This window comes from Mastacembelus armatus, chromosome 16 (assembly GCF_900324485.2).
Source record: "Mastacembelus armatus chromosome 16, fMasArm1.2, whole genome shotgun sequence".
NCBI lineage: Eukaryota > Metazoa > Chordata > Actinopteri > Synbranchiformes > Mastacembelidae > Mastacembelus > Mastacembelus armatus.
Window position 1 is genome coordinate 22,346,953 of NC_046648.1, and position 70,949 is coordinate 22,417,901.

Sequence of the window (70,949 nt, forward strand, 5' to 3'; positions counted from 1 at the left end):
ATCACAAATACAAACACACCTTTTATACGGCCCCAGACTGTAAAACCAGTTACTGCCACACACTGTCAAACCTTGTGGTAAATTGTCAGGCTATAAATATCAAAGCGAAAATAAATATCCCCATGAACAAAATAAAAATAGCACGCTGCAATCACAGACTGAGCCTTTATGTGTTTTATTGATCTCTAAACAATCACCTGTAAAGGAAGTGAGTGTGCAATGAATTGGCTATTTGTGATTTATTATTTTTCTTTATTCGAGGAAATGCCACCAAATTTGCATGACCATAATTAACTGACATTTCACTGAGGAGGATTAAGTTTCACATCATGTGTTGGTGTGGAGCCAGTTATTGAACAATTTATTCCTCATAGTTTACGAGTGAGCTTCCCCTCAGGCATTCCTACAGGTCTCAGTGGATCGCAGAAGAAAAGAACAGTGCTTCCTGTGAGCCATTACCTCTGACTGTGGGGTTATTAATCCAAACAATAAAAGCTTTAGCTCCCAGCAAACCATGTTTTACATTTAGAGTGTGGGCTTTTAGCTGACTCCACTCAGAGAGTTACAACTATTATGCAAGAAAATTGTTTGGTGTTTTAGACAATTTGAGCAACAATGAAGGGTGACAGTGGTAAGTATACTGAACATCTCATTAACCAGCAGTACCACTTTGAGTTACTGTACTCGTATATTTCTCTCTTCTACTACTCTACATTTCAGAGGGGAAGATTGTAACTTTTTACACCACTGTAGTATTTGTTAACCTTATTTATCGGTTACTTTGTAGAGTCACATTGTGTATACTCAAATATAGCCATTAAATTAAATATGATGCATTATCAGAGGTTAAGATTGGATAAGACTTTATTGATCCTCAGGGTAATTCACATGTTGCCAAGCAATACAGGCTATGAAGTAAATAGTATTAGGCGTATATAAGTACTTTTAGCAGGATATAGTAGAATTAGCTTCACCTTTACCATCTGCAGCATTAAAGTGAAATACACATTAATATAATAGAAATAAGAAATAATTTAGTCAAATGTTTTAGGGGCTCTTCTGCATAACGACTACTTTTACTCTATACTAACTGTGTACTTTTACCTAAGTAAAATGCATGACATTTGCATTAAATCCAATCCTGCATTAAAATTGTCGTTCATTATTGTTATACAACTGTATATTATATAATTGTGTTATGAATACAATTATATTGAATTTGAATTGTCTTTATATTTGCCTTAAGTGGAAACAATTATATATTTGATACCGTACATTATGAGAGCATCTTGATTTCTGTATGTAAAGTCTCAAATGATAAACGTTACATGAAATAATTTTGCCAGCAATAACTAAATAACTAAAAAGTACATATTTGCCTCTGTAGGTACCTCAAATGTATTTACTTGATTAAATGCATTTAGCTACGGTCCCTCACTGATTCATTAAACATTCACTAAATGCAAGAGGATGATGTTTCATGATCATCTCAGTAAAACTGTTTCTGTTGTTTCATTTCCAATGTTCACTTTGGCACAAATGGTGGCAGATTTTTCCCATTTTTTTCTATATTGTGAACTAAACTGCATTTCTGCACAGTTCACAGCTTTTTCATTCCCCTGCCTTAGCACAGAGCAGACCCCTGTAAGCAGGGCTTAATCTGAACTGACAGTCATATGGTTGCAGTTATCTTGTTTAAGCTGTTTTGCATTGAACATAATGAGGGCCATCAAATGTCCGTAAATGCAAAACTCTGCTTGTAGACCCCCACGCTGAGGACTTCTCACATGTGACAGGATAACAATTACATGTAAATTTGGCCAGTAAGGAATGTAAAAGTTGAAACGAATGCACTGGATTTGATCAAATGAAACTTCAGTGATTCCTGTGCACAAACTAAAGCAGCAAAACGGAGCATGAACAGAAAATACAGGACAGGAAAAAAAGAAAATGCATGTTCAGTGTAATAGACCAGATACATTTCTGGTCTTGTGCTTTTAGTCACAATGTTAAACCAAAACCGCAGTCTTCCCTTAACCCAACCCAAGTGCTTAAACATAACTATAAAAACTGAACTGTGCTTTAATTACTATAAGTGGATTACTGTGAATAATGAAATATACAGTTAGTGAACATTTTGCAGATATCCCCTGTATCAACAGGATTTGTCAGCTTTACTAAAAGCATTTCCTCATTATATCGATAGACGATGAAATCCAGGCAGCATTACAGTACATTTCATTTGAAACATTTGCTGTTCAGTAGTAGCCTGTACGATGTAAATGTCATTTTGAAAAACCTGAGCATATATGTATGACATGATGTATGACTGCACGTGCATTTACTACCCACAGCCTATGTCTTTAAATATTTATTATCTGCGCTTGAAATTACTCATGTTTGGAATCAGGATTGTGATAAACAGACAAAATTGCAAACATTATCAATTATACACCAGCTTATCTGTGAGCTACCAGAGACAAACTGGAAAAAGCAAGTTTACCATATCATTTATTATTCAAAATGAGTAAAACCCAGTTGAGTCTTTTGCTGTTCAGAGTAAAACCAACTTCTATGCCTGCTAATTCACCAGACAGTTGATGTGTGGAGGCACGTTTGAACCGAGATCAGATGACAGACACAGATTTTTGGGTGTAATTACCATACAGTAGGTTTAAATTAAAAGCCTGTAAATGACAAGCCTGCAAACTCATTCATCCTCAGCTTCTTTTGTTGTTCAACCATTTGGAAAACATCTGACCTGAAACAAAGCGGGGAATGGCTGGCAGAGATAGAATATATTTTAAATCAGAATCAGAATCTGAGTTTAGTGCTTTGTACGTGCTCGACTGAGTGGATGGGACAATTTTAACACTTTAACTCTTCCATGAAAATGCTTTTATTTGAACTAAGAGAACCAGTGAACAAAGTGTTTAATTCGTGCACTGACTTTTCCACCACGGTGAAAAATTCACAGAGCTATTTCTTGATTTGTTGATGTTTTGATTCAGGTCATGTTTGCATTTGTCACGCCCAAACAGACAGTATTAATTGTTTTCAATGTTAATCAATAAACTGGATTAATATAGTGCAGTAAAGATATCTTTTAAAAATCTGTCAAAACACAGAGATAAGTGTCGTCCATTAATGGATCATTAAGGTTTTGTGCTTCCAGTGTAGCGTTTCATGCCAGTGATGTCCTCTGCATTTTTAATTCGATTGTTGGAGATTCTTGCGACAACTATGCTGATAATTACCCACGCGGTGCATTGTGGGTTAATCCCTTGAGTAAATGTTGCAGACTTGCACAATTAACGAAAAGTTTGTCAAAAAAAAGGCTCAGAAAGTTTAACCAGAGTCTTTAAACACATGCCAGCTTCACAGTGGGACAGTCCAGTGTTCACAACCTGGATTATTTTGGCAAACAATTTTAACTTTTCATTTAGACTGTGAAATTCAATAATGACCTACATTTGTGGTATCAATATTGCATTTTGACTGGTTCCCTCCTTCATGTATTATTGCTGGAGGGCTTTGCCATTCATGACTGCATACTGACTTTCTCTATGGTTGGACCATTTCATCAAAATAATGAGAAGCAGCAAACCAAACTTCACATTTTGGTCATGACAACCACGGATACCTGGATACAGCAAAGACTACCATGTTGGTTTGGCAGAACATCCAATTCTCTGAAGCCAAAAGCTCCACTGAACCTTTCTAAGGGTGAGGACTGTGCCAAAGCACAGAGCCAAAGTGAAACTAGGATTTCTGGGTTCCCATTCAAAATCCCACTGAAAGTTGTCACAGCTAATAACAGAAAAACACAGCTTTGGAACAAAAACCCTTCTCTACACGATTATTAGGAGAAACAAACTAATAATCTATCGCTGTCTATTCAGTATTTCTTTCTGGTGTTGCTTTAAAAGCTTTTGCTCCTCCTGCACATTTACAACATTATTCTGACTAAGTTCCTGTGCTCATGTTGATGATTACACCACATCAGAACTTAAATTCCCAGCAGCAGGTTGCACAAATATCACTTCATCAAAATGTCACACCTCCCAAGGTGCTGCCCCCCCTGTACGCAGGGGCCAAGATGAAATAGTGGCACCGATTTTACTGTCTCTCATTCCTGGCAGGATAAAGGAAGGGCCACACTGAGCTGCCAGTGCACACTTAGCACCGTTTATACAAATTGGTGCAACAGTGGCAGTGCGGAGGCAGCTTTTGATAAATGTCTGCTGTCGGGTTAAACACAAGACATACCTGGATACACAATCGTGGTATTTTGGTGGCTCCAGTCAGTCCTGTCAAGCACAGAGCTCCACTGTTCTCTGGGCAAAGGACTGTGTCAATAAACAGTGTGTCAAACTCTGGAGCAGGCAGAGAACTACTGTATGTGTCAAACTCTGTGTGCCTACGCTCTTAACAGCCATTAAGGCTCCTCATAGACTCTGAGGCTATTAGAAGCATATGGCTGGATATTGGATTGGGACCATAGGACCCCTACAGTGGCCATAGCAGGGGGTCACGACATTTCCTGCACATATGGAGCTGCTCGTTTCTATCCGCGTGCACACGGGGCATATTTTCCAAACAATGCCAGTGTGAGTTTAACACCGGTGTCTTTTTCTTCTTTTGCCATTTTAATTAATGCAGCGGCGCTTTAGCCTCGCACAGGCTACTTCTCTCACCAATGCAGCCCACGTGCACGAGCAGTGCGCGCAGGCCGGGAGCGCGCATGGAGGCGGTCCGGGTGTGCCTCAGTTTTCTGTAATCGCTTTTCTGCTGCTTCTACCTCCAGTTAAATAGCAAGGACACGGGAGCGAGCAGACGGCCGTGTGAGGATATACTTTTTTCGGTACCTTGGGATTACGACGCGGAATTACAGCATCGACGGCCAGCCGCCAGGTAATATCGACGCACGCCTTTCGCCGCCCCTCGTAGATCCGCGAAAAGTAAGTAAATGTCCCGTGAAAAGTGTCGTTTTCCAGTGAAGGAGGAGGAGGAGGAGGAAAAGAGGGGGGAGGTGGATGTGTGGGACGAGCCTCTCTTTGTGCCGAGGCAGGGTCACTGCTCTTCATGTGCGGACGCTCCACAAAACGCCGAGGATCCGCGCATTTTCGCTCCCCCGCCGCTGCTGCTCCGCCGGCCCCGCCGCTGACCGCCCTCCATCCGCCCCGCGCCGTCGGCCGCTGCACACGGGTCCGGCAGAAAAGACCCCCCCCCCTCCTCCTCTTCTCTGCGTATTTTCATTGAGTTTTAAACACCGAGGCCTGCTCTGATTTGCCTCTTTCCCCCCTTTAAATACCCCATCAGCGGCAACGCACCCTCCTCCCCCCGGCCTTGTGACGCTAGCTAGCTCCCAATAATGTTCAGGATCGGCTCGGTTTCACCCCCGAAAACGACCCCTATTGTGCTTTTCACCCCACAAATGTTGACCTACCCGGTTTGTAATGAAGTGATGTCCGATAACACACAGACATCTCATTCTCTCTGTGGGGTTATTTTTTTATTTTTTGGGGGGGGGCGGGTGGTGGTGGTGGTGTAATGTCTCCGCATCGACCCAGGCGGCTCAGTCGGTTATCAAACCGGGTCCATCTCATCATTGATGCCGCTATCAGAGCCACGAAACGCCCCCTGGAAAGCCGAGCTGTCCGCCACTTCACTTCTTCGCTTTCATTGACTTTTCCCGATCGATCAGTCTCTAGTTCATCCGTCTGTTTTTGTTTTTATGCTGCCGGAACCACATATTTGTTTTAGCCGTGTCTTTGTTGTCTGCAAATGGGCTTGAATTCATCTTAATACCTGGGAGCTGCTCGTCCTCATTGTCAAGTGTCCCTTCTCACCTGTCATTGATTATGTGTCTATTGGTTTTTGATCAAATCATCTTGCAGGGCTATTAGCAGCCGCTGTGTTCATCCTTCGGGTCATAACATTGACCCCAGTCCGTGTCATTCGTTTCTTTCCATTTAAATCAAAAGGGAAATCCACGACCTACAGCTCCCATGGAGTCTTTAGTCTGTTTTTATGAATCTAGTCCAGTAAAGCTGCTCATGTAAAGTCTCTAAAACAACTACCCAATACTACATAACCTCTAGTCGCTCATTAGGCCTATTATAGTCTTTCTTTCTGAAAATCACAGCAGTGTAGGCTTTGACAAACGTCTTTTCGTCAGGTCTGACTTTACACGTCCCTGCCCTCTTTTAAAGCTTTTCCATGATTAAATTAAACCAGTCTTCCCTCAAATCCTGTTTATTCAGCAGAGGTGTGTCAGACGAGTAATGTTGACTGTATGCTGAAACTTCCAGGTCATGGCGTGACATTATGCTTCTTGTCTTTTGTTTTGGTTTTCTCAGGGCCCACGATGTCCAGCGAAGTGCAGAGACCGGACGACAGCCCCAGCACCAGCGGGGGAAGCTCAGATATTGAACAAAGGGAATCTGTACCACCTGAACAGGAGCGAGAGCAAGCACAGCCCAAAAAGAAGGAGACCAAGATCTCGAGTAAAACTGCTGCTAAACTTTCAACTAGTGCCAAGAGGTAAGAAGAAAAAAAAAAAAAGCCTGAATCTGGCCCTGGAGAGCAGCTTTTGCACAGGGGCTGTTTGTTCAAATAAAGGCCTCTCCCCTCGTGCCCCCCAGGTGTGAAGTTACATAAAAAGAAAAAGGTCCCATGGGCATTGTCATTTCAAGCATCCATGCTTTTCCGTGTGGTGCTGCACCCACGGAAAGGAGGTACCTCACGCAGCTCAGCACTCGAGCGTCATTGCTGTCATTTGAAAGAGATATTCCCTTTCCAGCCTGTTTGTTTGAATGGATATGCCTCATGCTCTGCAGCACTGGTGTCTCTCCTACACCACCAACACTTACCTCCACCAGTCTTGGCACTTATTCCCCAAAATAAGGCAGGCGATGACAGCGTTACGCAACCAGTTGAGTAAAGGGTTGGTTCAGGCTGCCTCATCTTTTTCTAACAGTGACTGATGTTATGAACGTCTCCTTTTTAAATGTCTATGCTCCGTTTTAAAAAAAAAACGGGGCCTCCAACACAACAAGGGCTGTAACATGGAGTGTCTTAACTGTTGTCTGAAGTCTTGTGTTTATATTAATGCAAGTTAAGCAGCAGCGTTTGCACTTAGTTGCCCTTCACAGTCTGAATCATCATTTTGTACAGTTATCTGCTGCAAATGATCAAAGCTGCCCTGTTTATCCTCATGCTTGATGTCCCTTTGTGTTTTGTTTGTGCAACACAGACAAGTGACAATAATGAGGCAGATCACAAAATGAGAACGTGCATCATTTATATTAAAGCTGGAACTGTAGACTTTGCATAATTTCTGCCTTTCATATGGGCAACAAACACAGGCCATGACACCCATTTACAACCTGCACTGTCCACATGGTTAGAGAGAGGATTCAAAACACAAATTACCTCCATGGCCACATGTTGTGTCTGCAGACTTGCCCTTCAAACATCCATTTTGACAGTAGAATCTTTCTTTTGCAGGATTCAGAAAGAACTTGCAGAAATAACACTAGACCCACCTCCAAACTGCAGGTAAGGAGACCTTTTCAAAGCACCTTTCTCATGACTCATAAGCTTCTATATACAGATGCACAGGCTGAAATGCGTGTAGACGGCAGAACTGTGCTCGTTTCTTGAAAAGGAAAGGCCACACTGCAGTGCGCTCGCTTTTGTCACCATTCCCATAATGCTGTTGTTTGTTGTTTGTCTGCGATGTAATCTCAGGTGATTTAGGGTGACTCTAGTCCTTTCTGGCGATGTTTCTGAATAATGCAGCCTCTGATAGAAACACCACCTTGTACATCACAGAACCATGGTTGCACTGAAATGGTGGAAAATGAGCGGCAGCGTGACTTTAAAACCTGTTTCGATTCTCATGTGGTTCCCCCCTCGCTCTCTTGGGGATTCACCACAGACAATGGTTATTGTGTGCTAGTGCTGTGACTCTCAGCCCTTTGAGGAACAGATATGGTCACGAGCGAGTGGCAGACCACATGTGCATCAGTCTCTCTTGACATAACAAAAGGCACACCTCTGGGATGAAGCACAGGAGCCGGCTTTTATTGACTTAAATCCTACAAAGTGACACTGTCATTGATTATGGCTCTGTTTATTACAGCATGATGATTACTGTCAGAATCAGCACTCCACTGCAAATTAAGATAGAAAATGAAAGCTGATCTTGTGAGGCTGAGGACACTTGTGGGAGATGCTGATGTATTTTGTCCATTGTGGATTCCCAGTATTCATTCATGGGCACCTGCTTAAAATGATTAACGAAAACAGCTTTTGTATGACTCATCTGGCGATTTGGCATTACTAGACCCTAGACAGAGTTGTTTATTGCATGAATTAATCACCCCTGCTGGGTCTCATCAGAACCCCACCATCATTAATGATAAACATTGAGCTAACCTTTTCATTCCAGCTTACAGCCTACTTTTGTTATCGTACCGGAGGCTAAAAGAGATGTTGTTTTCCTCGAGGACTGTAATCTATTGCAAACCCCCTCTCCCACCCCCTCTCCCACCCCACCCCCCAAAAAACAACTAGGTTGGCTCACATGAAGGATTTAGCTGGAGGACACGAGTAAGTCATTTGAAAGTAAAATAATCGCTAGCGGAAATTTCACAGTCATCGTCTTAGTGGGGAACTAGTTGCCTGGGAAACAATTAAGCTTCTTCTTCAAGATAATCCTTTTCTGTGTGTGTGCGTGTTCCCTTTCTGTATTCACAAATGATACCAAAACGTAATAATGTGTTTTCTGTGATGCATCCACACGGCTTAGCCCTCTGTTAACAATGACAGAGGATCTGATGCACCAAACACACATTTCTCAAGCAAAAACGATCACACCATTTACATTTGCGCATGAATGAGTGCACACCGCGGTGCTAGTGTCGTCATTTGTATGCCACACAGTCCCCGCTCCCGGCCAGGTTAGCCTGAAAGGTTATTCATTTCATTCCCCGCGACAAATGGAGTCACGGACTGTTGGTCCCCTTCAGGAGGCAGACACAGAGTTGTGTTAAAGAGATTCACTTTGGTACCTTGAACAAGCGCAGCGCTGGGGGCCAGTTGATGTATGTCATCTCATCTGTCTCTCGGCTAAGAAGCCCTTAAGACTCCCTCGTCACTTTGTCCTGGTCAGAGAGAATTTGCCCTCCTCTCCATTTAGTTAAAAACTGCGGTCTCCTTTGCATCGACTACAGTGTCTTCAGCATCGCCTTCAGGGCTGTGCTGAGGATCACGCTGTGTTTCTCTCTACAAAATGGAGAACCCTGCTTCATGTCCTTTTAGTGTAGATGTGTGCTAAGGGCCTGAATTTACCATTTAATGCCTTGGGAAGTGCTGAGGATATAATTTAGTGCAACATCAGTGGCAGGAGGTTCCTACTTGATAACTCTAATAAGACACCCACGCCTTTTCTTCAAGTGTTAACCCTAAGCTGCGTTTAATAGCACAGACTGCTGCTACAATAAGCCGCCTGTGTTGATAAATCACACGCTAATGTTTCCTACCTGTCTGTGACTATAAAGAGTCTGTAATATTAGGCTAATGCTGAAGTTGTTAAGAAAATCTATTTCCATATAGTGCGAACAAAACTGTCATACTTAATGGTGCTATGTCACTACTTGAAAAACGCAAGCATTTAAATTTGTCTCTGAGCTTTATCTCACTCTCAGCTTTGTGACAGCTCGCCTGTCACCTTGACAGGTGTCATGCATCAAATAAACAGGAACATTTTGAAGCCCCAGAGGATCTGACATGGTAGTTATTCTCACTGTCATGCACCTCAAGTGTACTGTACAGGCAGCCTGTGCCCTTTCACCTATTGATGCAAATGAAGCAGCTTTTGAAAGGAAGGAAGTTGTCCTGCCTCACCAACACTGGAATGATCTTACTGAGAAAAAAATTAGTAAAAGAGAAACATGACAGGCTCACTGATAATCCTCAAAGCCTCCAAGTTTCTAATTTATGTTGTCATCAGCTAAAAGTGTTGTGCTGCTCCACAGATAGTGAATGAGCGTGAGTCAGGCTGTTGATCCACAGTGGGTGTTTCAGTTGTGACTAAAAGCTGTGGTTTAATGCAGACAGCTTTAATATAACATAAGGAAGGTCACTTGGTTTCTGCTCACCTTGCTCAGTTTATTCCTACACATTATCTAGAGGATATTCTGGCATCATCTGTGACCTCCCATTATTTTACCTCTTTTCAGTGATTCTCCCAGTAAATATACTAATTCTTAAGTGTATAAAAACAAAACAACTGTTGGAGGTGATGTCTTTAGCGAGCCTGTTTTATCTGACTCAAAATCCTGATATACTCAGTTTGCTGTCAAATATGTCCAAGAAAGATCACAGTTTGTCAAATTTGGATGCTGGAACCAGAAAGTATTTGGCATTGTTACAAATCACTGACATCAAATTAATCCTTGCTGTTCTACAACTAATGATTTTTTTTTTTTTGTTACAAATTAATCTGATTAGTTTCTGAATGAAGACATTGGCTGTTTTGTCTGTAGAATGTCAGAAAATGTCTTGTCACAGTTTTGTAAAGCGTAGGGTGATGTCCTCAGAGGTCTGTCCAAGACCACGGGAAAATCATTATTTGGGATATCTTTCTGCTGCATCTCTGTCACACCTGATTTATATCCCACACATTCCTCCTCTCCTTGCTCTGTTTTGCTCCTGTCATAAAAATGCCCCTTTTCTTACCTGCTGCTGAATCACTGAGATCGGTTTCAATGCATTTGTTATTGCGATGTCATGGCTGTGACTGTTATTATTCCTTCTTTGTGATGTTGATCCCGTGACGCCAACATTTCAAGCACAAATCCAAACAGACGCTTTGACACTTTTAAGCAATAGCTGCTCGTGATGTATTTTGTAGTTCTAGACCACCGTGCTGTTTAGGGTCTTCTCACAGACGGACAAACGGATACTTTCATTACACCTACAATGGTGTGATTACAGAACAATGTGCAGCTGCCTGAAACATAATAGTAAATGTCAGGCTTTGGTGTCAACTTATCTGAATCCAAGAGCATTTTTAAAGCTGCTATTGTTCATTGACATTCAGCAATCACAGTGGAATAATCCACTGTAGAAGAAGCAGAGATGGCAATTTCTGCTCCTCAGGAGGCTCAAACAGGAAGAAGAAAAAAAAGCAATGCTGCTGCAAGCCATGGTGCATTGTGAGTTCGCTTTTTTCTCTGTCAGGTTGACACAAAAATCATTCTGGGAAAGTAACAAACCACTTATTGAAGTGGAGGTAGATAAGGCTGAGGGAGAGTTTATAAAGCAAAAGAGCAATTTGCAAAACATGTTTCCAGCGTTTAAATATGAGCAATTAATGATATTCTTTGTCATATGTGATGTGTCCAAATGTCTTTGGATTTTGGACTGTTGATTGGACAAAAGAAGACATTTTACAAATATCTGGCATTTTAAAGAGAAAATGGTTAATGTAGAAAATAAGATGACTCTTAAATGTGATTCTTTTAGTTCTGCTGTACTACATGGCTCCAAACATTGGACCAGATTGACTTCCTTGGTCCCTGAATTGTCCTGGTGAGATGTAATGTCCCTGTGATGCACTAAACAGAGCTGTCACTCCCTGATGACATGATGCAAGCTGTGGGGAAACGGTGTTTTCACAAGACACACAGCTGATCACTCAAACACATGCTCTCTGGCTGAAAGCCCTGACATGATTATGAATATTTCCATCATGATTGTTGAGCCTCACCAAGAGTCGGGCCCTCTTCGTTGCATAATTCTCTTCTCGCTGATGGTATCGTCTTCATGTCTGTGATATCTGCATATTAGTTTCATGCCATGCCCCTGGGGGATTCTCCGCAAGTGACACACCCAGCATCATTTTTCACAGCGTTACCATTAAGCACAGCGGGGTGGGGATTGAATATTCATGATGGGGGTGGAGGAAAGAGGGGATGAGCCACAGAATATCCTGGGTCTTGGAGCTGATCATTGTGTTGTGCATGGCAACATCAATAGATTACTGTGGATAGGATCTTTCAATGAAACAATGACAGCTACATTTGACTTCAAGTCAGCCCTAATTGACATCCTGTTCCATAATCACGTCTATACAAACATTGGTGAATTACAGGCACCCATCTCTGTCTGACACTGGCGTGTTCCTGACCTTTCAGTGAAGGTCCTGTCCATTGATTGTAAAGTTTGAGAGCCTTCATGAAGGTACTGCTCTAGAATCAGAATCGTTTTGTTCACCATGCGGAATAATGAAAAGTGATCTTGGAAATCTTTGTGCTAAAGCATATGAAGTAGTTCAGGCAAAATTCATCTTTTAAAGTTGAATAAATGCCTGTGAAATGAATAACTGTGGAGCAAATAATTACTGCAAACAGGTTTTTATAAAGTTAATCCATTTTTCTTGTCATATATATGTGGAAGTATGGCTGTATTTGTTTAAAAGTAAACGTAGTAAAGTAATTTTAGAAGTAAATAAATACTTTTCTGAATATTTGCAGATAAGATTGAAACACTGCTGAATGTACAGATTTAGCGCTGCCACTTTCACTGTCATATTATTCATCTGTCAGTCACTTTCTCAAGTAATCAAATAATTAATTAAAATGTCTAAATGTTCAAAACTCAATTATGTGTAATTTACAACCATAATGATGTTGATTGATTCATTGATTGAGGAAGCTGTCCTTTCAAAATTGCTTTCACTGCCTTAATGTTTGCAAGTTTTAACTTTTACTCTGGTTTTTGAATTTATTTGTTTATTTATACAAAAAGACAAAGAAAAAAACATGAAATCAGGTTTTTCCATTTGAAATAACCTACTTGGAATTTCAGAGATGGACATTGAAACAACAAAAATTCAGGTGGATCAAAGAAATTAAAGTGGCTAGAAGCATTTAATTCATTTCATTAAAACATTTGACATTACATATTCAGGGAATATAACAATTGTTACCTATAGTCTTACCCTAATGATATCGAAAGATGTAGGTCTGGTACAAGAGCAGCAGGATGCTATAGCACACAGATGGACTGGGTTCTGTGGATTTGTTATGGCCACCTTTCTCCTCGTGCACCTCTGAAACATCTGCTGAGAAGAATTTTCTTCCTGCACAGACCAATCTGGGTGCATCATTTTTCTCCTCACACAAGGTTTTGAGTGGGAAACAAATACATTTGCGCCTATAGAGCAGCAGTAACATATGGTTTCCCTCTGACACCGGCCTGAGTTTAATTTATTCTTAATGTTTTCCACTGCGGCACTTGTTTGACAGCGAACACGGCCTGCCTTGATTCATGTTTGTCATTGAATTCTCAATGTCCTCATTTGTGAGGTACTTTTCTGGCAAACATTTGTCCAGAATGTATTAATGGGTTTGCGGGGAAGCCGAGCATGAAGCACAGCGTGTGGACATTTTGTGGTGGAGTGTTGCCATTACACCGCCAGTTTCACAGACGCTGTCTAGGTCATAGACAGAGACTGAATGGCAATCTGAGGCTGACGTGAATGCAAACAGAAGAATCTTTTGGCAAGACAAATACAGTAATTCAGAAGTAAACAATTGCTCTGAGATCCCATTACTCCTGTGACTGGGTTTCCCTCTGAAGTCACAAATCAAAGCTCCTGCCAGGAAGATTTAAAGGATCTTAATAACATATTTGCGGTCTGGGGGATGAAATGTTAACACACTTAACATTCTGTTGTAAGTGTTGAAATGAATAATAAGCAGTGAATAACATCAGACGAATGCCTTTTTCTCTGCACTAATTTGTTTAACTCACGGCTTAAAAGTCTTGTTACACTTCCCTACCTGCAAACCTCAGGGCTAATATGGTGTCGGGGGAATAGACCAGGCTCCACAGCAGATCCGGCAGCTCAGCTTATTCTGATCACTGACCTTTTAGTAACATGTCTGTTCCCTCAGCCACTGTGTTGAATGGCTAGGTGCTTTAGAGGGTGGAGCAGGGAGGCTGAATACACTTTTGGAGAAGGAAATTAAAAATATTAACGTTGTACTCTTGACTAACTTAGTTCATGAATTGCAAAAGTCTGCACTTCTTTGTTTTTTTTTTTTTTTGGTTTTTTTTTGTCTTAGATTTGTTTTTTAGGCAGTTTCCTTTCCTGGAGCAGTGTGCCTATGAATCCTTGGCTTGCAGACCGATTTGCATGTCAGCAGAAATTTGAACTTGTTTTATATGAGCAAAGCAAATATTTATAGTTACTCCTGAACAGAGACACGCAGTTTGTTACATTTATGTTCCTGCAGAAAATATTTACAAAAAGCTACTGTCCACATCAGTCATTGCTAATGTCATCTTGTTCTTCTCGAATATTTTTATTTTCAGCTGAAATTGCAGAACATTGCTTTTTAGGGTCACAGGGTCCTCATTTACGGAACTCAAGCTTTTAATATATATATTTGTATTAGCTGTTGTGTCATCACTCACCCTGGGCACTCAGCAGTACTTTGCTGGGTAAGTGATATTTTTATGACTCATAATGTTGTGCTGTTTCCTTTATGCAAAGGCCCTGTATTATGGTAATGATATATTCTCTGCATTATTCATTTTTCGCCAGAGGCAAACGTTTGCACTGTATCAGACTCTGTCTGCATGCAGCAGCTCAGAGGTGGAGGAGGCAAAAAATGCTTACTGCACCAAAATCTCTGTTGTACCTCAGAAGCATCTTGCAGAAATAGAGAGGAAGTCTGAGGATAATAAACGGATGCCCTGCTTTATTTACAGCTTTGTTAACATGACATTGAAGCCCAGCGAGGACCGGTTTCCAGAGTGAAAGACCAGTTCTTTAAACCTCTGCTTCAGAGTGTACTTCCTCAGCTCAATATTGACTACTGTTTAAATTGATTGAGCCCAATGTGTGAGGTTACCTTCCTGTGAGAATAAAATTGTGTTATTTCCCTCCACTTGGAAAGCATGCAGCCACCTACTCAACCATTTCCCTTGTTGCCGGATAAACCTTCTGGTCAGTAATTGCAGAATTTGTTGTACAGATGAACAATAAAAGGCTTGATTAAAAAAACAAACCATGTCATTTGAGACAATAAAGACGAGAGAACAGAGGAAGGAGGTGTCACCTCGGCTGTTGAGCTGCACAGTAATTGGTCTTCGGGCTCTTTCACGGTCGGGGGAAAGAAGATTGCTTCATTAAAGTTCCTCTTCTGATAACCACAGCAGCCACACTGATAGAAAAGAAGATCTTTACTGAATGACGGTGCTATTAGGAAAAAAAAGTGCCTGTGGGGAATGAGCTGGAATGGCAAATAATACAGATAATGGCTTTATTTGTGCTTGGCAGTATTCACAAGCTCCAAAACATACTGATTCACATTCAATTACTGGTTTGCGTTTCTGTTTTATTTATCAGCCCCTTAGTGCAGTTTTTGGCTCAGGCAGCTTTTTACCTGCTACTGTAAACAGCCCGCTGTGTGGCAGGCTGCTCTAGGAACAAAATAGGTTTGTGCTTTGTTTTTGTTTTTTTGTTTTTTTTTTTCCACCCCAAATGTTTCCACAATGAGCAGTGTTTGATAGTTATGATTGCACCTTTTATGTTGTTGTATTGAGCATTTAAATGTAACATTATCTGTTCAGAGTATTAAACACTCACCCTCTTTAGACATAAAAGCCCGTTATAAAAAGTCTAGTTTCTCCTCTCATAAAGCAGCTGTGGTCAGCCACTGACAGGAGATTCCTATGTTGACCAGTTTTTAAGGCGGTAAAAAAAAAAAAACATAAGCTTTTCACGCTGCTCCTCATGCAGACATATGCTTGGTATGCTGTGTTTTAACCCAAAAATGACTTGGTGCCCTGCCCACAGCCAGACACATGATGTTAAATGTATGTTAAAGTCACCCAAATATATCTTGCATTTGGGAAGTCAGTATCAGTATCTGCTGCAAGAGGTGCAGAAAGCATTTCTTTGAAAGGGTGTGAATGTTTCCTGACCGTCTTCTAAGAAAAGGGATGGGAAAATGACAATTTTACGTCATTTTTACTTGGTGGTTGTCTTATTGGGCTAGAAATTTCACAGATTGCTTAACACCAGGAGAGCTTTTCACATGCCTGAGAGTTACATGATCAGTTTTATATAACTGAGCTACGAATATTCTCCTCCACATATTCTTTTAATCGTGGACGATGAAACCCGCTGTGAATCGACTGTCGCCAGTCTGTTTTTAGTGCTTAACATAGCAAGTAACAAACGAGGCCCAACTAGTTTGTTTGGAGCTGTTTCTTTGTCAGTGGCTAGGCGACTGTACATTGTTTGTCTAAATTTACATTTTCTTTCTACCACATGCTGTCATTTTAGGCACACAAGACTGTTCCTGCTGTTTCCCTGCAACTGTGGTTCTGACTCCTTCATTCTTTTTAATAGTGGTGGCTTGCAGTGTTGTATAGGAAAGTGGATTCTAGTTTATTCTAGTCTGTCATCTCAATTTACTCTGAGGAAGAAAAGGATACCTAATATCACTGAGCAAAGTTTTCAGCTCTGAAAAAGGTTGTTTTTTGTTTGTTTTTTTTAAATATGATCATAGTAGATGAATTTATCTTGCGTTATGAATTCATCTGGAGAGAAACCAACCTATCTTACGACCGCATCTCTTTCGTCAACTTAAGTCTGGGGGAATTGGCTCTGGGCGACAATAACAATGAAATAGGTGAGTGATTTTTGCAGAGATTAGCTCAGCTTTCATGTGGCTAGATAAAGGTTATCTTTTGGCATTGGCACCAACCTGCAGATGAAATAAGGCAATGTGGATAATTAAATGGGCAAAGAACAGGCTCATATACTGCACTGCATCGTGGAAAGGAAAGGTCATTCAGTATGTATTAAAATCATTACTGCTGTCTGTGATTATGGAGCACAGCTTGGATAGTTTTGAGGAAGTGAGAATGAAAGGTACAAGTGACGAAATAGGCCTGTGGTGTAGCTTTCTTCGTTTTCTGAATCCTCATTGTCTGAAACTGTCTCAGTCGAGTCTCCGGCTGTCACACTGCCCCATCGTTTGCAGCCTTGTGTGCACTGATGGGCTTTTTTGTTGAGTTGAAGCACTGAACAAGGTCAGTGTGAGATGCAATTACTCATTCCCTCAGAGCTACCACAAACACTGTTTTATGACTGAATCGTGCTGACTGTACAAGCTTTTGTTGATACTACATTTAGTGAAGAGTTATTTCTATTAATATAAGAAACACCAGAATAAAAAAACAAACGAAACTTCAGAGAAGCAACTATGTGAAGCACTTTTATGGGGCTGTGGTGCAGAGGAAGCAGCCCAGCTGTCAAAGTGGGTTCCTACATGAGCGTAATCTCAGAGGACAGAGCAGTGGCAAGATTCTCACGGACACCCGCACACTAATGTATCCCAGACCCCTGAAACAAATGACCTAAATACTCACTGAATCAAGTAATTTGGCTGACAGTGCAGATGTAATGTTACTTACACAGAGGTTATATTGCTATAGACTACAACAAAGCCCATAAGCAGCAGTGTGACACCAGTTAATGTCACTTGTTTGTGCAGAGGAGATCTGTCTGCTTGAGGAGAAGATTGTTTTTCTGTAGAGAGAGGGAGAAAGGCAGGAGTGACATGTAATATTTATCTAACTGTCGCTCTCAGTTTCAGGGCTGGGTGTTAGATTAATGCAGGTCTGTTCTTCTGAAGGCTTTAGTCGATTTGACAGAACCTACGAAGGATGCATGAAGGAGTCAGTCTTTCACTTTAGGTTGCGTTTTCAGAATTTAAATTAATTATTACCTAATTATTGCTGTGCAGTGGATATGCTAGTTGCAGGCCATAATATTCTGCAAAGCTGTTGACCAAGGCCTTTTGCCTCCTGACATTAACCACCCATTAATTAAAGCCTGGTGATTCACAGACGCTGCAGATCTGACTCAACTTGAGCAACAGCCACGCTGCTCACCTCTCCCAAAACAGGGTAGAGTAAGAGACTGTCAAGTCCTGAATGAGCTGGCCCTCAACCAGCTGCAACAAAGCACCACAAAGAACGCCTGAGCCGATGGGGGGGGGGGGGGAGGTCTCTAAGCAACTACCAGCGGTGGCATGCACATTCAACTATTGACTTTATCCACAGCCTTATGGGGTTGTCATATCTCCTACAGCAGTCTCTCAGTTGAGCGAGGACCTCTGCCATGCCTGCTCATCTCTATCGTTCTATCACGTCTAGTTTAATATCACTGCTGCAAACTCAGTCTCAAAGGAAGTGAATATCTGTTTTTGTCGGAGATGTCTGGAAATGGAAGTGCTACCGTAAGGTGTGTGTAGCACAAAAATCTGTTTCACAGAGGAAAAATTGGATTCAGCAAGAAAAATAACCTGCCTGTATGGTTCTGTCAACAGAAGGAAATATAGAAAGTAATGTTTGGAGAGCTGGACAGTGGTCATGTTCGATCATTAGCCACAAGAAAAGCTCTGCGGTGTCTGTCAGCAAGGTTCATGCTGCCTAATTTCAAAATGGGCTTGTAATGAAAAGCCTCACAAGGGAGGTGAACACACTGGTTTGTATGACATGTCTTGTGGCCACATATGAAGGCACATGTTTAAAGCTTTTCTGGAGAACATCACCCAGACATGGAGTGAAAAGGCTGCTGTCAAAGGTCAGTGTGCACACTCACAGACCATTCATTTCCTGAAAAGTATGTCATGGTTGTTTCTAGTGACAGAAGCGAATTTGTGAAGAATGAACAAAGATATTCAGAGAACATTCAGTTAGTGTTGCACATGGTCGGGTCCATGGTGTTGAAGGCTTATTAGATGCTAAAACTCTGGCAGACTTTCCCAGTTGTAGCTTTGGTCACCACCTTTGTGAAACAGTAGAAGTGCAGAACTTTTGTTCTGTTTGGATTCGGGACAATTAAAGAACAGTGCAAATTTGCAGGTAATAGAAAATTAGCCACATTTGTGGCATCTGTAGTTTGTGTGTTTTACATTTATTTGCACAGGATAAATAAGCACTAGTGGACAGACTTAGAATTTAGTCAAATTCTTGTGCCTGGAATTTCTTTAGTCAAGGACAAACCCTCAATTAGGTCATTTCTTGGCATCCAGTTTGGGTCAAATCATGATGGGAACGCTGAAATCCTCTGCTCTAATTTAACCTTTGTTGAATAACACATCAGGAGAATGTGGGAGCAGCAGCTCATATTGTATTTATATTGTTATGACAGGCTTTCCAAGCACACGTAACTGCTGGCTATCACATGTCAACAACTGTCTCTATGCTCCTATGAATCTTGTATTTTCAGGCCATGTCCTGTAGTTCTGTCAGATTTTGGTCTCTGTCTGACCGAAATTCAGAGCATTTTCGTTGGAGGGAAACTGAAACCTGCACTTCTGAGGTTATTTGGTGCCATGTGGTCGTTTTGGGAAATTACCACTGCCAAAAAAATGGAACCAATAATTTAAATATTTCACACTGCAAATAATCCTTCCCTAACATATTTAGTATGAACAGCTGTGTCCAATAAGAACTCTCTGTTTGACTCTTCAGTTACTGTAATACCACCATTCATTAGAAAGACCCATGTCCAGTATGTGTCCCCTTCCCGTGCACTCTGGGTCCAGCAACATTATGTTTTTACTTTATTTGCACTCTTACAAAAAAAATCCAGCATTTCCTTTGTGCTTGGAACAACAGAAGTCCTTATCGAGAGTGTATTCTGCAATAATTCCCCAGAGAAGAAGTAATCATAATTAGCTAATTAAAGAAGGCTTAAGAGAGGGGCAGCGTTCAACAGTGGCAAAGTAGATTAGTGGAAATTTGCATGTGTTGACACTGAAGGAGGAAGGAAATGTCTCATTTCTATTTATGGAGAAGGATCTATTGTCAGGGGCATGCTTAGATCCAGATGCTGCTTTTAACAGTTGGTGTTTGAGGCGATTATACAGTCGCTTTTAGGAACTCTCTGTCTCCGATGGTCGGTTTGTGTCTCAGTCTAAATGAACAGTGATATCACAGCCTTAAGTGAAAGCAAACCCACGGAGTCGGGCAGTTCACATTATACACATTTGTCAGCACGTTTGCCAGCAGTGAAGGGTTGACGTTAAACACCGTCCCTGGTAATTACATGAAATCGGGGGGATTGTTCATTGTCCCGGGCTTTGTGATCTGGACATTGTCCCGGTCTCTTCCTGGCTCTGTGCCAGCTCAGGGTCTTACCACAAACAACAGTGGGGGGTAGGAGGCCCTTAATATGGGAATGGCATTAATCACTGTGCCTATACAACAGATGTGACCTTCAGCCTACGCTCAGCATAAATACTCATCTCATGCAAGAAGAATACGCTCTAATATGAAATCACTTCGCACTGCTTGGCCCAGACATACCTTTAATACTGAAGCTTTTTTCTCATTATGTAAATTATTTTCTTTGTCTTTAATTTTATTGAACACTCATTTACATGTTTAATTCTCACTAACAGGTAATCTTCTAATCAAAATTATGGAAGATAATCTAAATGCTCTTAAAATAGCTTTGGACTAAAAACCTTCAAACCTCCAAGGTTTCAGCATTCCCCAAATCTCCATCATTAACTTGTCATAAACCAGCATTTACCGCCTGAGCTTCCCTCAAATCTCTGTCAGCCCGCTGGCACTTTGAACACCACACTGTCAATTCCAGCGCGCTGTGCTCATTAACATATTAACACGTCTTTTGTTTCAATTTTCTAGTGCCGGGCCCAAAGGAGACAACATCTATGAGTGGAGGTCGACCATCCTGGGACCCCCGGGCTCTGTGTATGAAGGAGGGGTCTTCTTCCTGGACATCGCCTTCACGCCAGACTACCCCTTCAAACCCCCCAAGGTCAGCAGCCAGTGTTACTCAGGCTGTTAAAATATTTTGATTTTTGAGTCACCGACCAAGTATCGACCTCCTAGTCTGGAAAGGTCTGGAGAAAACCACAGGTGTACTTCTGCCATAGTGCCCTCACACAGGGACTGACGACCTAGTTTAGGTTAAAATCGCCATTTTGTGGTCGATGGAAGTCAGTCCAGACTGAAATCAAAGAGTGAAAGTATTAACACAAAGGGGGTTTGGAACCTTCACAATACACAGGTGTAGGAAATGAAATGATGAGTTGATCAATGTAATGTGTCTGAATGATGCATCCAAAGGAAAGGAAACGGTGTTGTCCTTTCCTAGTTTTGTAGAGAATCACAACAGCTGCTCTACAGCCTGATGTGAACATTTCTACACTTGTTTTTTGAAGAACAGTCATGATTTGAGCTAGAAGTCCGGGTCCTGCTGAATCCTGACCTGTTCAGTGCTCAGCTGGCGATGGACTCATTTTCTTGTTTTATGTGGTGTGTTCTCTGCAGAGTACTTTGCTGATGTTGAGTGGATGTCATTATTGAACACACAGACTGTCGGGGCCAATCTTCCTTTATTTGGCAGTGCACCCGATTACCCTTTCACTTGGCCTTCTCTCTCTCTCTCTTGCGCTCTCTCTCTCTCTCTCTCTCTCTCTCCCCTATGCACACCCCTCCCCATCCTCGCTCGCCCTCTCCTCTCCCTGTTTCTCACTCTTTGTGCTGTGTAACCACCAGTTCTGTGTTTGACAGCAGACTCAGACAAATCCACAGGCTCCGGCCCAGCTTTCTGTAGCCAGAGGGGCTTGAGTGTTTCCGCCCCCTTCAATGCCTCCTACCCCTCCAACACGCTGTGATCTGCAGCCAACCCCCCCCCTCTCTGCACACACACACACCCTACGGCCAGTAGCTGCCATACCCTCCCTCGCTATAGAAATGCTCCAGTGAAGCTCAGTAGCTGAATGCACTCAGGCCCCAGGCTTGGGAATTTCGGATCCAGAACCCGACTTGCTTTTTAAAATTTCCAATAAGAGAAACAAGAGCCCTCTCACTCAGTCTGACAAGTTCGCCAGGTGGATGTGTTTCTGTTTCTGAACCAGGGCCAGCAGAGGAGCCCTGTCTCTGCAGAGGGTGGGGGCCTAAGGGGTGGTTATTTATAACGTCCTGCCCTGCATGATTTTTGGGAATGCCAAGGCTCATTAGAGGTTTCCTTTGGGGGTCAGGGTCAGCAGTGCCAGATGTTGCTGATTGGAGCAGCGGGACGAATTGAGGTGTCAAGTGTCAGGACCAAACAGATGTCAAGCTCAAATCCAAGCTGAAGCGGCCTACATAAACAGCCCAGCAGTCAGATGCTTGTTTGCTGGGGTGTGTTTGAAAGGAGCACAGTCTGGAGACGTCTGCGTGTTATGGTTCACCTTCTCAGGCTGTGTAGCAAGAGGAGCTGTTTACTGTGACAAGCAAAGGAATTAATTTACACTTGGGTGCTGGAGTCCAACAACAAAACTGTCATTGTTGTTGTGCTTTGATTTGATGCTGCCCTCTGTTGGTCAGACTGATTCGGTAAAGTATAATGAGATGTGCTCTGTGATTTGTTACTCTCCACCAAGATAAAGGAAGTGATATTTTCAAACCATCAAAAAGTCATAAAATAAAACCAAAATAACATCAGTCACTGACTGAAATAAAATACTGTACTGTATGTTTGTGGCTACAGTGACAAATGGTGTTAAATGTCCCTCAGTGGAGCCATCAAACAGACCCATTATCATGATACTGATGCTGATACATCAGTGCTAATGTGAATAAAGGAGAAAAGGGAGGTGATAAGCCCACGGCAGCTCTTAACCATCCTCCATGTCTCACAATTATTACTCCCAGTTATTACAAGCTTCTCGTGCTGACACACTATACAGCAAATTGTCTTTCTTTAAGGCCTTAGAACTCATCGTCTGGAGTCATCCCTGAGTCGCAAATGGTCCCATCCACAGCTTTAACCTCATCTAGTGCAGCTTCTCTGAACTCTTTTCTCTGTGGTTATTCTGCAGTTAGACAAGTGTAACAAATATTGGATAAAATTCATAAACCTATATTGATTGAATACATTACTGTCAGTTTAAAAGATTTAAATTTGCTGATGTTAGGAAGTGTAACTGAGTTTCTCCACCCACCTCAAAATAATTGAATAAGCATCTGGAAGCTCTTTTATGACCTTTACTATCAAATGTCTAAAAAAAACAGGTAATCACTTTAAAAGACAAAAAACAATGCAAAAATTGTCATTTGAGATTTTGGAATGCGGATTTTCTGTAAATGTAAATCAATTCGACCGTCGTTTGAGCTTCAAATACAGTCATAGTCTGTTAAACTTAGTGGCCTATTGTGTGTGTAGATAGACATTTTTGCTTAAAACATGAACTTACTATTTAATCATTTAGTTACTTTTCTATTGATTGACTAATAGATTAATTATTGCAGCTCTTATTTTAGCACAAAGAACCACCAGCTGTTTAAATGTAGGCACAGGCAAACAGGTCTGGCAGCACGTGTGTGTTTGTGTGACTGAATCTAAGTCAGAAAATGGGAAGCTGTTTGTGTTGAAAGTTTAAAGTGTGTGAGCTTTTTGTCATAATTCAATGACTAAGCCCTTTACAGTGTCATTCAACCTTATACAGTAGCCACAGTTTCAGTGCCATGCTGCCAGTTCTAGTAGCATTTAGTTAGCATAAAACTTCTAAGCAAACTGTCCATGGCCAAAGGTAACAGAATCTGCATACGAGTTCAGATAAATTAAAATTAATCACCTACTGTCTCCAACACGTGACAAGTATCACGGTGATACTGACGTTCTCATTTTACTCAAACAAGACATCGAATCATTGTATTTCCCAAACTTCTGAATTATTAACTACACAATGACTGTTTTCTGCTTGAATGTTGAAATTGATAAATCCTTTCATCACAGTTGTCTTTTGCTTATTTTTAAGCAGTTATTAGATGACACAAAGGTGTATAAATATTACAGTGCAATGTTCTCGTCAAACAACAGCCATTTTTCAACTATGAATTTTTAAAGCTTTCTGTAGTTCTCATTTCTCCGTTGTCTTGGGCTGTTGGTCATCTTCCTTGTCTAGGTAACTTTTCGTACGAGGATCTATCACTGCAACATCAACAGCCAGGGGGTGATCTGTCTGGACATACTGAAGGACAACTGGAGTCCTGCCCTCACCATCTCCAAGGTGCTGCTGTCCATCTGCTCCCTGCTCACAGACTGTAACCCAGGTAAGCCCTCAGCTTTTTAACAGATGTCCGTTTGACGTGTAATTTAAAGGCTTTTTTTTTCCAGTCAGTTCAGAAATATTCAGACTGATTCGCTTTGTGTTGTAGAGGTCATATTAAATGGGTCAACTTACCATTTTGTCCATCAATATACATAACCGCAAAGTGAAAACATGTGTTTAGACGTTTAGACATTGCCACTTAGGTGCTGGAGTGGCTGAGTAATAAGGAAGTGAAAGCAGTTGTTCAGTCTTACAGATCAAATTGCCCTTTTTACTTTGCTTTGACTGTAATGTTTATTTTTACTCAAGGCTAACTCTCAAGCTGACACACAGTCAAGATTATTAACAGTGTATGGAATAACCCTCATCCAATTCAAGCTATCATTGTCGTCTAACACTGACAGATCTTTGGCACAGTCAGTAAATAATAAAACCTCAAAAACACGCTCATTGCAGAGAGGAGCAGCTGAGCCACAGTGAGTGTGAAATGAAAAACTACTATTATCATGTTAGATAAAATACAACAATAATGATATGTCATTTACTTTTCTGATTTGAGAACAAATCACCATCACACTTCATCACAGTGCATCACTGCTCACCCTGTTAAAGCACAGTCCACATTGAGCCCTTTGAACAGGTGGGAGGACGATAGGTGTAAATGAGCGTAAACGGCAAGAAAACTCAGAACCTGGCAGGGGATTAGTACAAGGCCCGTATCCTGCTGTCTCGCCTGTCACCAGTTTAAGTTTGATATGATGGATGTGAGCATGATGGAAGCCGGCCAAGTACAGAGGAATAACCTGCGATGACACTGGTTTTATTGTTACTTTATACATTTCTTCTTTCTCTCCCTCTGTCACTGAACAGTCTTTGATGCAGCTGAATTTGAGAGCATGTAATCTAGTCTACTGAAGGTCACCATAGTAAAATGAAAGCACCATCTGCCCCCAGGCAAAAGCCTTCTGCAGCGTACAGCCTAATGATGTGGAATGAAATCAAACTGCATTTAGTGTCAGTAGAGAAATGTAAAAACCACTTGTCAGTTTTGGCCAGCTGTTTTTAATTCAGATATTATTTACATACTTATAAAAATGTGACTATAAAATCCTTGAATTTGATGATTAGTCTTTGGGTAACAGCTTTTGAAAAATCCACGTCCCGATGTTATCTGGTCAGTCTGGATAAGCTGAGAGTTGCACACCGAATGCTTTGTAACTGTAGTGTGAGCAAACGTCTTTTACTGTATTTACTGTTCATTTAGTAGCAGGATGTTCTCTTGGAGTAGTTTTTATTGAGATCTGATCACAATTCAGCAGAATGGCGATAATGAAAATGCTAATTAGTGCTGGGTATAAATGCAAAGGCCTGTGGATGTCATTATCTAGATAATGTACTTAGATAATGCCAGGTGTAAATGGGGTTTCTAAGGCATAGTAAGTAATTTCATAACCATCTATATAGGATATTTATATCACCTATATATGGGCCTTTTAATTGCATTTTTCAAGGCTCTGATAATACCCTATCATTTTGTGAAGATGCTAAGGCTCATTTATCACCTGCAAATTACCAGGTTTGCAAAATAATTAGAGATTATTTTCACATATCCAAAATTCTGCTCATAGACATGTTTGAATAGAGTCAGATCATTTTCGGGATATAACACATCCTTTTCCTTAATCTGGGCCTGAGAGGATAACAGAATTTTGTCTCTCTGCCCAGCGGAGGGCGAGTGAATATACTTTATAGTGACTTAGAGATTCTCTCTCTCTCTTCCTTCCTTTCAGCCGACCCTTTGGTTGGAAGCATCGCCACACAGTACCTGACCAACAGAACAGAGCATGACAGAATAGCCAAACAATGGACGAAGAGATACGCCACATAGACTCCCCGCCGCTGATCACCCCACCCCACCCTTCACTGTACCTCTCTCTACCTCTCTCTCACCCTTAGTCTGTCAAAGCACATTCACTAAGTGCAACAGTACACCTGCCCTCTTATCACCCTCCTTTTCCTCTTCTTCATCCTTCCCCACATTTTATCTACCTTTTCTGTGTAAAAAAAAAAAAATCAAACAACAAAAAAAAAAAATGTCTTTTGTTCCTTGTTGACTTGAAAGCTTCTTTTTTATACAAAGAGTAGATTGGGATTTTTATTTTCCAATATCTGAATGTTGGAACTATTGTATTGGAGAAAAAACAGAATATTATAATTATCAGACGCATTGTCCTCCAGCTATACAGTATGTATTCTCATTTTCTTAGTGGCACCTGGAACAAACATGCAGAATATATGCTTTTACTTTGTTTTCCTTGATTTGTTTGTTGTTTTTTTGTTTGTTTTTTTTTTGTATTTGTCATCAGTATGTTATCTGCATGGAACAGGAAGGTTTGCATCAATGGATCCTTCATGCTTTTTAACTTCCTCTGATTCTGTTTGTACTGTATGTATTTTTTCAAAGGCTTTTGAGGCAGACCACAAAAGTATAGGTCTGCCTGTGAAAGAGGCAGGACTTGTATATTTACTGGCTACCCGCCACCTCTGCAACTGCAGAGTGGTTTTTTGTGCACTTGTATTACTGAAGCACCCAATAAAACACACTGTGGTTGGCTTGTGAGAAAACACTTGGCTCTGTGTGTGATTTCTCTTTGGCTACAGTCTCTGCATCCTCAAATATTTACAGTTATTGAGTGATCTTCAATTTGCTCAGTCCAATTCAGACCTCAGCGCTGCTTTTATGTCTCACCTGATTATAAAACTTTATATATATATATATACTTCTTATCAGACACTGTATCTGCTTCAGGTGGATGTGGCACATTATAACTCCTGCCATATCTTGTAGCTTTATTACCTGTAACAAGAGGGTGTGATGTGTTCATCTGTTAGTTCTTCTCAGCAGCATATCTCAGAAACCCATGAATGGATCTAGACAAAATGTCATGGTTACACAGACCTTTGGGCTAAGGAAGAGGTGACGGTGCGTTCGAGATCTGATGTGTCTTCTGACAAGACGATGAATCCTAATGACATTGGTGAGGCCCTGACTTTTTATTGGCACCATGAGACAATTATTCAGATAACTCCACAACCATCAAGTGAGTTGCAATAAAGTTTGCTGCACACGCCTACGCTCTTCTCTGGAACATTTTAAATAATTTCACTTGTTCTTTTCATGTGGTTTATAACCACATAACCTGAAAATAATTACATTCCCATCAGCCTCAGCTCTACTTTTGTTTACCTCTGATTAACAAATGTTAGTCTGTTAAACCTGCTTATACCTGCTTAACTTCATCATGGACTCTTTATGACTTCTTTAGCATTCAGCTTAAAGCACTGCTGCAACAGTAAACCCTCACGGAGCCACTAGCATCCCTGTAGACTCTTGTTAAATATTTATTAACACATAACATCAGATATAAACACAAAACAGAGAATCCATCTCTGGGCTACAAGACCAGCTGCACTGCACTAACCAAAGTATATGGATATACATATGCACCTGCACAAATACATATCGTTTTCTGCCTCTGCCCCATATTTTCTGGCTGTTCCTTGTCCTGAATAAATAATATCCACTGAAGAAAGTCATAAATGACTTTGCAGTATAAGGATTGCTTCAGCAAACAGCAAGCTATTATTTTTGCTGCTGTATTTTAGCCATGATAAAGTAAGCACAGAATTATCATTTTGAATAAGGACAGTTGGGGAAACAATAAATCTTCTTACCTACAGTTTGCCATATATCCAAGCTTACTACTTCCCAAACGACTTGGCATTACCAAACAATGTGACATGCTGATATGTCCCAGTCACTCAGGAGAGTTTGTGCTCTACGTAGTGACTCACTGGAGTGAAAGTTAAATCTATTTATAATCCACTCGAATGTATCAGTTCAGTTTTCTTTCATGGCTCAAGTACATTTAGTCAAATTTAGTGTTGTGTCTACTGAAACTCTCCCTCTGATTATCAGCTGAATCAAGAATATTTAGTATTTCACAGGGAAACAAATGAGCATTTAAATGAGAATGAGGTTTTTAAAGTAGGAAAAGTAGTAGGTGATTTTTTTTTTTAAGAAAAGTATTCAAAACAGGAGGAATTGATTAATTGCAAACCTAAAAATATGCAGGACTCATTCAAACTGATTTTGGTGAAACTAGTACTGACAGTCTGCTCTTCTGGGATTAATATTAGTCATACAACCAAAGCTTTTACACCATTTCATCTGAACAACAGCTGACTCAGCCAATTGCTCATATACTTACAGATTCTCAGTTTAGTTTTTGGAGTAAATAACATTATGAAAGCCTGCTCTAGATTTTAATGACTGTTCTGATTGGCTCTCACTGGTATGAATAAATAATGAGGTGGCTGCTGGTTGCCAGCAGGCTGTTTGCCAACCTGGCTAAAGTCTCCATTCCTGCATTAATGGGTGCTGAGAAAACAACACTGAATAGATATTTGCCAAAGATTAGATGGAAGGATTAGGTTGATGTGTCGCAGTAGTAAAACTTGCCTGAATTTATTAACCTTTTCTGGATCTTGAAAGTATATCAAGCGGTGTGTGTGGTCTTTGTGCAAAATGGTGCTGGAGCATAAATAATTTAATTCCACTTTGAATCATATGTTCTTGGGTTTGTTTCGTTGAATCTAAGTGTTTCACTCAGTGAAAGAGACAAACTGTGAAAATGTTTCATAATGGGACCTGTTTAAAGTCAGCCTTAAAACGTGGCTCAATATGAGCACATGCTGATGTCAAAAAACAGAATATCTTATTGACCTTAAAATATTTACCTCATAAAATCTTAAGCCCAGTAATTTCTGCGAGGAATTGTTTCCAAATGTCCCAGTATGTAATTTTATTACTGATCGCACCAGCTGCAGTCCTAATAAGCAGGTATTGAATTGCTGGCTGTACATGATGGAAGCAGAAAGGGCAGTAAATTGATGCCCCTTAATACAAAAACACATACTATTCACATTCACCTCTTGAAACTGTGAAAATGTGTTCGTAGGCGCTATATAACAAATATTTTCACCTCGCTGGTGCCATAATAATACCTTGTTAGTAGTGAGTAATTCCTCGATGCATCCACAGATATGTGGTCAGTTTAGTGGTTTTTCAGTTTCTGTGGCCACTGATGCAGCAGTTTAGTCATAGCTGACATTCTCCATAATTAACCCCCTAAAATACTGTAAACAAAACATCAGTAGTGTAATACATAAATCTACTATCAATAATACTCCATTACCAGTCCTGCATTTCAAATATTGCTTAAGTTAAAGTACAGAAGTATTACCAGTAGTGAAAAATAATTAACTGCAGTAAAATGTTGCCCATGATAGGCTGTATTTTATCATTAGATGAATGTTTACCTGGGGTAGGTTTAATGATTCTGTGTAAAACTGCAGTTATTGATTAATATTTGAGATTATTAACCTTAGATTTGTACTTAAAAGCAGTATTGGTGTAAATGTGCTTAGTCTTTCTTTAAATTATGAAAACTCAGAGGTGGCCACCTCATATGATTTATGGTTGTCTGCCTGTGACTTATTGATTAGATGTGGTTGTTATTTATAAGTCTATTGCTCCTGGAGTAAATATTAAAGTCCCGCAACTCAAAGTTCACAAGTTCGACCTCCTGTTGCAACCACATGTGTTGTCAAAAAGCGACACGTAGAAACCCCAAACTCACACGATGTCTATTAAAATAAATAAATGTACGATAGTTTTGTTAATTAGTGTAAAATACTGACGGTGTGGGTCGTCGTGGTTCCAGACCGGGACCGGTTCTGAGCAGCCCACTGCAGCCGCGGTACGTTACTTCCGTTCCGCAGAGGGCGACAGGCAGCCGAGACCGTGGTGGAGGTCCAGACACAATAGACTGGGTAAGTTTTATTAGCGACTAAAACCTGGGCTTTATGGCCGATATTTCACTGCGTAGTTAAAGCACACTAACCGGCCCGGTGCCTGTGTGGTGCTGCCGTGGAGCTGGAGTTCGGTTAGTCGGTACACACTCGCCGAAAACCCGAGAAAACAAACACGGTCGTGGTTAGTTTGGTGTCACGGAAAAGCGGCTCCGGCTATGTCCTGGAACTGAGTTATTCCTGACGACAGTTTGAACCGTTGCATGTTTCGTTGTTACGTTTATCCTTGAAATACACATTATTGTACTCGGTTTTAACATCCGTCTCCACGGTGTGATGTGAAGTAAACACGGTAACCGATGTATAAATTTATATCACGGTCACCGGGCTGTGTGATCACTGCCAGAGGATGCTTAGCAAGCAGGTTTCAGCCTCACGCCGTTCCAAGAAGTAGTCGTATCCCCCCCAGTCGTGGGGCCTGAGTGTTCGTTGCCTGTTGGAGATTAAGGGAGGAGGGGGGGTCACCATCATGACCAACTAACTACCCATGACCAGCTAACTAACCGTTGAATTGTATTAGTATTTAACAACTAGATGTCAGTCTTAGCTGGAGTTGTAATAGTTAACTTCGTTAGTTAGCTCGTCGGCTAACGGCTTCGTCACGGAAACGTTAAAATAAAACACGTAGGTGCTAACAGCTTGCCCCCCCATATAGACACAGATGATCGCTGGTGAGATTTGTTAATCAATAAATAATGACTTTAAAATCTAGATCTAATATCAGGTCCCAATTATTTAAGCAGGTGTGTCCGTCTGTAACAGGTAAGCAGGTATTTTACACACCTGGACATGAAGAAGTGCAAATGTTTCTGCAGCAAAAACGATTTAAAACTTTTAAAGTCCTTTTTGTTAACATGCTGAGAAAAGTATGAAAGACAGTCATGGAAACTGACACAGATTCTCAATTGCCAAGGACATTCAGCTATTTATTGATATTTATTGACACTCCTTCCCATCTGTATATAATAATAACTCCTAATAATATAACGTTAATCATATGAAGTATTTGTTAAACACCAACTGAATCAGCAACTGAAAACTAAGTTGTTGGAAAGATTAGTCAATTAAAAAAAAAACATTTACGTCAGCGGTCTGGAACAAACGGCTCTGGAGAGTTTCCTGTCAGTTTCTGCTAAAATCCCATTGAGAAACATGTTGTAGGTGACCTTACTGTGCAGGGCAGACATATTTAAGATGAAATGAACTTTAAAACCTCCCTGTCTGATATGAGGAACCTGAGGTTTCTGCTTTGTAAAAATGTTTAGGTTCCTCTGGACAAATGACATTTAGTTTTTGAAGTGGAATGAACGAAATGCAACAAATGGACAAAGAGCCTTTTTTAGCTTTGTGACGGAAACGGTGACTGTCAGTACTTATTAAGCGTGGGGGGGAAATATTCAGTTCTGGGTTTGTGTGGCAGAGGAAATGGGAATGAACCTAACAGTCATTCACGTTATCAATTAATCTGATGATTATTTTCATGATTGTTTTGATTCTAAGACAAATGCTAAAAAATGTCTTTTATAATTTACTGCATCCCCAGGTGAGGTGCTCAGGCAATTTTGTCCAACTGTCAGTCTGCTCAACAGGAAACACTGTTCAGATACAGGGAAGAAAAGGGAAGCCTGTTGTTTACTAAATAACTGCAAATTGTGCATCCAAATCTCACGACTACATGCAGTCTCAGTGTGTGACTAATATCTAATAATAACTTATGCTGAGGTGTTTGCAAATAATGGAAGTTGCATTGAATTCTGAAATATCCTGGTCACTTTCAGGGTAAAACTTGGCATCAGCTTTGTTCAGAAATCATTGTGAAACTACTCCACCCCTTGCAGCTATGATGTGACTTATTTTGCCATGTTGATCTTCGCTTCAGGTTCCGGCTCTTCTCCAATCCAAACCGGTATGTCGGATGAGGATTCCCGTGCCAGCACCAGCTCTTCCTCATCACCACCTTCCTCCAGCCAAAGCAGACAGAGGGACACGCCTTGCAAAAAGAAACGGGAGAGCAAAGCCAGCATGAGCAAGACCTCCAAGCTGCTTTCCACCAGCGCCAAAAGGTAAAAATAAAACCCCAGATTGTATAGTGATGAATCACTTACAACCTTCTAGTGTAGCTCAGCCAGCTGTTGTGGGATTTCAGTGTGAAGAAAGCCATGACAGATTACCACTTACATCAGGAACACAAACAAAAGTGGTCGTATTTTGTTGATTTCCAGCATGGATAAATTGACGTGAGTATGCAAAAGTGATACTGAATTGAAGTACAGCAGGAAGAAATATCTACAGAATCGGTGGTTCAGAAAAACATGCTGTGTTTTTACCCTACATCATGGTCCAGTGGTCGTGTAAGAAGAAATTCATTAGAAGGGGAATACATGCTAATTTCTTCAACAGCCCATAATGTACAGATTCCCAAGATGTGTTTATAGTAAGCAGCCCAATGCTTCCCTTTCCTCTCTGTGAAAAGTAAGATCTTATTGTAATGTGCTGTCAGAAACACTGTGTTCTGTTTCATGAACAATCATGTTCTTTTGGAGGAATGATCTGATGTTTGGGTTCTTATGTGCAGGATTCAGAAAGAGCTGGCCGACATTACACTGGACCCTCCGCCAAACTGCAGGTGGGTTTCGTTCCTTGCTCAGTCTTTTTTTCTATGCATTGGTGTACTCATCAGGAACGCACTGATCCTGCTGTTGATTCTGATATGGTTATACCTCAGATAGTTCTGTGGTTCTAAAGATTTCGTCTAGTCTTCTTCCCTCTTTGAAAAATTCATGCAGGGACTGTACATTTCAGAAGGTCAGTTATTGATCACAAGATGTGTCACAGTTCATTAAAAGTCCGTTCCCAGTTTGATGTACTGTAGGTTTCAGGTTTCCAGTTAGCTGCATGTTGGGACCAACTAGTTGTAAGGTCACAAAATTAAAGGTTGTATGTAACATTTTAAAATCAGAGCACAAAGAAATGTTTCTGTTTTCAGCAGATTGAATGTGAAAACGTCATTCTCTTATCTGCTCATCCGTTATTCAGCACAGGGATGGTGAAGTAACATATAAATTAAACATTTTGAGTTGAAGGATGAAAAAATGTGATCAAGCAAGAAACGTGCTAAACACATTGTTTTACAGCTGGGAAAAATGTGTTGCCTCTTTATAGTGCGGTGAAAGACACCACCCGTAAAACTGGACTGTCTGGGTTCACCCCCCTGGTCAGCAGGGCTCCCCCCTCCCAATGTGTCTTGATGCAGATTAGTAAAGCCCGTGGTGGTGTTCTGAAGTAGAGCCTGACCTCTGACCCCCACGTGAAAGGAGAAGATGTGGTTACTTTTTAAAAATGACAGTTGCTGATGCTGCATTGTCTTAAGTTAGTGTTTGACAAATCAACTTAAATGTGCGTCACTCATGGTTCGTGTTGTACTGGAAAAGTATCTACTCTGAAGCAGGAGCTAAAAAAAGTCCCAGAAAACAGTGTTCTAAGAACTATTATAGATTTCAGTTCCTGCAGTGTGCACGTATAAAATAGGGGAACTTCTTCCAAAGGTTCTAAGAACTACAAAAAGGTTCCTCTGGTCCAAAAGTGCCTATTGTTGTACATTTACTTAAAACCTCATTTTTTTTCTTGGTATTCATTTAACATTTTCACTAGTCAGAAATGGTAACCAGTCAGTTCACCAAAGAAGAGTCAGTGAAGTCTTTGACAGTGTCTGGACGTCAGCATGATGGTTTTGGTTAAATTACTAAAGTGGTGGGTTAAAGGAGGGATGACTGCAGCAGTGTGGTTTTAGAAACAGCCTTATGTCATTTTTAATGGACTACTTAGTTCTGACAATAAAGCATGACATCTTAAAATACAACCTGCCTCAGCACAAAATAAAAGCTGTGTTTAATAGATTATTATTATAATATTATATTATAATGCTTTTAATGTAATAACTAAAATAGTCAGTCCAGCTGAGCTTGTTACTGAAGGGAATGCTAGCATGTCTGCATTGTTGTGGTTTTAATGAAACAAAAGTTTTGTTTCAGCTTTTTCCTCTTTTAGTGTTGACTTGTAGTGTTGTGAAGTGTTAGAATTTCCCTAGAGCCCCAAGTCTTCGTGTGTCTTGCTTTGCCTGATTAACAGTCCACAGATATTCAGATTACTATGATGAAAAGCCTCAGATTGGAGACAGAAATTAATGAATTGAATCTCAGAATAAACAGAATATATTTTCTGTCAGTCAGCTGTTCTATTAATAGACTAATCTTTTCATGTGAAATTGAAGTGTCACAAATAAAAACGCGTCCAGAGTTGCAACTATTGACTGTAGATCTTGTTATGCTTTGTGCTTTTATCTGAAGTTGTATTTAATTGGCTGTGCTACTGCCTTCTCAGAAAACACTGCAGTCAGGTGTAATCTTCAATACATTTTATAGTGCAGATACAGCAGCTGCCCAGCTGTGTTGAAGTGATGCACCGCACAGCTTTAACACATGGAAAGGCTTGTTTAGCTTGTGTATACTACATGATATCCACAAATACAGTAAAATGGTGTTTAATGGCTGGGCAGCAGGGGGATGGACAGGGGATTGAAATCAGCCACTTGAAAGTCAAAACTTTAAGTGTTGTGAAAGTTTTTGTCTTATCTTTTAACACCCACTTAATTAGCTCAGTCTGTGTTCTTTGCATCGATTGTCTGTGTTGTAGTTGGCACTGAAACTCTGCCAAACATCCATGTTAACGCTAATCAAAAAAAGCACAGCAGAGTGAAACATCTGCCCCCACCCCCACTGAAGTGTGGATCAATACTATTATGTCTTGTACTCATTACCCCTAAGGGCTGAAGACCACATGTTCTGCATGTAGGAGGGATGAGTGCTGCGCTGCTTTGAGCAAAAATCAATACAGATTACAAATCATGACGCAGAGACAGATCACTGGGGATTTGCTCTGAACCGAAATGTCTTCTGAATGATGCACAGGGGAAAAGTAACTTTCACCACTCCAAAAATATGACATGAAAACATATCTTTATGAGGACATATCTCCCAAAGCCAAATGGCAGAATGTTGCTTCTACTAAATCTGATATCCTAAATCTAAAGAATAGTTAAAGGCACAAAAGATGTGACCTACAGATGCTTTTCCTTTCAAATTTTTTCTTATTGTTTCACACTGCATCCACACCTGTAGTTATTTTTGGTGGAATTTCCATTTCAATGACACATGTTGAGCAGATGTTTAATGGAAGGTGGCATTTATAGTCACTTTTAGTTTAACTCCTTACCAAGGAAAGAAAGTGAAACGCCCACATACTCCAGAGTGCTGCCAGTAAGTGTTACACAGTGTACATGAATGAATGTGACTTTCATACTGTAGTTCACACTGCATTGATTACTCCATTGATATAGATCCAGTCGCATTTATTTGATGCATCACATAATCTACACCGATAAACAGACACTCCTCCTCAGCATGTGGGTGTTTTTTCCTCTGGCTTCATTTATTATGCAATGTTTATAGATGAGATTTACTCATCTACAAACTGCACAGTGTTTGTTTTCGCTGGTGGTGTTTTCTTCCCCAGAATTACTGATGAAACAGAGTCATCTAGCATGTAAATAAAAGGCCAGAACAAACACTGATTCTTTGAAATGTGAAATACACTGGGTATCACAGTGTGCAGCAGCAGGTAAATGGATTTTCAAGCAGTCGAAGAAAAATAAATTGAAATAAAAATGCACTTAATTTGCCTTGACATGTTGATTTGTGTGTTATGAATTCACCCCTAAAACACGTTACTCCTGCCTGGATGTTACATTACGTTACATTAGTGACAGGAATTTCTTTGCCTACAGTGCCGGCCCAAAAGGCGACAACATCTATGAGTGGAGGTCGACCATCCTGGGACCACCTGGCTCTGTGTACGAGGGAGGCGTCTTCTTCCTGGACATCGCTTTCACACCCGACTACCCCTTCAAACCCCCCAAGGTATTAACAACACTACTACACAACCAGGTGGTGTGAGGAGGCACTCAGACTGGAAACAGCTATTCAATAAAAGAACACAGGGGTGGGGGGAGATGTCATTTCAGGTTTATAATACCATGACAGGATTTTACAGCTCGTAAAATGTTACCAACTGACGTGTCATCTCTCTGAAACAATAACCAGACAAAATGATAGACAAGCAGATTATTAAACACTTCACAGCTGTGCTGTTTGCTTTACAATATACAGCCTCACCAGCAGGAACAATTCAAACAGACACTGAACAATAATATCTAGAAATTCTTTAACCTGACATTAGTGAACTGCAAAAGCCGACTGCAGTTCAAACTCATTACACTTTGTCAACAAATAAACTTTTTGCATTCTTGCCATCAAGTTTAGTTTTGAAAATAAGTTTGTTTTTTTCTGTATTTCTCATCAGCAAAATGAAGAGGTAGTCAGGTGTTTTAATTTACTGTCAGTTATCAACTCAGCACTGTGAATTTTGAGTTACATGTGCAGAGTTTACTTTATTTGCACTTCTACCTCTGTCATGACAGTCACAGCAGTTTGAGCTTTTCAGGAAAAAACAAGCCTGAGATTTTCATGCAGCTGTGGATTAAGTGGGAATCTGTGGGAACACTGAAAAACTATACAGTATTGTGAGCCTTGTTCTGGAAAAACGTCTGTTCTTGAAGCATTTTTACCATCGGTTCCCTTTGAACACTGGTTTCCAGTGCAGTAGCCGCATAAAGCTTATCTACAGGTCTACAGTACACAGACTGGTACAACATTGGGCTGTGCTCCAGGAGGCCTTTTGATGATGGTTTTAATGATTAGCTTCAGTTTTAGCAAAGAACTGCAATTATTTTTAATTGGGTATTCTAACCAGTAATTTTCTGTCACTTGCCTCTGACCAAGTTACTAATTTTCCATCAATCTCTTACCTGTATGACAATACAAAGCTGTTAACTTACATTCAGTGTGGTTTTAAAAGGCTTTACGTCTAATTTGATGAACACTGCAGAAACTCTGTGGTTCATGTTTGAGTTTCCCCTTCAAAACTAAAAATCTGATGGGTGTTTTTTTTTCCAGCTCAGTACTGGGTTGTTTATATACTGTGAATCACTGTATTTTTCAGTCTACTGAAATGACTAGATGGAAGTCATTCACTTGTTTGTCACTGGATTATTTGGACCAATTAAGCCACAAATATAGTCTTTATGGTGGCAATGAAAACACTATTTCCAATAGAAAAATTGATGTTTTGGTAAAAACACTGTTTATCTTGTTATTAAGGCTTATCTCTAATGGAGTCAAACAGATCATGTCACTAAAATGATCAGCCTGCAAAACAACAAACACAGCAATGGAAAAGCATTCTGTTTAGTTTGTTTAGCTCAATACAAACTCCTCTCATCTCTGTAACACTATATTTTTGACAGAATACATATTGGGTCATGCATGTGAATGGAAATTCTAGTTTACTGTGAAAACCTTAGCAGGAAAAGCCTTTTAAAGGTGAAGGTGAGCAAAACATTTAAAAAAAAAAAAAAAAACCTTGTTGAATCAAAGCTGCACATGAAGTTTCGTCTTTACTAAATACCTGCAGCTTTGACCCTTCTGAGACTTACACTGACACTGAGACATTGAATTTTCCAGTGTTGCATCAAACATTTACTATAAATAAATCACATTTTCACTGCCAGTCAGTATACTGACAACTAAATGAAAAGTTGCAAGTTCTTAGTAATATTTTTGTGAAAGCGAAAGTCACACCTGGAAGAAATTATTTTTCAGAAATCAGGTTTCCTGGCATTTTGAAGTTCCTCTTCTCAGCCACTAGAGGGCTGCGTCTCCTGCACAGAACAAATCTTCAAGTTCACTCAGCTACAGCCTGTTTGACTGAAATTCTCATCACATTAGTCATTTAGGTTTCTACATGAATATGCCTTCTTTTTTTGAAATGAGTAAATATATAAATTAAAGCTTACTTTTGTTTGCTTTTGAACAATGGATCCAAAGGAAATGATTGGCAGCTATCCATTAATATTTGATAGTTAAAGTCATTTTGTCAAGCAAAAGCACCAAATATTTCTAAGGAAGAATGAGAGGGTTTCTCTAAAATCAAAGTGCAAAGGTAACATAGACATTAAAGTGCAAGCTAAACATTTCATCCATACAATCACAATTAGAAGCAGAATAAAATTCATTAAATACAAACAGAACATTTTGACCTATATGTGCTGTAGGGGTGACAGAGGAGTTCAAGGTGGAGGTGGGACTGCACCAAGGATCGGCTTTGAGCCCCTTCCTGTTTGCTGTGATGATGGACAGGCTGACAGATGAGGTTAGGCAGGAATCTCTGTGGACCATGATGTTTGCAGATGATACTGTCATCTGTAGTGAGAGCAGGGAGCAGGTGGAGGAAAATCTAGAGAGGTGGAGGTTTGCTCTGGAAAGGAGAGGAATGAAGGTTAGCCGCAGTAAAACAGTACATGTGTGTAAATGAGAGGGACTCAAGTAGAACGGTGAGGTTACAGGGAGTAGCGGTGAAGAAGGTGGAGGATTTTAAGCACCTAGGGTCAACAGTCCAGAGCAACGGAGAGTGTGGAAAAGAAGTGAAGAGACGTGTGCAAGCAGGTTGGAACGGGTGGAGGAAAGTGTCAGGTGTGATGTGTGACAAAAGAGTGTCAGCAAGAATGAAAGGAAAGGTGGACAAGACAGTGGTGAGACCAGCAATGTTGTCTGGTTTAGAGACAGTGGCACTGAGACAAAGACAGGAGGCAGAGCTGGAGGTAGCAGAGCTGAAGATGTTGAGGTTCTCTCTGGGAGTGACGAGGATGGATAGGATCAGGAATGAGGACATCAGAGGGACAGCTCATGGTAGATGTTTTGGAGAAAAGGCCAGGGAAGCCAGATTGAGACGGTCTGGACATGTTCAGAGGAGGGACAGTGAATACATTGGGAAAAGGATGCTGAGGTTAGAGCTGCCAGGAAGGAGGCCTAGAGGAAGACCAAAGAGGAGGTTCTTGGATGTAGTGAAGGAGGACATGAGGATAGTTGGTGTGGGTGAGGAGGATACAGAGGATAGGGTTAAATGGAGGCAGATGATTCGCTGTGGCGACCCCTGAAGGGAGCAGCCCAAAGGAAAAGAAGAAGAACATTTTGATCGCAAAACAAGACATTTGGCACCACGTGCTTTAGGATATTTTACTTGGTATGTTTTACAACTTTGATATTTTATAGATCAAATTGGTGGGTTAAGAGAATTGAAACAAGCATTAGTTACAGCACAGTTTAGTGTATCTGACATGATTAAATCGGAAAATAAATAATGGTAGAGACACTGTTGCACCGTGAGTGAGCTGCTTTGTTCCTGTCTGCAGGTAACTTTTCGTACGAGGATCTATCACTGCAACATCAACAGCCAGGGGGTGATCTGTCTGGACATCCTGAAGGACAACTGGAGTCCTGCCCTCACCATCTCCAAGGTGCTGCTGTCCATCTGCTCCCTGCTCACAGACTGTAACCCAGGTAAGCCCGAGAGGGTTATTGACAGCTGGTTAATAATTGACAGTGATGTGCTTACCTCTTCAACAGTGTTGCTGACTTCAGTAGCTGTTGTGAGGGGTTCTAAAACAGAAACACTTACAACAAGCAGCAACTGAAGCACCTGCAGTAAAGATCTGGCAAAGCATCTTAGGGGGAAAAGAAACCCTGGTGATGTCCTTGGGTCCCAGATTCAGGCAGGCACCAACTGAAACAAATTTGTTGTATTAAAAATAGTAATTATGTATGTTTTGTCCAGTTGTTTTTGAACCTCTGAAAATGGGGGTCCATGTATAAGAATGGCTATAATTTGCAGCCAGACCCAATGGCGCCCATGGTGTCAAATCTTATCTCTGGGTTATTCTTCACAGTGTGAACCATTTAGTGTGTGATTCAGGGAGTGACAGGAGAAGAAGAAAAAGTAAATTTAAGTGTTTGGGTTGCGGTGTGGTTTCAGACACGTTACTTGAATCACCTAAATGCCACCTAAACATCATTTTCATGGTTTTACAAAACAACAGGAATCTGAAACTCGTGCTTGCAAATGCTGGTAAATTTAGTCAAGGCTGCCATCTTGACAGGAAACCCAGCGTCATCTGGACATCCTATTCTAGTTTAAATGTGTATTTGGCTTGTAAGAGTGAAAACTGTCAGGGAGTTTTTTGTTTTACCAGCCACTTGGGGCTAAAGCTAAAAGTTCAATCTGTTCCAGAGTTGACACGTGTCATTTGCTCTGACATCTGAGTCGTGCGTTATTAAGCATTCATAAACTTACCCAGACGAACTTTGCCAATCCATAACAGCCATTCTGAAAAGATGTAATGAAAAGAATGCATACTAATAACTCATAAGTCATACTAATGTGACAGGACATCTACGCTTGTTTTTGCTGTGCAGTTGCAGTGACTGCAAATGATAAGATCTAAATCTTGATTCAATAAACACTTTTGTTGATGAAACTTCCTGACATAGTTAAAAAGCACTTTCTCTTTTCATTTTTTTGTATGTGCAGATAACATTAACCTGAAACCTTTTTTCTTTTTGTTCAGCTGATCCTCTCGTGGGAAGCATCGCCACCCAATACACAACTAACAGAGCAGAACATGACCGAACAGCCAAACAGTGGACAAAGCGATACGCCACATAAACCAGCATTGGGAGGAGGGGCAGGGGACTCTGGGTGGTCTGTGTTGGGGGGTTATTTCTATCTCAGATTTTTAGTACTTTATTGTCTGGTATATTTTTTGCTTCCTGATTAAGTTATCACCACAAATATGGTAATAAAGGAACACAATGGAAAGGAAGTCTGGTCTGCCTGCCTTTTTTTTCCCCTACATTGTTAATTGGAGGGTGGATTCCACGTACAAGCTGTGAGCAGGTTTGTGTTATTAATATATTTGTCAGCAACTCTTACTCCTCCTGTCACAGCTCAGTATTAACCAATAACGAAACAATAAATAAATATAATAAAATGTCAATTCTACCTTTTCCTTATGAAGGTATTGCACGTTGAGTTGGCAGTTTATTAGGTACACCAAACTCAAATGAACATAGCGATACAATACTGCAACAAATTCTCCTTCATGGAGGGACGATGATATTTGTTCTAGGTGTTTTAAAGGTGTTGAATAAACAGTATCGTCTCTTTGGGAGTTGCAGTTTTGAGTTTTTATTTATTTTGTCCACCCCTGTGCTGAGTAACAGAAACAACAAGAGGATATCTGCTTAGAGCTAAATGATGTTATAAAGTGTTTACATAGTGTCAGAATGCTAAACAGGAGGGTAAAGACGACACGTGATGAAATCTGAGGTTTGTCTCAACATGTTTGCAGCAATCTCCTTGTTTTCACATCCAGGAGCACAGCTCAGACGTTAGGTCCAAAATCCCTGCTGCCTTTGACCTTTCTACACTCGCCATACAAAACACAAGCTGGGAGTGAGAAATGAAAGCATCAGCAGTAATGCCAACATTATGTCACTGGCAAGAAACAGTTGTGACAGTGTCAGGGCTGTCAAATGTAATATATGTTTAGGACAGTTTCTCCAATAATCACTGTCGTAATGTAGGGCACACAATCATAGTCGGACGTAATTTGACCAAAGCCACGTTGAATGTGTCAGTACATTTGTCTCAACAAGCTGTCACTCACGGGGACCTGGCCATCTCACAAACCAGGATTATTAATTTTGCTGAATAGCTGGAAAACTTGCAATGACCCTACATGTCACTCAGTGTTCCAGTTTCAACCACAAACCAAAAACATCAGAATCCCTATTAGTGACCACCTCTTCACCTTCAGACTGCCTTACTGAAACTGTTGCCACCGTGACCTGATCAGGGTTAAGGGGCAGAAAATGGATAGATGGGTTCTGTTTTATTTTAGATCAACCCCACATACACCAAAAACCCACCAAAGCACCAAACCCATGGCTGAAAATAGGCCCAAACAAACACACTACTTCTTCCTGTGCTTACAATGCCTAGCTGTTTTAGGTTTTTAAAGAAAGTCAGACAATACTGGTACAAGAATACCAGGAGTTGTCTCATCTGTCTCACTACCGACAGATATTTAAGCAAATCCCAGCTCTGACAAAGCAGAAAGTACAACACATTAAATAATAGGACTTTGATTGCATGCAGGGAGTTTGTGAAACAAAGTAATATCTGTGTCAACAAGTCTGTGTTTAATATTTAGCATGCGGGATGTTTTGTTAAACGCTGCCTTGAGATATTGATTCTCTAAAACAGTTTTACAGCAGTCAGTTCTTAAAATACTTCGAGGCCAACAGGGTCTTGAGGGTCTTCAGTTCTGCCAAGAGTGAAAAATTCCACTGAGGTCTGAACCTTGGCCGCGCAGCTGAATCTCACTGTGTATAATCGCTGTAGTAATACGCATTGTTTTTTTAACTGACAGAGATTTTTCAGCTCTTTAGTTTGGAAAGTGGCCAAAGTTAATAGATCACTAATTTTGAAAATACAGCTGGTTTGTTCATGTGTTAACAACTCCAAAACAAATTCCTCTGGTCAGTAATCATAAATGTTAATCATTAATAGTTTAGGTATGTAGTATGTAGTTTAGGCTGTGAGATTTACAATAGCCAACAATTTATGATACCGTAATCAGAATAAATCTCACTTTATTATAAATAATTAAAAGAAAGGAGAGTTAATGTCAGACCATTGGGTTAAACCACTGCCAGGTAGAAAACCATTCAAATGAATCTGGTATTGATAGTTTCTGATCGAGTACACTGTGCTTTCAGAAGTGATGCAGTAAATACAGTTTGGGTAATTGGTTAGTTAAAATAAAAGCTGTCAAAAAGTAACTAAATGTTTTTCTGATGTTTCAGTCACTATATTTCACTGCATAATCAATGTCCCAAATACTTGAATTAACCCTGTGTTAACTGTTCCACTCGCTTTTGCTATATGTCAAATATATGTTCATTCTTTTTATAGCACAATCCTTCCCTTTTCTCTTGCTGTAATTTGGGATCTCACTGGTCTCACTGTGAGATTAAAACTTGTATAAAATGTTTATATGTGATCTTGACATCTAAAAACAATATTTAACCTGAGACCATCAGATATATGACTGATGGTGAAGTTTGGGGCTTGAGTTAATGAAAAACTGCACGTCACTGCTTAAATGCTGAATGTAAACGAGGACTTCAATATAAGTCCCGTAATTCTGTGTGTCATCTATAAACTTTGGTGAGATAATAAACTGACAGAATAAACTGAGTAGTCGTTCACAGTAACTCAGCACTTTTCACTAAACAGATTTCAATCTGCAGAAAGTCAGAGCTACAGGGCTGGTTGGTGGTTCGACTGGTTTCCAGGTGGTCAACCTGGGTAAGACATTAAATCAGCCTGACTGATTGTACAGAGAAAAACCAACATGTAAAACCAATGTCAGCAGTCACACTGTAGATAATAAAACTTTCAGCTGTATCACGTATTAACCTACACATCTACACACCCTCGTGTACAATGCACACATACACTATAACACAGACCAATACAAATCTCTGTGAATCTTTAAGTGCAGAGTTTGTGACAACTGTGAGCCAAAAGAGGTGCTGACTTTAAGTAAGCAGTGACAGTTAAGGTCTCAGTGGTGGAGGTGGTGGTTTACTGAACTGCACTGTGTTAAGTAAAACCACTTGTCAACAGGACACTAACCATGGACACAAAAGTCACAGTAAAACTAGTCAAAGTGAAATAATCTTTCGTTTGGTCATGTGAAAATAAGCAGCACAACAGACTAAGTCCACCCTCGTGCATACACTAAAGTCATGCTCATGTGCACATACACGTGTGCATAGTGCGGCTTTTTGCAGACTGTTATATTTAAAATTAAAGAGACAAATACACTTTGGTAAATTAAATGTCATTGAAGATATTCCAGCTAAAATGAAGTGTTAAAGTGTACAAGTGAAGGCGTCCTCACTTGTAGAGTAACAAACACGACTTCACATGTAGGATCATGGAAACATGAAAAGTACAGGAGTGGCCGCCGCACCGAACAGCAGCAACGTTGCTGACGACAACTTGAATGACGGTCCCTGTCAGCGTGAGCCCTGTGCTGTTTTGTTCAGGCTTCACCCTGCACGTTGTGTTCTGCAACGTGACCGCTGTGTTACGTCGCCGTGACTCTTGGCTCCGCCCCCTGCTGCCCTGAAAGTGTGTCACTGGGTTAAAGTGGCTCCAGCGGGCGGAGGGGCGTGGCCGACAAATGGGTCACATGGGCGAGCCCACTATTGAGAACATTTAGTTCTCTTGACTAACCCGCAGTCACACAAGGGGGAGTTCCTTAGAACAGATTGTACTTCGTGTTCTCTCTCTGAACCCAACGCTGTCTGACTTTTCTCTCTTGTGTTTCTCCGAGCTGGACGTGCAGATTATTTCCCACAAACCGATTCCTGATGTGAGTTTCAACACCGTTTTTCAACTCGTTTTATCTGCACACAGTTGCCAAGTTTTTTGCCTCGGTCGTTTTGTAGAGAAGTGGCAGAAGTCGTGACATATAGTTTTTAGTATCTTTGGAGATTTTCCTTCCCCTCGATCGGAGATGCCTGAGGACGCTGGGACAGCCAAGCCTGGTGAGAGAACCACGTTTGATTAAAACGTTTTTCTGCTGCAAATGTTGTGCACAGAGTTTTTTGATGCAGTGATGATGTAAATATCTGTAGGTCTCATTCAGCCTTAACACTGATTCACACACACACACACACACACACACACACACACACTACAAGTTGTTTTTATGCCTGTGCTATTTATTGAGCTATATTAAGTTACACTGTGATACAGATTTATGAGGACACTATAAAAATACACTTGGATACATGTTCTGCAGTATTATGAAGTATATCCGGAGCATAACAAAGTGTTTTATTAGGATGAATGAACCCAAATGAGTAGTGTTCTGAATGTATCACGATGTATTCGTGTGTTTTTACAGCATCGTCCCCGTCGAGTATGTGCCAGAGACATTTTTAAATACCACATGACTTTGCAGTGTGTTTTAAAGTGTAACAAATCCGCGGGTGTAGCCGTGTTGGGGTGTTTTTAAACGGGGTTAGGAGCGTCCGTGCAGCGCTGCGTCGGTGCTACATTTACATTTGACGCAACAACAGTGTTCCACTTCCCCGGCCCCGCTCACATGGACAGGGGCGCCTAGCCATGTGCCTCTGTGTACACGCTCTCTGGAACACTCCTCTGATTGGTCGAGCCGTGTTCTACTCCACGCGCACGCTTCATCAGAACTCTGCTCCGATTGGTCGGAGCGGAGCTCGTGACGCGGCACATTGCATAATCCCATCTGCACGCAGCAGTCCAGGCGCGAGGCTGGAGCGCGAGGTACACGTGAGACAGAGAGACAGCAGCGGCTGACCTAGTTTTTGTTCTCTCTCCCTCTCTCTTCCTCGCGCTTGGCTTTCACAGAATTCATGACAGGTCCGCACGTGGGCGGGTCGTGAAACAGAACAGTCGTGGTGAGGGTTAGTTAACCATCTGCTGCTGCCTCTATATCTGGACGCTTTTAGAGATAATGAATAAAAACACACACGTATTACAATAAACACAAACAAATACTTGACCTTCTGCAGAAATACCACTGTTGGCATGGAAAGTATTTGGTATTTTAAAACTTTTAACACTGGGCAGTCACTGGAGCAGTTTGTGAATGTCTTGTCCTAAAGCACACAAGTAAAAATTATTTAGAATATTATTTAAAATAATATTAGATTCCAGCAATGTCTTGTTTTCTTCAAACCCCAAAGATATTTTTTGACCATGATTTTAAAAAAAATAAATAAATAAAAAAGCAGAAAAAAAAATTACTTCATTTCTCAAACATGAGAATAGTTTTCAGATTCATTTTCTGGTGATCAGCAAATTAACTGTGTAGTGGTTGCAGCACTATTTTAATCCATCCCATCACTTTGCAAAGTTGAACATGGTATCTTTGTTTTAAGAAAAAGTCAAAGTACCCAATATATTTAGTTTACAGTTATCATATAGAAAAAAGGATATAATCACTTGAAGGTCTGTTTTACTATTTCTCTATTTTTTGCCAAACCTTTACCCAGTGGTGGATGTTTTTCCCTTTGCATTATTTTGTTTCTGTAGTTTTATGATGCTCTAGTGATTCAGTGACCCTGCCTGGTTGTCATGTCACTCGGACAGCAAAGAGACCCATGCGTGTTACGTAACAGTGTTATCCAACCAGTAAGCACTGGGGGTGATAAAGCAGGTCAATCACAGCAGAGAATAAACCAACCAGGAAACACACACACACTAGACTCTGTTGCTGTCTAGGCGTGTCCAAGTCATCTGTACATACTGTACTAGGAGTGTGTTTTATTTTTGTTGCAGTTGACTCATTGTATTGTCTCTGACTCACATTAACCTTGACAAGCCTGTTGCATAGCAGAGTAAAAAAAAACATCCTGAAGTGGTTGGAATGTGTTTCTTTAGTTTCCAAGGAATAGATTGGCCTGAAAACCAGAGTCTCTTGCCCAGAAATAGTAAATTTAGTGTAATGTTTGCCCAAGACTCTTTTTCAGTTCTGTTGTACATCTGCCTTGTCACTATCACAAGCAAGTAAAGTAAAAGCCTAAGTAGAGTAATAGTGGATTAAACAAATACTGTGTACAATGAAAAAGAGGACATTTTTTGCTTTTGCTTAACATATCACCATCTCTCACTTTTCCCAGGAGGCGTCATTGCCTACATTTCTTCTAGCTCTGCATCCAGCCCAGAGGCCTGTTTGGGCAGCAGCAGCTACCTGTCAACATCACCATCTTTGTCCCGCCCGTCGCTGCCCAGCAGGGCTGTGGGCATGGTGGTGGACATTGCGCCTCCAGCCAAGAACGGGCACCCACGCAGTCACAGCACTGAGAAGGCCGGGCGCTCTTCCACGTCTGCCAAGAGCAGCATAACCAGTAAGATCAGCATCATTGCCTTCCCTTTATTAAACTTTACTAAACCTTTTATTATACTTTGCCTTTGGAAAACATGTTGCATGTTTGATCTGGTGCACAGAATTCATTGCTTATCTTTGATTTTGCAGAAATCAATGGCATGGTGCTTTTGTGCAAGGTGTGCGGCGATGTGGCCTCAGGCTTCCACTACGGCGTGCACGCTTGTGAGGGCTGCAAGGTGAGACAAGTTGCTGGAATGAGGTGTTGCCTATTTTTAAGGTTGGTTTATGTCCTCACTGAAGGTTTGACACATATATGGCTCCTCGTGTTCCTTAGGGCTTCTTCAGAAGAAGCATCCAGCAGAACATCCAGTACAAGAAGTGTCTAAAAATGGAGAACTGCACCATTATGAGGATCAACAGGAACCGCTGCCAGCAGTGTCGCTTCAAGAAGTGTCTGGCTGTGGGCATGTCCAGAGATGGTGAGTGTTCATTTTAGTTTACTGTTTGTTTATTATTAATCAACTCCAAGCCCTCTTTTTCTTGGAGCTCTTTAATCTTGATCTGACGGAGGTCGTTTTTCACATGCAGCTGTCCGATTTGGCCGCATCCCAAAAAGGGAAAAGCAGAGAATGTTGCTGGAGATGCAAAACGCTATGAACAATATGATGAGCAACAACAGCCAGCTGCATAGCATGCTGCACGGCCACCAGAGCCCCCCGCTGCCCATGGAGGCCATAACTAGTGATGCCAGCTCTTCATCATCCTCTTCCTCGTCCTCTGCTTCCGATTCCCCATCATGCTCCAACCCCTCCTCCCCGCAGTGTCCCCAGGACTCAGAGTCTGTGGTTTCCATGGACACCAACTCCAGCTCTGCCTCCTCCTGTGCATCAGACAGCGGCGAAGACGAGGCCGTAGTCACAACGAGCAGGCAGCACCAAGATGCCTTCATGTTCAGCCAGCAGAGGTCACAGAGACAAGGTCAGGGCTCACCCTCGCCGGTCAGTGTCGCTTTGGAGTCAGGATGTGAGAGCCGCATTGAGGAGCAACAGGAGCGCTGGAACTGTTGGAACAACAGTGTTGTTGCGGAAGGTTACCACCACAGTCCTTACAGTAAGACCCAACACTTCACCAATGCTGCTTATAAGGAGGAGAGGGGAGTTTATCAGCAGCAGCAGCAGCAGCTCAACAGCGCCCCTAGCTGTGAGCCATCAGAAGACAACCAAAGACAGCATCAATTCCACACACAAACTGCCTCAAGTGATTACAATGGACCAGCCAGCTGTGTGAATAATAGAGCACATTTGGTGAGTAAATAAGTTTTACCACTATTGAAATTCAGATTTCACTCCCAGAAAGCAAGCTAAAGCTAGACGGGCTTTAGTCACCGTCCCTGACTAACCTTGTGTCTTCGTGTCTCTCCAGGTCTGTCCAATGAACACTTCACCCTACGTGGATCCCCACAAGACAAGCCAGGAGATCTGGGAGGAGTTTTCTATGAGCTTCACTCCTGCCGTGCGGGAGGTGGTTGAGTTCGCCAAGAGGATCCCGGGCTTCCGTGACCTTCCCGAGCACGACCAAGTCAGCCTGCTGAAAGCTGGAACTTTTGAGGTATGAGGGAAAACAGGCAAAACACAAACATGTCATGTTATTTTTGGCTCTTTGAAGTCAAACACTGTGGACTCTTCAAACACCCAGAACACAAGATCCACTGTGGCTTTCCCAAATACAGCACACTGTCAGCTGTGTGCTGACTAATATTTGCTCTAATAACAGTTGGGATGGAAATGAAAGAGACTTCACAAAGAGTCTGTGGCGACTGAGACTGTAACATTTAGATTCTTCTGCAGAAAGCTGAGATACACACACTGTAGCTGTTCTTACTCACTGATGAATGGTTGAGGTTTGGGTGTGTGTGCCAGCCCTTCGTCTCTTTAAATCACTATGGTACAGAGGGTGTCAATATCTTTTATGCACTTTTTAATGAACTTATCTTAAGGATGAAGCCTTACAAATAAAATGAATTGGAGATTTTAGAACATGTAGAAAATCAAATTAGAAATTTTCACAACATTCCAAACATTTTTTATAAAATGCATATTAAAAGTCTTTCACATATGTTTCAGAAAGCTAAAATGCATCCACTTTCCTTCTTCCAGGTGCTGATGGTCCGATTCGCCTCCCTGTTCAACGTGATTGAGCGAACAGTGACCTTCCTGAGTGGCAAGCGCTACAGCCTTGACACGCTACGGTCGCTGGGCGCCGGAGAGCTCCTCAATTCTATGTGCGAGTTCAGTGAAAAGCTGGCAGCGCTGCGGCTCGACGCAGATGAAATGAGTCTCTTCACTGCTGTGGTGCTCGTCTCAGCCGGTAAGGACACTCAGAATATGCCGATAAATGTGAGAGCAGGGGAGAAAGTAGTCATACAAATATAGTTGTTAGTATTACATCAGCAGTAGTTTATTTGTATGGACATAAATTTGACCAGAAGTCTTGATCTCAGATGTTTTATAACATTAATAAATCCAGTGTTGTGTTGTTCTCCAGTGTTAACCTTTCTGCTATCTCTGCTTCGACACAGATCGCTCAGGGATCCAGGACTTAAACTCGGTGGAGGCCCTGCAGGACAAACTGATCCGAGCCCTGCGAAACCTGGTGATGCAGAACCACGGCGATGAGGCAGCCACAACATTCACCAAGCTGCTCCTCAAACTTCCTGAGCTGCGTTCTCTGAACAACATGCACTCAGAGGAACTTCTCTCATTCAAAGTGCATCCTTGAAAGCTTCCTAAAGGGGTCAATCTGTACCCTCCACCAGGACCTGCCTCTTACTGCCCCTATCCCTCTGTAATCGACCAACATGGTTGTGTGTTTGTTTCTAGAATGAATTGAAAATGATTTTATATTCTATTTTTGTTAAAGACTGTAGGGTCTACAGAGAAAAAATCAAAAATGTACTGTATTTATAGAAGATATAGCTTATGCTTGTTGCACACAAACACATGAGTGCATGTGTGTCAGAGGTTCTACATTTTGCAAAGTTGGCAGCACTTTTCTGTTTTCAGGAGAGAATAAGATAAACTATTAATCCCTGAAGGGAAATTTAAAGAAAGAACAGATCTTAACTGGCTTTATGTTAATAACAGGAAAGAAACCAATTAGTCAATATGATTTTTTTTTTATTTTGAGCAATAATGTTTCCTTGGAAAAGCCATTTAATTCCAAAGTGTATTTTCTGATGAGCAGGTGAATGTGGGAGACGATTTATACCTTACTGCGTGTTTTTTGGTCCAATATTTTTGACTGATACATGTCAGCGACAAAGGCAAGCTATCAGATGTATCGAAGAATGTGTGACGATCGCTGCTAATGCATGGCTGTACTTAATGCGAGCAACATTGAACCTATCCCTTTGCCTCTGAAAGCATCAGTTCATTGTTTCAGTGTATAGCATATGTTCTATTTTTATTTAAGCCTTTTTTACATTATAAGACCATCTCAACTGCCTGTACGCTGCCTGGTGATTTCTGGGGGAGTCAATGGTGCCACCTTCAGCAACACTACATTTGCACAAGTTCAGGGGTAGAAAAGCCAAGTTCCACAAAATCCACAAACGGTGTGGCGCAGCATCATGTAAATGTAATCACACCCAAGTGTTTTTGCAGTTTTCCCACTTTCTGGTTTTTCTGACACTTTTTGTTTGAATCAAACTTTGTGTGCTTTAAGCATAGCACTGATTTGTCATCCATTTTGTTGAAATATCCATTTCTTCTACTGGCAACACTGCCATGTGTAAATATCTATATAAATATATAAATATCTGATGGACATAGAATATAAATATGATATACTATAAATAAATACAAGTGAAGAACACTCTGTGTAATGTGTGTTTTTATTTGCAACTATTGTGAATGTCAAAATGTAAGAGTTGAAAACAAATGAATCCTCAGAATAGCAGTAACTGTAGTTCTGCACAGTGTGGCGCTGTTTGCCTACAGCATCTGGACTTAAACTTACCTGTACTGCTCTGTCCTGGCAAACTGCTATAGAGTTAGTGAGTTTAGAGCCAAAAGGATTACAATTTGTAGCACATGGTATAATAAGACATTTTGGGATGTGTGTTCTTGGATTCTGGCAGAAAAGTGCAGCCCGAATGTGGAGCTTATCTTTTAAGTACAGTCCTAGTAGAACTGTAGAAACTATCCACATACTGATACAATCTACCAGTGTATCAGTATGATAAGGTCTATTACCTACTGCTCACACTAAGACATTTTTGTGTCAGAGGGTGTGGGCCTGCAAAAACTACACAGTAAATCTATTCAATTTATTCAATTCAATTTTATTTGTATAGCGCCAAATCACAATACAAATCATCTCAAGGCACTTTACAAAAACTAAAACTAAAAACCCAACAATTCCCTTATGAGCAAGCACTTGGCGACAGTGGAGAGGAAAAAACTCCCTTTAACGGAAGAAAAAAACCTCCAGCAGAACCGGGCTCAGTTTGGGCGGCCATCTGCCTCGACCGGTTGGGGTGAGTGGATAGAGCAGAGAGAAAAGAACAGCAACAATAAACAACAAATAGACACTGCAAGTTGGTGGGGCCAGTAACTGCACATCAACGATAAACAGCTCCAGGACCAGGGACACCTGCAGAAGGTACAGAGAGAATAGAGAGAGAGAGGGAGGGAGAGAGCACAAACTAGGGGAGAGAGAGAGCACAAGGTTAGTAACATTCAATGGTGGAATATACATGAGGTGGGAGGAGAGAAGAGAGGGGAGGAGAAGGGAAGGGGAAGGGAAGGGAAGGGAAGGGGGGGGGGATAAAAGTGAACACTGGTTGGAGAGACCTGCATCTTGATCTAGATATCGAACAAAAATGACTTTCTGTTGCCTCCAACTACATGTCCGTCTTGTTTTTTGGCTAAACCTAAACATAACAGGGGAAATGTGACGCCCCACAGGACCACTCAGACTTGATAACCATTCTGAAAGGCACCTTATGCTATTGAGAAAATAATACCAGAGCCCTGGCACTATAACACCTCCAGTGAAATAGATGGTGCAGTTTCTCATGCTTTAAATTACACTTGTGCTTTTCCTGCTTTGGCCTGTTGAACTGCAGTAAAAAGCTCTATGGTGTATCTTAAACGTCTACTACGTCTTGTCAGTCATCTTTAACCATCTGAATGTCAAGGCAGAACAATGAAGACCAGTGTTGTTCCCTTTGGGTGGATGTTGACATTGTGTGGTCATTTGGATTTGAATGGGTCATCTGTAGAGCTCCACATGTAAATGATATAAAGTTTGCCTTCTATCACAAACAATGACCACATGAAGCAAAGGTAAGGAGGCCCACTGAATGTTTATTTAAGGTTTTAAGTAAACTCCACAGGGCACCTTTAACTAATGAAAGAAATAAACTGATATAAATGCAGCACCTTATATTTTGGCACTTAATTATGTTGGAAATCCAGTCTGCACTCAATAACCCACAACAACAAAGGTTTTAGCTTTCAGAAATTTTTGCAACTCAAAAATTGAGACATGTTCAGATTCTTTTTGCTGCTGAGCTCCAAACTGTGGTCCGGTGGATCCTGTTAGTGTTAGCATAACTACCCATGAGATGTGTCTAGAACTTGATTGGGGTCCAGCTTATTAATCACTGAATGAGTCAGGAGATCAGTTGCAGAAAATCCTGGAACAAGTGGCTTTGTATTGTAGTCTGCTGAATGCTCATACTTGCCTTGTTTGCAATGAGCCCTGATTAAATAAACTTGTAGATGTCAAAAGTTAAATTGTCGTTTTGTACCTGCAGCTAAAAGTTAAAAACTCAGTGAAGAATCTAATTTAATTCCTCCATTTTAATGTCTACCAGTGTTTTTCCTTTTCTTTTCTCAGGAATTGCCACATTTCCATCAGCATCAGACGTGAGTGCGTGTTGACACTGTGGTCGCTTGGATTTGACTGCCATAGAGAGCTTTGAATATAAAACGACTTAATGCACGCTGAAACTCTGTGTGAAGGAAATCTGTGCCGACCTGAAAGCACCTGCTGATCTATTCATGCCAATCATTTCTAAGAGTTCGCTGTCTGCTGCCTTCATGATATCAACTATAAACACACATCTGCATCTACTACATGTAGAATCTTTTAAGTTTTCATGAAAATTGCATATTCAATCCATATCAGTATTTGTTGTTGTTGTGTTGTCTGTTTGTTTATTTTAGCAGGGGTGTGTTTTTGCATCCAGTCTAGGTCATTCAAAGTTTATCGTTCATCTGTAGAATTGACTGATTTGCATTATCATATAAAACACTCTCATACAAAGAGGTAGCAGTCACAGGCTGAGGAGACGAGCCAGATGTTCATGTTCAACAACTGGAGAAACTTGAGTTTGGTAAGCAGATATCCAGAATCTCAACACAGCTTTCCTCTTTTTATCTTTCTTCTTATTTAAACGACTTTTTACTTACACTAAAATAAAGTCCTGGTGCGGTATAGGGGCCTATTTTCTGACGCGGTCTTGTACTCTAGGACACTGTGCTAACAGACACAATATCAGACATAAACAGGATCTGAATGATTGCAGTCCAAAACCAAAAGAACTCTGTGAGTGTCTAACTGCTAACTCAGCTCTGATGTTGGATCTTTGTCGACAGGGGGTCAACATGGAGCAGATTGTGTTCGTGATCCTCCAGCTTACAGGTGAGACTTGCTTTCTGAGATGATTGACAGACGACTGAAACAAGTCGTCATGTCGTGTCATTTTCCAGCCGTGTGGTGTATATTGTAGCTATTGAACTACCGGCAGCTCGGCAGCAAGAAGCAACTGTGTTATAAGTTCTAAGTTGTGAGATTTTAGGGAAACCATTTAGTTATGATGTATTTATACAGATACACTCTAATTTCCTAATCAATTTACAGGGAAATCCTACACTTTAAGAAATCCATTTCTCTTCTCAGGTTTCTGTGTCTCCACTTCCCATCCAAACATCTACTACTTCATTGGGGAAAATAAGACTTGGCAGGATGCACAAACCTACTGCGTCACAGAGCACATTACACTGGCTGAAATACAGAGCCAGGAGAACCTCACTGCAATCATGAGCACACCAGCCAATGGATACCAGAACAAGGCCTGGATAGGGCTGTCTAAGTCCCCACAGTGGTTCTATGTGGATGGACAGCTAGGAACATTTTTATTCTGGGATTTTGGACAACCAGACAACATTAATGAGTGTGTGATCATAAATGCTATTGGACTCTGGGTCGCTGTCAGCTGCTCAGACACAAGACCTTCCATTTGTTCTGATGGTGGGTATACTGTAGAAATAGGTCATGTAGAACAGACGTTCCCATTATTCCACTAAACGTATCTGGTATCCCCAGTCACTTTACAAGATGTTACATTCAAACCATGTGATGAGCTCACAAACCACCAGTGCTTATCAGACTGTCTCTGGCCCTGATCCAATGTGACACTTATTTATGTAAATGTTGCTCAGTGCAGATTCAAGAAGCAGCGTAAAAACAACATCAAACAGAACTTCACAGGCAACAGCACCATCATGAGGTCAAACTGGAAAACACAAATAAATGACCATCACAGTCAACCAACTGGTGACATGCAGATTGACTAGAAACAAAGCTTGATTTGAATTACTTCTGACACCACAACATTGTTAAAGAGAAATAGTGAGTTTCAGGCAGCTGAGTTCTGATTCAGTGAATGCAATAAACCAAAATGTGTATTCAAAGGATTAATTAGCACTAGTTTGTTTTTTTTTTGTTGATGTTGTTTTTTTTACTTTGCTATTAACCCCTGGGGTCTAAATGCAGTCGCTCAAGCTATAGTGAAAACCTGTGTATAACTGTTTCTTCTTCTTCACTGTCTCTGCAGGTAACAATTACATCATTGTTAAACAACAACTGACCTGGAGCAATGCTGTAATCAACTGTCAGTCTCAAGGTTTAACTCTGGCCAAAATACCTGATTTATTAACAAATGGTATAATCTATAGTAAGATGCTTTCTGCATGGATATGGGACCTGTGGATTGGACTCAGAAAAATTCAAATCTGGCACTGGTCAAATAGCCAAAACTACACGTTCTTAAACTGGGAACAAGGGCAACCAGACAACCTGAATGGAGCAGAAAGTTGTGCAGCCATGGCAATGAAAGATGGAACCTGGACCGATGAGCAGTGCAGCACAGCAAACCCTTTCTTCTGCTATGGAAGTAGGAATCACTCAGGCATTTGTTTTAAAGTTTCAGCTAGGTGCCACATGTGACATGCAGAATTTATTCATTATAAAGTTATTATAGATCCAAGTCAGAAAATTGATAAGTATATTTCCAAAATAATATATTTTCTGCTTTAGTCTTACATAATACAAAGTAATTGAGTTTAGACTGTCAGACAGAACAAGGTTATCTAGGATATGATGATGGGCATTTTTCTTTTTTTTTCTAATAATTGATCATAAAAAATAATGAGCAGATCCTTTATTGAACACACTATGGAGGGTGTAGTGCTCCACATGTTAACTTCACTGCAACAAAAGCTAAAGCCATAATTTCTTGTTGGTAGGTGCTGGCTGCCATTTCTGCTGTTGTCAAACAGCACAAGCAGTGACGTCTGTAAATTTGTATTTTCTCCTTCTGTTCATTGGAAGTGGCTCATGCTGCTGATGCTAAATACAAAGTCATGAAACAAAACCAATACTGCTGCTTTTTCAGACCAAAAGACCAAACTACTGAATTTTTAGTCACTTTAGACACAAAGTAACAGCAAATCCTCACAAATGACAGACACATTTTTACGGCAGTAGTTCATTATTGTGTAAAATCCATTAAAGGGAACTCAAACATGACCTAAATACCACAACTATATTTACAAATCTGGACTTAATCCTAATTTTACTGTGAAAGTTGAAAGATGTTTAAGAAACTAGTTTATCATACCAAACTTATTACTTTACATTATTTATCATAAACACGGATGTGAGGTGTCCAACTGTTATTTGTGACCCTGTGTAGTGTATAAGTTACACACAAGAGTGGTCAGGATGAAGATCCAGACCAGCGCTGATATGGACAATCCAACCAGCAGTGCCAACCTGCAGCAGCAGGTACTGTGTGTGTGTGTGTGTGTGTGTTTGTGTGTGTGTGTCTTTCTTCTTGTGGTCCTCACAGTTACTGTGGTCTATGTGAGGGTTAAGACTTAGACATTTAGTTGTGATGGTCAAAGTTACATTGACCTGATTTAGGTTAGGGAGTGAGTGGGAGAGAGAATTTATACAAGTGAGAAAACAATTTCTCTCTTCCTCAGCTCAATGCAGCATTTGCTAATAAGGGTTTTACTGACTTCAAAATAACCTGGAAGAAGCTGCCAGAAAGACAGAAAAACATCCCCAGTTGATACACAAAGGTACACACACACATTTGCACATGAACACATCATGAATCTTCTTCATCATGAATCTTCTGCACATATCAAACACTTTTTCCTTTCTGTTCAGATGCTTGCTGACAGTGTGAGACCAACTCCCAGAAGGAAGCTCAACAGCACTGTTCATAATGCTATGTTTCACTGTATGTAGTTCACCATCAGCAGTTTGCAGGTATCGGCATGTATATTTTTACCTTGTGTTTATTATGTCTGCAGTTAGAGTGCAGTCTGAATAAATCAAGTACCATACATCTGCAGTGTCAAAATGCAGCTTCTCTGTTTTCAGTTTTGAACCAGACAAACAAAAAAGAGAAACAAAAGGCAAATGTCACAGCAACAGAGACTCAACCAGATCATTTACATTTAATTTTCATGGTTTGAATAGGAAATCTCCTCAGATTTGTTTGCTCGTCTCCTTTCTGTAATCTTTGGTAAACCACAGCAAAATGACATGTTCACACACAAAGCAATTCATTCAAATATTAATGCTGTTTGTACTTAATGCTGCAGTGTACTGTGGTGTTTTAGGTAGTAGCATGTGGAAGAGCTTTACTGATTCAACCCAGTCAAGCACCTTAGGGATGAAGTGGAGCATGCACTGTGAGATGGACAGAACAACAGAACTGGAGCTCACTAACACTCTTGGAGCTGAAGGCAGCAAGTTAAATGCTGTCACACCAAAGTTACATTAATATAAAAGTCATACCTTATGTCAGAGCAAGAACATATACAACAGATTTACACACTTCAGGTCTGATGTACTAAGAAAACATCACTGTACAAATATGTTCTGCTTTTTTTTTTTATCATGAGAGGTGTTTGAGGGCAAGGCCTGATTTCTTTGGTAGCTGTTCATTAAGCAGCTCTTGCACTCTGTGGTTAAAGCATCGCTCACAGGCAAAGGTCAGGGGTGGAAGTGAATACTGCAGCATTTACTTTGGTCACAGTTAAAAACAAACACAGTTCCTGAAAATGCTAGTTATAATATTATAATAGTATTTGGCATATCTAAATACTGCCTGGTGACCTGTCCAGGGTGGACCCCTGCCTTTCACCCAAAGAGAGCTGGGATAGGCTCCAGCTGATCCCTGAGAGCCTGGTTAGGACTAAGGGGGTCTAGATGATGGATGGGTGGATGTCTAAATACACAAAGTGAAATGCAGTGATATACAAGTGGACAAACAAGTACACAGCACAGATATTGTTTAGGAAGAATCTGTTGTTGATCATTGGTTCTATGTTAAATGCAGCCAAGCACATTATAATTAATGTGGTAATTAAAGCCTGTCTTCAATGTCCATTTTTTCCCCACCATAGAAAACACACATTTACATCTGTCGGCCCTCGAGGGTAAAGAACTTTCCCCACAGCACCGACTGTGGAGTACAACTCTCTGCAAAGGTTTGTAGAGGAGAGACAGAGTCTGGGATAATTTATGTTGACATGACAAATTTGTTAAAATGGTCTATGAAAGATAATGTGTTTTTATGGAGGCCACCTTGAGACAGAACAAAAAAAGTCCAAAGATGCTGTCACCACCTCAAGAATATGAAATCTCCATCCTTCTAAATTCAGCCAGAGTAACTGCAACAACCTGTGAGGTCATTAGAGGCATTAAAGTCAAGGGTCACCTACATTATTTACCAACTTTCTTCCTTTTGCAGTAAAATCAGAAATGGATTGTTACATGGAAAGAGCTGACAGACCCACACTGAGTTAGCTTCACTTCACACCTGGCCTGAATAGGCTCATTAGCTGAACAATGGAAGTGAGCACAGCTGAAGACCTAATGGTAGACTCATGTGACCCCTGTGATCCACAAACTGGGTGTATAGTGTTTCCCTCCCTGAAAGACATGTGACCAGTTGCTTAACTTCCTGGGAACAGATGAAAAGGCAGCCTGGTAGACTGAAGACAGGTTTCTGTCTGAGCTCCTCCACCTGTTAAGGGAGGGTTTTTCCTCTCAAACCAAAATCTTAGAAGAAAACCACCGGTAATGACACCGACTCCTGGAGATCGTCAGCGTCTGGTGAAACAAACCAAACCGATTATTGTAACTGAAAGGTGAACCTGACGGAGGAAGTGGAAATGAAACTGGGTGAAAATGGCTGCTGATGGAGGATGGGCTGATGTGCAGAAAACATTTCAGTTTATGGATCTTCACCAAATAGTCTGTTTGTATCCTGGCAGGTAAAATGTCACAGCTGCTGACATTTTGTATGGTTTTTATTTTGGTTCATCTATAAAATGTAAACAAAAAAATGTGGAAACACAACATGTTAAGTGTGTTTTGTTTTGTTTTTTCTTACTTTGTGTGATATTCTATGGAAGCTTTTTAGGGTCAGACAACATACCATCTGACATCAAGGCGACAGTTCAATAACATATTGTTTTTGAGTTTTCAATCAATTTTTCCAGTGTGTGTCTTTTTGTAGCCACTTGTTGAACATTCAGTCCGTAGACTCCTGACCATGTTGAGGCTGAAAATCAAGACTGACGGTGACGCACCTGATCCAGCAGGTAAAGTTTTCTGTTTTCTTTAAGGTGGAAAATAAGAGTGAAGATAGTCTACAATATGGGAGACTGGTACAGTTAGTTGCCTCTGTCCCAACATTTCTGAGACGTGTTGCTGCCATCAATTTCAAAATCAATTTATTTTCTTAAAATGGTGAAGTTTTCTGTTTTAAACATTTATTTCTATGTTCTATTTATCACGTTTGCAAATCATTGCCTTATGAAGATTTTGAACAGCATCTGAACTTTTTTTTTTTTTTTTTTTTTGAATTCGGGCTGTAAATAATCGTTACACTAGCTTCATACAAAACAAAGTGAAAATGTTAATGTTAATCAAAGCTTCAGCAACATGGATGTCTGCCCAATACTCACAGAATCCCATATGAACAGTGATAACAACACAGTCTAGTCTGCTTGTGTTTGGACTGGTCTGTGCTGAGTGCCATGGACTTGGGCTGACAGATCTTTCAGAAAACTGGCAAACAGCCCAGAAACATCTTGCATAATGAGACCAGTGTGGCTAAAAATGCTAAGGCTAAGTTAAAACTACTGTCAAAATCTGTTTTGTGTCCAGAAACTAAATATCTGTTGGTTCTGGTCAGAAACAACAAGGCATACAGGAACTACTACATGGGGTTAGGGTTAAAACTATCCCTTAACCCTTTTGATTTGCATGTGCCAGTAACAGAGAAATTAACTGAGCTGCTTTCACTGCTGTGTTGGTTTTGCTAAGTGTGTTTCCAGTTCTATCACAAGTGACTTGACACCTAAAAGAAAAATGAGGAAACTTATAATCACACTGAGGCTTTCTTCTCCTGTCCTTTTCTATTACCCACTGTAAGTTATGTAATGTTGTGCATCATAAAAGGCAGCCTTCACAATGTTGTTATGCTTTGCATATGAAAATAATGGCCAGAGCATGGTATATTACATTTCACTAGAGCTATGTAGATGTGTGCATTTTATGAGGCCTTACCATCCAGTTCAGATCTCAACAATCAGCAGCTGCTCTTTAAAGTTGAGTATGCCTTTTTATTCCTTTTACTGGAAAACCACCGACATGGCTCAAATATCACTGCACGTTTACGGAAATGCAGCAAAACAAAATGAGACATTTTGTGTTTAAATAATGTTAATTTGAACCTGCTGTGCCCTATTAGATTTAATCTGGTTGCACTACATGGCATATTGAAGCTTCTGTCAGTGGACATGGGCAGAAAAACAGCTAAGCATAAGAAAAGACTCAGTAAACACTGATTTGGTGATTTATACACATGTAGATAAAACTTTCAGAATGTGAATAAATTGGGTGAAAAATATATTCCTCAGTTCTTGACGCATACTATCACATAGCTGTGCCTGTCGTCAGCCTGAGCTGAGGTCTATACTACCAGAATAACTGAACACACCTGTGTGTGTGATGTATATGTGCAGTTATTCTTATGCCTGTTGTTTCCTTGTTTGCAGTAAAGTAACATGGATCCTAATATGACTCTGATTCTCCTCTTCCTTGGTAAGAGCAGAAGTGATTTTTACACACACTTTACAGATGTCATTTATTGTTTGGCTCTGTGCTGTCTGCATTTCTGTACCACAATCTTTTTTTAATTGTATCCGCCTTGAAAATACTAAAATGCAAATCTAAATGTAATATTTGCATACATTATATTTCTTCCTACCATGTAAAATATCGCTCTATGAAAATGTTTGGGCTGTGGCTCATGTGGTAGAGCAGGTCAACCATGAACCAGAGGGTTGGTGGTTCAATCTGTGGCTTCACTAGGCCACATGTTGAAGTGTCTTTGGGCAAGATACTGAACCCTGCGTTGCCCCCAGTGATTAGTGATTGAATGGGCAAATAATGTAAAAGTACTTTGAGTACACTGGAGTGTAGAAAAGTGCTTTACAAGTACAGAACCATTTAGGACCAAAATTTTTTTTTTTTGTTTTGAAAAACCTTAGGGTGAAATTATTATTGTTGAGCAATTGGGAGCTACATGGTTTGGTTTGGACAAGAGTGGTCCACAGCACAGGGGAATAAGTTAGACAATGTTAAAATGTCTTGAAAATGCTCTATAGACAGCAGGTGATTTGCAGTGGTGGAAAAAAGTCCATTTGAAACCATTTTTGGGTTTGGCAGTGCTGAGCCATCAGGGACTGACTGGCATCAAGCTGCAATGGAAGATTCAGCCCAGAAAACAGGAGAAATTAGAAATTCACAAATTCTCATATATTATTGTCTGTAATCACAAAGTCAACACTCATGGTTCAGTAACCACAAAGTGCTTAGGAGACACATTCTACCACTAATACTAGACCTGTAATACACCTTACTTAAGTGCTGTGTTGTAATTGTGCTGGTTCTGTCTCTAATGAAGCTTCACTTTGTGTGATGCACATGGACACTGTCTCTTTGACTTTATACAGAGGTAATTTGTAAGAGCAAATATGTTTTGGAGACAAAGTCTCTCAGCCACAATACAGTAGCTTTGTGTGTAGCAAACAACAAATAAAAACTGAAACAAACTAGTCCGACCACTTCTGTGGTGTTGTCTTTCCTGAGAACTGTGTTCTTTGCTAATTTCTCTGGAACCCAGTAACAAATAAAAATACTGAACGACACAGTCTTTGAAATCAAACTCCACAAATTTTTAAAAGCAGTGCCTAAAGATTTGACTTTCTAATTCACCATGTAGCCAACACAATAAGGTGACCTTTGCCAGGTCTCATTTTCCTATGAAAATATACATGGAGATATCTGTGCGATTTTACAGTGGACATCACATGATGAAACTGAGGACTATGGCTGCTTATCGTCATAGAGAGATTCCTCATTTGTCTATTTTTAAGCATGAAAGGAGTAAAATGAGTTTTTGTATTTCTGCAAGTTGTGTAATAGGAAAATAATTGTGTATATATATATGAAATACAATGAAAGTAGGAAATTATTCAACTATAACTGCTGTTGATTACAGCATGTTAGTACTTGTACTGATTGTACTTGTACTGAAGAAGCTGCTGGACACTATCAGTTCTGTAAAAGATGCAAAAACAACTTTTGAGTTATACCTGCAAACATGCAAATATTTGTAAATTATTCAACAAAAGTGACAAAACGTCTTACTTTTTAACAACCAAACCTCTTTGGTTGGATATCATCATGTAGCAAACACAGTGACCTTTGTCAAAATCCACATTTGGATATTTAAATATAAGCAAAGAAAGCAACAGAGAACTGGTTGTATCTTGAGTCATCAGACGGCTTGTTGACCAGGGTGAGGGCCCTGACGAGTTCAATATAAGAGCTGATTCATGTAAGTTAGGAGTTTTTGGACTAGAACACACCAGCTGACAACTGGACTTAAAGCTGTGAGTAGACTCTATTTTTTTTTTTTTTTTTTTTTTTTTTTCAATAACCCTAAGGGCATTAGTTGGTTATTTGCAGTTACTGCATGTGGAATCACAGACATTACAAAGGGAAGGGGTATGTTTACAACTGCTGCAAATGTATAATACTTTTTTAAGGCATTTCTTAAAGCATGAGAACTGATAGTCCTTTGGATGTTCTTTGAAAAGACTGCAGACCATAATTACATGTATGTAGAATTATTTTAGAAAGTGCTTTTAAAACGAGTCTTATTCTGATTTTTTTTTTTTTCATGCTTATGTGTTTCATGTTCTAGTCACATTACTGGGAAAAATTCACCGTTTGACTTTGGACTATATTTTTTTATGTTGTTTATCTATGTATTATATTTATTACATTATATTATTCATATTATAGATGAGTTGACTTATAGCTACATCCAATTCTAAAATAATGTGTGTGATCATTGCAATGTTGCCAAAACACAATTTTCCTTGTGGTCCATCAGCTGTTTTCAAATGTCTTATAACATTGTTGGCTGGATGGAAGGACGGTTTTGTTTTTTTTATTAACAGTAATGTGTTTTTGTTCTGCTTTTCAGTAAATTCACACATGGATCACAAAGTCTTTATAGTGTTCATCCATTTTGGTAAGAGTTGACTTTTATTTTTTGGTTCTGTTGGTAATCATTAAACCTCTGCAGAAAGAGATGTGAAAAACATGGAGTTAATTGTTTTATGCGTGAATTAGAGGAATGTAAGTCTCATTTATCCACGCAGATCTGTTGCTTTCTTTTTTTTTTTGTCATTTTTTGGGCCTAGGTTTTAGAAAAACAAGCTCTCATTTGACATTGAATATATAGTGTTTACAGCGTAAAAGTATATGGAAAAATGATTATGCACTAACAACCTTTTCTGTTGACTGACCAATCCACTGATCATTTCAAATTTGGCACCATGTGCAGTTCTGCCAAGGTTAGTGTGTCTCATTACTGGATATCTCAATGTGAGAAGAGATGTCAGATAGTTTGCAAGCTTCATCAGTGGAGCTCTACGGATAAATATCATGAGATCTAAAATCCTTCTTATTGATATAACTTTATTATACGTAGAGTAATCAAGCAAAACCTATGGACAAAAGTCAATATGATCAATATTGTTAGTTATGCTCAGTGGTATGGATCAAGGGATGCACATACAGTGGTGTGAGAAAGTGTTGGCCCCCTTCCTGATTTCATTTGTCACACTTTGTTTCAGATCATCAAACAAATTTAAATATTAGTCAAAGATAACACAAGTAAACACATCATGCAGTTTTTAAATGAAGGTTTTTATTATTAAGGGAAAACAAAATCCAAAACTACATGGCCCTGGGTGAAAAAGTGTTTGCCCCCTAAACCTAATAGCAGCAACAACTGCAAACTGCGATAACTTGCAATGAGTCTGTTCCAGCGCTGTGGAGGAATTTTGGCCCACTCATCTTTGCAGAATTGTTGTAATTCAGCCACATCGGAGGGTTTTCGAGCATGAACCGCCTTTTTAAGGTCATGCCAGAGCATCTCAATCGGGTTCATTTAAAAACTGCATGATGCATTTACTCGTTATCTTTGACTAATATTTCAATTTGTTTGATCTGAAACATTAAAGTGTGACAAACATGCAAAAAATAAGAAATCAGGAAGGGGGCCAACACTTTTTCACACCACTGTAGCTATGAGTTGGTCAGTTCACCGGTTACAAACTTAAATATCTGAACTGTGTCACTAGATTAAAACTTTAAACGGTTCTCAGAGGATGAATCTTAAAGACCAGTGATTATCTAACCTTTCCCTTGGTGCCTCCAGCAGGTTCACTAATAGTTACAACAATTATTTGATTGATTTCCTTTGGCTTAATTCATTCATGTCCCTCAGGATAAATTGTAATAACTTTGGCGATACCTTAGTTTTTTTTTTTTTTTTCTGTGCTTCTGTAATCAGGTTAAAATTTAAATTACCTGGTACTCTGATCCGTTGGGCGGCATTATGATGCAGTGGTTAGCGCTGTTGCCTCGTCGTGCTTCTGGGTTCAAGGCTTTTCCAAAAGCCTGGCAATCTGTCCAAGGTGGACGTGTTCTTTCACCTGATGTCAGCTGGGATCAGCTCCAGCTCCGTCATCATCTGTATAGGATGAGCAGTGTAGACAATGGATGGATGCATATCGGTTTATGGTGAAATACCAGGAGATCTGATGACGTTCCCTGAGCCTCCAGTGTACCTTGTGCTCTGTAAAGCTTAGCACATGTCTGCAGACTGGTTAAAACTCTGGGTTTCTGATTCAGACAGAAGTGGACAAAATCAAAACCAAACAAACTGGCAATTACATTCACCAATTTTACAATTTATTTATTTCTTGTACTTTTTGCTTTTTTGATTTTTCTCCTAGAAAGTTAACTTAATACCAGGAGAAATGTTTCTCAATATGCTCTCAAGTTGCAGTGATGTCATGGTGCACCCTAAAGTACCTCTACATCACTGCAACAAGGTGAGACGTTAAATAGCACGTGTTAATTTGCTCTCTAGGCCTGATGTGCTCCTGTTTGATCAATGTAATATTTAGGATACATTTACCAGTATAAAAATATCTCTGCTGTTGTCCTTCCCCAGTGTTTAGTGTTCCTTCCTCCTACCTCTTACGTCATTACCACTATGTCAATCTGAAAATGACCTGGGCCAATGCTCAACAATACTGCAGAGCGAAATACACTGACCTGGCTATCTTCAAAAACATGAACCAAGTGAACAGGCTGAACAGACCTAATTTGGACACAGCATTGGCTTGGATTGGACTGAGAGATGACCCCACATTCTGGATGGGAGTCATGAGCAGTGGCACCAACTCCTGGAGATGGTCAGCAACGGGCAACACAAGTGCAACTGGTTACCAAAACTGGCTTTCTGGTGAACCAAATAATAAGTATATAGAGTACTGTGGGCTAATGAACAGTGATGGATCATGGAACGATATTGCCTGTAAAAGTCTGTACGGTTTTGTTTGTTACACTGGTAAGAAAAATTGTAATATTGGCTTTTACCTTCTACTTTAACCCGCTAGAGACAAACACTGCAAAATATACCAGTACATTATTAAAAATCACACGAAATGTGTTGGTTACAGTAAAGCATTGATTGATTTTGCTGATTGTTTGCCTTTGGAATGAGTCTGCCAACGAATTAAACAGCTAATTATTTTTTTTTAACCAACTGACTTATTGCTTGGAAAATGAAAAGACCTAAACTAGTGAAAAATGCCAATCACATTTACCAAAGACCCAAGGTGACATCTTTAAAAAGCCTGTTTTGACTGAACCAAACTTAAAAGATCGATCTGCAAAGATATTGATGAGAACTAGTAAATTCTCACTTCAAGCAGTTGCAGTTATAACTTATATGGGCTTTATTAAAAGTGCTCAGTCAGTCTTGAATGTCTGCTTGATTTTATTTTTACTTTCAAAGTGAACACAAAGTAAAATTTACATCACACATAATTTTATACAAAGCCAGTGGGAAGAGATGCAAATTCACTCAAGGCAATGTGACGCAGGCAAAGAAGCATCCTCACCTCACCTAAATGTTTGTCCTTAGTGCCAGAAATGCTGAAATTACAAAAATGTTAAAATCATTTTTCTGATGACTAAATCTCCGAACCTTAAAAAGTAGCTGATTTAACTCTACACAATGAATGAACTGAATTGAATCAACATATTAAATAAATATGACATAAATATGTCCTGGACTGCACCTGCAACATTAGCAAGTAACTTCATCCATGCACATTAATCCTAATTTTTATAGCACACTTGCTGTGGCTACTCAAAATACTCAAATCATTTTACTTACCTCATTAACTTGTGAACTTCTTCCACTTCTGTTTTTGTGCAGTGACTGCTCCAAATGAGAAATCCTATGTGTTCATCTCACCCCCCCTAACATGGGCCAATGCCCTGAATTACTGCAGATTATACTACACAGACCTGGCTATCATTGAGAGTGCTGATGAAAACATAAAGGTCAGGAACAAAATCCCATTTGGTTATGAAGTTTGGATTGGACTGTACCGAGACGCATGGACTTGGGCTGATAACAGCAGGAGCTTATTCACAAACTGGCCAACAGGAGAACCAAATAACGCTTTTACTAGCCAGTACTGTGTGGCTGAGACTGCTCTACATCAATGGAATGATGAGAACTGTCAGAACATGTACGCTTTCATCTGCCATCAAGGTGACTGTTGACTACAACAAAACATTATTTCAGTTCTTTCCTGAAATGACTTCCAGTATCTCTCCCTTTGCTGTTTCCTGCACTGTCCAGATGACGTCTTGCAGACGACTGTTGCAAAGATGAAGATCCAGACCAGTGCTAACATGGCAGATCCAGCTATTAACGCCCAGCTCCTTCAACAGGTAATAAAAATGACAAAAGATAATGCAAAGTTTGCTATTGTAGAAAATGGAAAATAAAAGGAGTCATTTTATCATATATATATATTTTTTTCAGATAGGTGAAGTTCTAAACAGTCAGGGACTGACTGGCCTCAAGCTGCAATGGAAGATTCAGCCCATGAAACTGGAGAAATTAGAAATTCAGAGAACAAAAAGCTCAACTGCAGCCTGCCTGCTTCAATAATCACAAAGTCAGATGTTTAGAACACACACTCAAACACACCTACAGGACAGAATGACACAGGAGACCCTACATCCCCACTGCCATCAGACTATACAACACCTTAATCAGTGACAGATGACTAATTAACCTGAACTGGACTCTTAATACTAATTATTACTTTCACTACAAGACTAACTGAGTTTCCCTTCAGGGGTCATTTTATCTTGTCTTGTCTTAATGACTTTGTTGTGCTGTTATAATCCTGTGTTGTATCTGATCATATTTTAGCTAATAAGTAATATTAGAATGATGTCTCTCCTGTGTTGGGTCTGATTTGCTAGTGTGTATATGTCCATCATTCCATCCATTATCTATACCCGCTTATACCTTAACCAGGGTCACGGGGACCTGCTGGAGCTAGTGTGTATATGTTTTTGTATGAATATATTGTCAGTGAACATTTCTGGCAAGTGAAAAATGTTCATCCTGGATGTGTGATGAAAATGTTAACTCACAAAAAAGTTTTATTTTCTGCAATAAGCTTAATTAAAAATAATAACATAAAATCTTAATATCCTTCCCACAGCGGCAGCATTATTCAGCTTTTTATGGTTCTATTTAGGCATTCACACCAATTATAAACGAGGATCTTTGTTAATCTTAACCAAAGTGCTTTTTGTTGCCTAAATCTAAGAGAGTCTGTAGCCAAACCCCTGCACTTTCCATGCAGGAGAGCAAACAGGTCATGGTCTGAATGTGTGCTGTCCTCTGCTGTATTTCTCGCCAATGTTAGCAGAGCAACAACACCCTTGCTGTCCTTATTTGGGCAGTCGTGGCCTAATGGATAGGGAGTTGGACTTGTAACCTGAAAATTGCGGGTGTGAGTCTCAGGTCCGGCAGGAAATTGTCGGTGGGAGCAGAGCAAACAGCCAGCGCCCTGTCCACCTTCAATACCACGAATGAGGTGAGACCCTTGAGCAAGACACTGGACCCCCAACTGCTCACTGGGCACTGCAGCACTGGCTTCCCAGTGCTCCGAGTGTGTGTGCACGGTGTGTGCACTGTGTGTGTGTGTGCACTTGGGAATGGGTTAAAATGTAGAGCACAAATTCTGAGTATGGGTCACCATACTTGGCCAGTTAAGTCACTTTCACTTATTTCACTGTTTGTTACACTGGCATTTTATTACTGGAAATAAGAAATGCTTTTGCTTTGTGTGTGCCAGTAACCACCAAATAAAACTGACATGAGCTACTGTCTGTTTGTTTATTGTGTGTAATGATTTAGTGGCTGGGGCCACACGATGGCCCAATGTTAACTTAGTGGTCAGCACTGTTGCCTCACAGCAAGAAGGTTCCTGGTTTGAAACCCATCAGGGGCCTTTCTGTGTGGAGTTTGCATGTTCTCCCTGTGCTTGTGTGGGTTTTCTCCAGGTACTCCAGTTTCCTCCCACAGTCCAAAAACATGTATGTCAGGTTGATTGGTGACTCTAAATTGCCCATAGGAGTGAGTGTGAGTGTGTGAGGTTGTTTGTCTCTATGTGGCCCTGTGATGGACTGGGGACCTGTCCAGGGTGGACCCCTGCCTCCCACCCAGAGAGAGCTGGGATAGGCTCCAGCAGGTCCCTGAGAGCCTGAATAGGAATAAGGGGGTATAGATGATGGATTTAGTGGCTTTGTGGCTCTTTCCTGAGAACTATGTTTGTGCTCTGTTAGTTGGCTATTTTGCCCCTTTACAAGTGACAATGCTGATTGAAAGTGAATAACCACATGTCACATCCATGTCACATCAAACACCACTAAACATGGATGAAATTCCAAAAGCTATGCCAAAACATTTGACTTTCTAATTTACCCAGTAACTAACACTTTAAGGTGACCTTAGCCAAGTTTCTCATTTTCCTATGAAAATGTACATGCAGATGTGTGTTTGTTTCCAGCTTTGGACAAGACAGGATGAGCCCAAACGTCCTGGTTGTTTATCACTGTATTTTAATATTTCAAATGAGCAGATTTGATTTTTGTTGTTTACATATTGCTGCAAATGAAGTTGTACATGATGTAAAGGAAGTAAAACGTTAAATTTACTGTGTGTATACTGGTACTTATTGTAACGTCAGAAGTAAACCATTTCATTTACTTTACCTCTCTCTGTTGAAGGTCAGATAAAGCTAAAATGTCAACTCTTTTGCTCTTAAAAAAGTGAGACTTAGAGTTGGAGCTGAAGCTGTCAAATATATCTCTGGGTGGTCTATCCTGGAGAATCTTTAATACCAGCTGTGGTGTACCATTATATAATGTTATCATCATCATTTAACATTTTTATGTACCATAAAAATGTTTAAAAAAAAAATCAATGAACTTATGTGAACATCCAGACTCTATTTGGACAGACTTCTTTGTCCTTCAGGCTCTCTAAAGATAATAATGACATTATAGCACGAACGCTCATAAATATTTTAATATTATATTAAATTGCCATTTCACTTCAATTGATACCTCACACTCATGCTGTTCACTTTGTCAAAAGATTGTGTTATTTTATTTTTGCCGTGGTAGCAGAGGTAAGAGGCAAAGCTCTTCACACTGATCAAAGAACTATGTAGATTTAAGAGCTGCATCATTTTCATCTGCATCTTTAATCACTGTTGTCCTTAGCACCACACCTTTTGGATGGCTCACGCTGTTTTACTTGGTGATTTACTTCATCTTTATCTCTTTCCTCATTTGCTTATGAAAATAACCATGTCATAAAACTGCAGCAACACCTGACGTACATGGTTCTGACTTACTTAACATATGCAATCCAATCTCATTGTTTGTCCTTATGGTGGAAACACAGTGACCTTGGTCTTACTCTTCATTTGTATATTAAAATTTAAGTATGTCAAAGAATGGGAGCACTAACCTGAGTGTCTCTCACTTTGTCAGGAGATGATCACCTGCCAACCTGAGTGACTTTTGGGCACTGATGAATTCAGTTTAAGTGCTGACTGACAGTTAATACCTGACAACTGGATTGTGAGTAGACTTTTTTTTTTTTATCAATCTGAAAAGCGTTAAAATCACTGTGCTTTGACAATAAAGTAGGAATTCCAGACAATATAAAAAAAAAAAAAATCAATAAATATTATTTACTAGTGTTGGAAGTGAAGTCCAGCAAATTCATATTTTTATCTTTTTAAGTTCACATGTTCAAAGTAACACATTTTTAGGGGGGAAAAATCATCTATTCACTTTACACTGTTAATTGTTTTCTTATTCTTGTTCTTTTTTATTGTCTTTATTGTCATTTTCCAGAAACAGGTGTAGATTTTAGCAGCTTTATAGCAGTGTCAGTTGATGGAAGGTGTTCCTCTGAATTACAGTTAATCTGTGGTTTTATTTTTTATGCTTTTCAGTAAATTCACACATGGATCACAGAGTGTTCATGGTGTTTGTCCATGTTGGTAAGAAACAAAGTTAAAATATCAAAAGTCTCAGTCTGTTCTGCAGTTTTTTATATTTTAAAGTGTGTTTTCCACCATTCAGTTTTAAACTGGTTACATAGGTTACAACAGTAATATGACAGTATTACGACACTAATCAGTGACTTAACCGCACAGTTTCTGTGTGTAAAGCCAAGCGGCTAATGTGCATAAAGTATTTGTGGTGTTGCAATGCTGGAAAAAGTACTCAGATCCTTTATTTGGTAAAAGTGTAAATACCACAGTGTAATAACATTCTGTTGTTTAATTTACTGCTTATATTTTGAGGGTTTCTAATATTGTTCTCTCATCAACCCTCAGGATTTGGCTTCCTTTCCTGCTCTCATGCTTACCCTCGTGAGTACCATTATGTCGACCTGTTAATGACCTGGCCCAATGCTCAGAAATTCTGCAGAGAAAATTACACCA

At 40.3% G+C, this 70,949-nt stretch overlaps 5 protein-coding genes across 6 annotated transcripts; all 5 read left to right on the forward strand.

Moving 5' to 3' along the window:
* Window positions 1-4,736: 4,736 nt before the first annotated feature.
* Window positions 4,737-26,311, forward strand: ube2e2 (ubiquitin-conjugating enzyme E2E 2). 2 transcript variants are annotated; one of them, XM_026317139.2, is made up of 6 exons: window positions 4,737-4,961; window positions 6,363-6,546; window positions 7,513-7,563; window positions 20,761-20,893; window positions 24,030-24,177; window positions 25,967-26,311. In XM_026317139.2, the coding sequence occupies exons 2-6, from the start codon at window positions 6,371-6,373 to the stop codon at window positions 26,062-26,064; spliced, it is 606 nt and encodes a 201-aa protein (XP_026172924.1). In that variant the 5' UTR covers window positions 4,737-4,961; window positions 6,363-6,370; the 3' UTR covers window positions 26,065-26,311. The 2 variants fall into 2 exon arrangements, with proteins under 2 accessions (XP_026172924.1, XP_026172923.1); XM_026317138.2 differs by having other exon boundaries at window positions 4,737-4,914.
* Window positions 26,312-29,915: 3,604 nt separating this feature from the next.
* On the forward strand, window positions 29,916-40,941 carry LOC113136511 (ubiquitin-conjugating enzyme E2 E1-like). The gene is made up of 6 exons (XM_026317388.1): window positions 29,916-30,071; window positions 31,990-32,173; window positions 32,686-32,736; window positions 35,953-36,085; window positions 39,475-39,622; window positions 40,687-40,941. Exons 2-6 carry the CDS (start codon window positions 32,019-32,021, stop codon window positions 40,782-40,784), a joined length of 585 nt encoding a protein of 194 aa, XP_026173173.1. The 5' UTR covers window positions 29,916-30,071; window positions 31,990-32,018; the 3' UTR covers window positions 40,785-40,941.
* A 3,484-nt stretch (window positions 40,942-44,425) lies between these two features.
* nr1d2a (nuclear receptor subfamily 1, group D, member 2a) lies at window positions 44,426-50,941 on the forward strand. The gene is made up of 8 exons (XM_026317045.1): window positions 44,426-44,743; window positions 46,862-47,089; window positions 47,218-47,306; window positions 47,405-47,549; window positions 47,659-48,374; window positions 48,493-48,678; window positions 49,227-49,437; window positions 49,649-50,941. The coding sequence occupies exons 1-8, from the start codon at window positions 44,713-44,715 to the stop codon at window positions 49,846-49,848; spliced, it is 1,806 nt and encodes a 601-aa protein (XP_026172830.1). The 5' UTR covers window positions 44,426-44,712; the 3' UTR covers window positions 49,849-50,941.
* A 2,171-nt stretch (window positions 50,942-53,112) lies between these two features.
* Window positions 53,113-56,498, forward strand: LOC113136763 (C-type lectin domain family 4 member F-like). Its single transcript, XM_026317797.1, has 6 exons — window positions 53,113-53,473; window positions 53,736-53,781; window positions 54,040-54,390; window positions 54,977-55,033; window positions 56,117-56,208; window positions 56,409-56,498. Exons 1-6 carry the CDS (start codon window positions 53,438-53,440, stop codon window positions 56,496-56,498), a joined length of 672 nt encoding a protein of 223 aa, XP_026173582.1. The 5' UTR covers window positions 53,113-53,437.
* A 4,027-nt stretch (window positions 56,499-60,525) lies between these two features.
* Window positions 60,526-67,075, forward strand: LOC113136764 (macrophage mannose receptor 1-like). Its single transcript, XM_026317798.1, has 6 exons — window positions 60,526-60,555; window positions 63,011-63,058; window positions 65,054-65,347; window positions 66,329-66,670; window positions 66,761-66,852; window positions 66,947-67,075. Exons 1-6 carry the CDS (start codon window positions 60,531-60,533, stop codon window positions 67,073-67,075), a joined length of 930 nt encoding a protein of 309 aa, XP_026173583.1. The 5' UTR covers window positions 60,526-60,530.
* The last annotated feature ends 3,874 nt before the right edge of the window (window positions 67,076-70,949 follow it).

Excerpts from the sequence above, each read along its gene's own strand:
- LOC113136764 (XM_026317798.1), top strand. The coding sequence starts at position 60,531 with ATGACTCTGATTCTCCTCTTCCTTG. Across the intron at positions 60,556-63,010 it reads TCTGATTCTCCTCTTCCTTG|TAAATTCACACATGGATCAC; the intron begins GTAAGAGCAGAA and ends TCTGCTTTTCAG. Across the intron at positions 65,348-66,328 it reads TTACCAAAACTGGCTTTCTG|TGACTGCTCCAAATGAGAAA; the intron begins GTGAACCAAATA and ends GTTTTTGTGCAG.
- nr1d2a (XM_026317045.1), top strand. The coding sequence starts at position 44,713 with ATGCCTGAGGACGCTGGGACAGCCAAGCCTG. Across the intron at positions 44,744-46,861 it reads CGCTGGGACAGCCAAGCCTG|GAGGCGTCATTGCCTACATT; the intron begins GTGAGAGAACCA and ends CACTTTTCCCAG. Across the intron at positions 48,679-49,226 it reads TGAAAGCTGGAACTTTTGAG|GTGCTGATGGTCCGATTCGC; the intron begins GTATGAGGGAAA and ends TCCTTCTTCCAG.
- LOC113136763 (XM_026317797.1), top strand. The coding sequence starts at position 53,438 with ATGTTCATGTTCAACAACTGGAGAAACTTGAGTTTG. Across the intron at positions 53,474-53,735 it reads ACTGGAGAAACTTGAGTTTG|GGGGTCAACATGGAGCAGAT; the intron begins GTAAGCAGATAT and ends CTTTGTCGACAG. Across the intron at positions 53,782-54,039 it reads CGTGATCCTCCAGCTTACAG|GTTTCTGTGTCTCCACTTCC; the intron begins GTGAGACTTGCT and ends TTCTCTTCTCAG.
- ube2e2 (XM_026317139.2), top strand. The coding sequence starts at position 6,371 with ATGTCCAGCGAAGTGCAGAGACCGGACGACAGCCCCAGCACCAGCGGG. Across the intron at positions 7,564-20,760 it reads GACCCACCTCCAAACTGCAG|TGCCGGGCCCAAAGGAGACA; the intron begins GTAAGGAGACCT and ends TCAATTTTCTAG. Across the intron at positions 20,894-24,029 it reads ACCCCTTCAAACCCCCCAAG|GTAACTTTTCGTACGAGGAT; the intron begins GTCAGCAGCCAG and ends TTCCTTGTCTAG.
- LOC113136511 (XM_026317388.1), top strand. The coding sequence starts at position 32,019 with ATGTCGGATGAGGATTCCCGTGCCAGCACCAGCTCTTCCTCATCACCA. Across the intron at positions 32,174-32,685 it reads CTTTCCACCAGCGCCAAAAG|GATTCAGAAAGAGCTGGCCG; the intron begins GTAAAAATAAAA and ends TCTTATGTGCAG. Across the intron at positions 39,623-40,686 it reads GCTCACAGACTGTAACCCAG|CTGATCCTCTCGTGGGAAGC; the intron begins GTAAGCCCGAGA and ends CTTTTTGTTCAG.